Genomic DNA, 72,089 nt, shown 5'->3' with positions numbered 1-72,089 from the left:
CAGACTATCAGGCACCAGGATTTTTATTTTTTAAATTACTTTATCAGATACTATATTCACCACTTGTTGCAAGAACTTGTAATATAAATTATTCTTCCATTTTATGGAAAATTTGCCTCATTGTTAAAGAGACAAAAATAATAATAACAGCACGATGTTGGTATTCTCTTTGTTGCATGGGTGCCTATTTCCTCTGTACTTGTACCTTTTTACCTGTAGGTCTTTATTTATGGATTTTGGTCTAAGCAATTTTGGTGCACCCTTTTATCCAAGTCTTACATGTCCCTTTATCTTATAAAAAACCCTACTGTTAGACCACCACCAGACCAGAGAAGCATAACAAAGTATTTTCCTATGGGTAGTTTCCTGTCTAGCCACTCATACGGTCTGACATCCGTAGTCGCTTGCTTTGACAGGTGGTGGGGAATGAAGTCTCACTTATAATACGCATCTGCAGCCCAAATCCCATAAAAGTTAGCAATATTAAAGAATGTTTTGTAGAATCTGAACTCAGTATTTTGTTCATCACTTCATCTTATATCTTTTGCTGCAAGAGTTCTTGTGAATTTTTTTGACAGCATAAGACAGGCACATTTAAAAAATTTTTGTTTCTCAAGGAAGATTTTTTGAGAACTACTACTTTAATTAGAAAAATCAATTCCTATTTTCATCTTTGTTTCTCCTTCTGGAATGAAGAGAGGTCATTTATGACCTGGTATTTGTCCAAACAGCACATGGGAGAATATCTTTTTGATGTCTTCACTGTACATCTGAAATATATATATATACACACACACACACACACACGTATGTATGTATATACATACAATATTCCATATATATTTTTTGGAACATCCCTCTAATGTTTTAAACTGGAAAGGCAATTAGTGTAAGTTTTAATAATCCAGCATTCTATAAAGAATTAAAAGGAGGGTAGGGCATGAGCAGATTTAGTGGAACAATTTAATCTGTGTATGATTTCCTCTCTGTCATTTATAAGGTTGCTGTACTAGGGACCAGTTCTCTATATCTCCTTTTCCATTTGGTCCAGCCTTCAGTCCAGGAATACCATGGTATTCAATTGCCTTTTCAAGGTTAGTGCCGAAGCTTTAGGAAGAATCAGTAGATCAGAGAAAAGTTAACACATGCTGATTTCCTTTTTGAGTAGCTTACTTTCTACATCTTCCAGTGCAGATAATTCCAAAAGCTGCTTATCAGAGAAAGTAAGGGTTGGGCTTGCTCTGTGCTGTGTTTGCCATTGCCTTTGTTCCTCTCTACTGAAAATTATGAAGCATGAGAATTTCCCGTATTTACTCTTGTAATGTCACACTACTCTTCGGAAGAAGCAATGCATCTTTCCTTGATCTGTTTTAAAGTCAATTACTTCAAGTTCAAAGTAGACTGATTAGCCTTGGCTCCTACACTATATAGGCTCACTATTTTCATATTCCTTTAGACATTTTAGCCTTTAATTACCAGGTAATTAAGAGCATTAGGTAGTCAAAGTGTTTAGGTATCCCAGTATTTAATACATTTACTTGTCTGGAAGTCATTGTCAACAGCTTCTTCTTCTCAAACATTAATTCTTACTAATTTTTAACTGCCCAGAGTCCTTTTATTGGCCTAGAATCTTTAATGGAGTTTTCACTCACTTGATTTCAGGTGTACTGAGCTTTCAGCTAAAAATTGACACAGGTATTTCCAAATGTTTCATCATTACCTGTCTTCCCTTTTAATCCATATTTTCTGCATCCAATTTCATCTAGTTTTATGACTTCAACTCTCTCTACTTTGTGGATGGCTCTCAGATCTCACTCTCTACTTTTGTACTTCCCATAAGCTCTGGTTTATCCATGCAGATGATTTCCTGCTCTTGCTTGAATATTCTGGTAATGCCTTTAGTCAAAGCCATATGCCCAATATTGAGATCATCATCTTCTACCTTCCCAAATGTCTCTACCTGTTCATTCAGATGTTCATTTGTTCATTTATTCATTGTTGTATTTATCAAATACCTCCTTTGTATCAGGTCCTTTTGCTGGGGGTAATCAGTGGAAGAGGTAGATAAGGTAATTCTCCCAAGGAAGTTTGCACACAATTAAGAGACACACATGCATACAAGTAAGCAGACAAATATGATGCAATATGATAAGGCCAAGAAATAATGAGTTTGGGGTAGGATGAAAACAAAATGGGGAACCTAGTCTTAACTTAGGTGTCAGAAAAATTTATTAAAAGGAATAATGTCTAAGTTGAGCACTAAAGCTTAAATAGTAATTGGTCATGTAAAGGAGAGAAGCAAAGAACAGTACTATTGGTGTAAGAACAAACATGGCACACAAGCAAGTCTAGGAACAGAAAATTATTCATGACAGCGAAAGTGAGGGGAGTATGGAGTAGTGAGTTTTGAGAGTGAAAGAGTAATCATCAGCCAAATCCATAAGGATTCCATATGCTGTGTTATAGAATTTGGACTTTATCCTGAGAGACAGAGAAAGTACTGGAAGGTTATAAGGACAGGAATCACATGATCAATTTGATTTTTAGAAAGATCATTCTGACTGTAGTGTGGAGGTCATATTGAAAGGCCAAAGGCAGGTGAAAGATCAATCAGAATGAGAGATCTTAAATGAAAGCTAATAAAACATTTCATTGGAATGGTTACATTAGAAATACAGAAAAGTTTAAGTAAAATATATTTTGAGGCCGGGCGCGGTGGCTCAAGCCTGTAATCCCAGCACTTTGGGAGGCCAAGACGGGTGGATCACGAGGTCAGGAGATCGAGACCATCCTGGCTAACACGGTGAAACCCCGTCTCTACTAAAAAATACAAAAAACTAGCCGGGCGCGGTGGCGGGCGCCTGTAGTCCCAGCTACTCGGGAGGCTGAGGCAGGAGAATGGCGTGAACCCGGGGGCGGAGCTTGCAGTGAGCTGAGATCCGGCCACTGCACTCCAGCCTGGGCGACAGAGCGAGAGTCCGTCTCAAAAAAAAAAAAAAAAAAAAAAAATATATATATATATATATATATTTTTTGAAAGATTTGTATTTTCTCTGATGAGGGCTTGAGGGGAAAAAAGAGGCCAAAAATTAGGTTTGATCTATAAGATGCATAAGGATACTTTCCACTGAGATATGGACCAGAAGAGGACAAAGTGGTTATTGAAGTCATGAAAATGTAAACAGACTTCCAACAGCGAGTATGTATCATATGAGAGAGTGCCCAGTCAGAAGACGGTCTATTTAAGCTCTAGACCAAGAAAGAGAAGTCTACAGAGGAATTGTTGGAGAAATAATATTAGGACTCAATGTAATATGTTTAGAACATGTGGGTGTGCACAGAGGATTCAGTGCAGTAAGCACTTTACATGGATGCCAATTGTCAAATTGGAGAATGTGAGGTCAAGGAAACTAGAGGGAGAAAATGTTCAAGATGGATGGAGCTGAGTATAGAGCTGAATATAGCCAAGATATCAAGTATGGTGTAGACTAAAAATGTATTTAGTGCAAGGAAATCACTGCAGACCTTGTGAAAAGCAATTCCTGAGGAGTGTTGGGGGCAGTAACAAGTGTACAGTAGGTTTGAGAAGTCAGAGAAGGTGAGAAAATGTTTCCCATGCCTTGCCAGCAACTCCATCAGTCTATGTATCTAGAATGAAAAATATAGAGTCACCTTTGTTTCTTTTCTCTCATTCGTCTTCTGCTGCTCATTCTAATTGCACAATGACTCTTGGTTCTTTCTGGCTTCTCCTTGCCATTACCTCTAAAAGAGCCACTCTTGCTCAGTCCTGTGTTGATACTCTCACACTACTACTCCATTCTTGTTTATAGAAAATCATACCATAATTAGTTATTATTTAATACCCAGTATAAATAGTACCTGTGTGACTAACCGCCCCCCGCAATAACTTTTCTCTGAACTCTTACTACACTTCATTGGAACCCTTTTAAATAACACTTATGACATTTTGCTTTGAGTGAAGCCATCTACATGCATGTCTTATCCCCCTTCACAGACTATTAACTTCATGAGGAAAGAAGTCTTATTTATTTCTATATTGTACATATTTCCTAAAACAGAACATCTAAGTACATATTTTGGTTCTGCACAATTTTGGCCTATAGGACCTTGAGCAAGTCTTATCTAGGTCCTCTAAATATTTTTCCTTCCAAAACGTGGTAATTTTCTATGCTGCCTACTTAATATTAAAGATTGTTTTCAGAATTTATGAAAGTAATGTAATTGAAAATGTTCTGAAAGTGATAAAATATAAAAGAAACAATTTTCATATTTTTACTATGACTGCAAGAGTTAGTAGTAGCAGTATTGTTATGATTATTATGTACTGAGAATTGCCACTCTATTTAGACATGCAGCAATTCGGTCAATCAATACTTTAAAGGTTAATTTCTTCAATTTAGAGCATAACACCTACAGTGACTTTGATGAATAATTCATGGAACATATATTTACTTAGAGACTGTCTCTTTCCCTAGGTGTTTATACTAGAAAATAAAAAACTGAATTTGATCAAGTGCCTGAGCCTAATTGATAAATTATTTTCTTTTTACCTTTTAAAGTGCAACATTAATGTGTGCTTGTTGTACAAACATAAGCCATTCTTAAATGAATATGTATAAACTGAAATCCGGCTGGGTGCGGTGGCTCACGCCTGTAATCCTAGCACTTTGGGAGGCCGAGGCGGTGGATCACGAGGTCAGATCGAGACCATCCTCACTAACATGAAACCCCACCTCTACTAAAAATACAAAAAAAAAAATTACCTGGGTGTGGTTGCGGGCACCTGTAGTCCCAGCTACTCGAGAGGCTGAGGCAAGAGAATGGTGTGAACCCAGGAGGCAGAGCTTGCAGTGAGCCGAGATCAGGCCACTGCACTCCAGCCTGGGCGACAGAGCGAGACTCCCTCTCAAAAAAAAAAAAAATTAAATCCACTTTTTTTTTTATTTTATTTTAATAAATCCACTTTCAATAAAAAACTTTGTTGGGAGAAACCCCCCCAAAAATCTGGCCATAAACAATCTCTGCAGGACTGTGACATGTTCATGATGGCCCTAATGCCCAAGCTGGAAGGCTGTGGGTTTACCGGAATGAGGGCAAGGAACACCTGGCCCACCAAGGGTGGAAAACCGCTTGAAAGCATTCTTAAGCCCCAAACAACAGCGTGAGCGATTTATGCCTTAAGGATATGTTCCTGCTGCAATTAACTAGCCCAACCTATTCATTTAATTCGGCCCATCCCTTCGCTTCCCATAAGGAATACTTTCAGTAAATTTAATATCTATAGAAACAATGCAAATAACTGGTTTGCTGTTAACAAATATGTGGGTAAATCTCTGTTCAGGGCTCTCAGCTCTGAAGGCTGTGAGACCCCTGATTTCCCACTTCACACCTCTATATTTCTGTGTGTGTGTCTTTAATTCCTCTAGCGCCGCTGGGTTAGGGCCTCCCGGACCGAGCTGGTCTTGGCAAGTGGTGTCCATTCGTGGGGCTTGAATCCAGGTTGAAGTGTCGCCGGAGCGACGGTTGGAACAGAAAACTAGCTGGAGGACACCCGAGTACTCTTAAAGCAATCCCCATGGTGAGTAAGAAGGGGAGCTCAGAATCATCAGGGTAACAATGGGACAGGTTTGGGGTTTGGTTCATTTCACCTTGGAAATTTTTCACACTGATAATGAAGAGGAACAAGAGTATAGCAAAGTAACAGAAGAGGTTACAGAGCATGTTTATTTGCCAGCTAAAGCTAAAGCGGCAAAGGAAGGAGAGGTTCATCCCTACCCTTCTGCACCCCCTCCTTATTATTTTGAAGAAAATGACCCCCCAGATCTTTCTTTTCTGGAGGACACTGGGTGAAAAGTAGTTGCCCCAGTGACTGTTCGAGCAGCGTCTCGAGCAACTTCTCTTAGTTCTATTCAGGCAGGAATTCAGCAAGCTAGACTAGAGGGTGATTTAGAGGTTTGGCAGTTCCCTGTTAGAATACACCCCCCAGATCAAGAGGGAAATGTTATAGCTACATTTGAGCCTTTTCCTTTTAAATTACTCAAAGAATTAAAACAAGCAATAAATCAGTACGGACCAGGTTCTCCTTTTGTAATGGGACTGTTAAAGAATGTTACTGTTTCTAGTCAGATGATTCCTACTGACTGGGATGCTCTTACTCGAGCTTGTCTAACTCCTGCTCAGTTCTTAGAATTTAAAACTTGGTGGGCAGATGAAGCTTCCATTCAGGCTGTTCACAATACCCAGGCCCAACCTCAAATTAACATAACTGCAGACCAACTTTTGGGGGTTGGTGGCTGGGCTGGTTTAGACGCACAACTGGTCATTCAGGATGATGCCATAGAACAGCTTAGAGGAGTGTGCATTAGAGTTTGGGAAAAAAATCACTTCAGGTAGAGAACAATACCCTTCCTTTAGTGCTATAAAACAGGATTGGACCCAGTTAGAAAAAAAGAACGTACTTGTTTGGGAAGATTGCTTTGCAGAACAGGCAGAGGTGCTGCACAACGATTACTATGGAATCATTATTAATTGGTCCCCTAAGGGGATGTTTAGCTTAAATTGCACCTCTTAGTCTGCGTGCCGCCGTCACAATATGTTCAAATGATCTGAACAAAATGGTCAGATGGTAGAAATAATAACAAGTACAGCAAAAGTTCTTATTATCTGGAACCATGGTGGCATAGTGGCACCTCAACCTCAAATGATGTGGCCCGCTGTAGGAGCTTTCAGGCCTCTGAGCCCAAGCCAAGCCATTGCATCCCCTGTGATTTGCACGTATATACGCCCAGATGGCCTGAAGTAACTGAAGAATCACAAAAGAAATGAAAATGCCCTGCCCCGCCTCATCTGATGACATTCCACCACAAAAGAAGTGAAAATGGCCAGTCCTTGCCTTAAGTACTGACATTACCTTGTGAAAGTCCTTTTCCTGGCTCATCCTGGCTCAAAAAGCTCCCTGACTGAGCACCCTGTGACCCCTACTCCTGCCCGCCAGAGAACAAACCCCCTTTGACTGTAATTTTCCTTTACCTACCCAAATCCTATAAAATGACCCCACCCTTATCTCCCTTTGCTGACTCTCTTTTCTGACTTAGCCTGCCTGCACCCAGGTGGTTAAAAAGCTTTATTGCTCACACAAAGCCTGTTTGCTGGTCTCTTCACACAGATGTGCATGACAGGAGCTAAACATAAGGATTTGTGGAAACTATTAAGTGGAAAGATCAAAATTTGGGAAAGAATAAAAAAGCATATAGAAGGACACTCTACAAACTTGTTTTTGGATATAGCAAAATTTAAAAAACAAATATTTAAAGCATCCCAGGCACACCTGACCTTAATGCCAGGAACTGGAGTGCTTAAAGGAGCGGCAGATAAATTAGCAGCTATTTAAATGGATAAAAACACTTGGAAGCTCTGTGATTTCAATGATGACTGTACTTTTAGTCTATGTTGTTTGTCTTTGTACAGTCTGAAGATGCAGATCCTGACTTCTGCGAGAAGTAGCTCACTGTGACAAAGCTGCCCTTGCTTTTATCTTTTTGCAAATCAGAGAAAGGAGACATGTTGGGAGCAAGCCCCCCAAAATCTAGAGGCCATAAACTGGCCCCCAAACTGGCCATAAACAGAATCTCTGCAGCACTGTGACATGTTCACGATGGCCCTAATGCCCAAGCTGGAAGGCTGTGGGTTTACCGGAATGAGGGCAAGGAACACCTGGCCCGCCAAGGGCAGAAAACCGCTTGAAAGCATTCTTAAGCCACAAACAATAGCGTGAGCGATTTATGCCTTAAGGACATGTTCCTGCTGCAATTAACTAGCCCAACCTATTCATTTAATTCGACCCATCCCTTCGTTTCCCATAAGGGATACTTTTAGTTAATTTAATATCTATAGAAACAATGCTAATGACTGATTTCCTGTTAATAAATATGTGGGTAAACCTCTGTTCAGGGATTTCAGCTCTGAAGGCTGTGAGACCCCTGATTTCCCACTTCACACCTCTATATTTCTGTGTGTGTGTCTTTAATTCCTCTAGCACCCTGGGTTAGGGTCTCCCCAACTGACCTGGTCTCGGCAACTGTTCAGTGTTTGTTATGTTTATTTCTAAAAATTTAGACACATACACATTTGTTTTTTGTTGCTGATATTCCTCTCTCTCTCTTTCCTCATCCCTGAATGTATACGTATTTGTATATGCCTATGTATTTATATAATTTATATTAAATGTAAATGTGATATGAGAAGAACTGGATCTGACATTGCTGTCTTTGACAATGGAGGCAGAGAGCTATGAGCCAGGTAACATGGAGGCCTCTAGGAACTGGAATCTGCCTTTAATATATAGCCAGCAAGAAAACGACCTCAGTTATACAATTGAATTCTGCCAAAAAAATTGAACAAGCAAGGAAACAATCTCTCCAAGAACCTCCAGTAAGCAACGCAGCCCTGATGACACCTTGATTTTAGCATAGAGAGACTCATGTCTGACTTCTGACCTACAGAACTGTGAGATAATAAATTTGCGTTGCTTAAGCCACTTAACTTGTGGTAATTTATTTTGCCAACCATATAAAATTGATACGGATATATCTTTATGTAAATTACACAATTTTGCAAATTCATTCCTCTTAAAAATTATACATGGACATCTTTTCATGTCATTTACAAAGAAAGCTCACTGTGTGCACAGTTTTTTCTCATGGGTACAGTTTTGTAGGAAAAAACCCTAAATATAGAATAGCTCATTCAAAGAGTAGTGCAGCCAAATTTCCCTTCAGGAAGGCTCTACCAATTAATATTCCCACCAATAAAATGTGAGAATACACATATTCCACATCCTGGCTACAACTGGATATTATCAGTCATCTTAATGCCATGGCCTTTGCCCTTTCCAGGACTCAAAATTACTTTTATAGCTATTGAGTACCGTTATTTCTTCTTTTTATGACTCTCACATGTATTCTAATGGGACACATTAGAGATCCATAGAGGATTTTATAAGAATGTCCTCTTGCCCTAGTAGATTTTCTTACTGTCTAAGATAAATTGGCAATATAAAAGTTATTAATTCAGAAAACACGTAAGGACAATTTTTAATAAAAACATCCATACTCCTAGGTCTCAAAGATTTGTGTTTAAACTCAACTGACTAGGTAGCTAACTCTACATGTTCAGCTGGACACTTCCTGTACCACAATAGATGAAGTTACACAATAGATGAAGTTACCTTCACAAGTGCAAATTCACTCCTCAGTCTGTTGCTACCATGATCGCCCTTTCCACTCCATGTTCTGAGAGTACTAGTTTCTAAGCGACCTAAATGAAAACAGAGAGATGTCTTGGGATAATTTATGAACACCTAATAGCTAATATGCACTGAGTTAAGGTAAGTCTCCAATCAAGTCTGACTTAGAAAAGTCTTTCATGGAGAATATACTTAAAATTATTCTTATCAAGTGTTCCTAAATTCCTCCTAAATCTTACTTTTGTTTTTAAATTACAGAATATTTTTAATTTGCCAAAAGTATAAAATGCATGTGCCCACCACTCAGGTAAAATTTAGCCCTACTTGCCTGAGATATAAGGTTATTCTGTTTGTTTCCCTGAATGTTTATTAGTTATCTCCTGTAAAACTTCATATGCCTAACGGGTTCTTGCTATTATTTACATTATTGCCTCTGCAGTTGATGCTATTATTATAATTATTTTGGTTAGTGTGAGTATATGTTTGATTAATGACCCATTCTTAAATTTTTATTGGTCTGTTTGGGTTTCCTTTTCTTTTCTCTCTCTTTTTTTTTTTTTTGAGACGGAGTCTCGCTCGGCTGCCCAGGCTGGAGTGCAGTGGCCGGATCTCAGCTCACTGCAAGCTCCGCCTCCCGGGTTTACGCCATTCTCCTGCCTCAGCCTCCCGAGTAGCTGGGACTACAGGCGTCCTCCCCGTCGCCCGGCTAGTTGTTTTTTTTTTTTTGTATTTTTTTAGTAGAGACGGGGTTTCACCGTGTTAGCCAGGATGGTCTCGATCTCCTGACCTCGTGATCCGCCCGTCTTGGCCTCCCGCCCTCCCTAATTTCTGTTGGAGGCCTATTTGTTTTAATAGTTTATTTTTTTAAAGACTCTTGTATCTTTATTTTCTATTTTATTAATTTCTTCTGTTACCACTATTTCTCCCTTTCTTTGACTTTTTGGGTTTACATTAATGTTCATATTTTAACATAAAGGCCTTTTAAAATAATTTTATTCTAAATATAATCTCTACTTTTAGTTCTTTTTTAATCCATGAATCATTGGTTTGTGTCATTTAATTCCCATACCTGATAAGTGGCTACTGTTTTGTTACTGTTTATTAATTTCAATGAATATTTTTCAAATAATACAGTTTATATGTTATTACTTGGTATTTCCTGAAACAACCTTTTGTGGCCTAGAATGTGCTAAGGTTTTCTACATACTAATGTTATCTAAAATAAAGTGAATTATTTTTTCAGGTACAGGATGCTATGCATGTACAATAAATAAATTCCCTTAAGTGCTTAGTTGAAATAATCTATATCCTATGATTTTTATACTTTACCTATTATTTCTGGTAGAAGCATGTTACCAATCTTAATATGATTAACTTTGCAAGTTGTCTTTAAAATTCTGTCAAATTAAAAAAAAAATTCTTATGATGCAAGAATAAGTTGTCACATTTCCTTGGCTGAATGCTACAGCTTCAGAAGTTAGGCAAGAGTCTTTCATCCATGTCTAATCTTCTCCACCAAGTCACTGGCTTCAAATTCTCTACTTGTTCTTGACCCTTAGAATTTTTTTCTCTCTCCCCTTCTCAGGTTACATATTAAAACCAAATATTTTAAAATTACACCTGATTTAGCATTTCTTTGTGTGGGAGAGAGGTTAGAACTAACTAACCACATTAGTTAGTTCACCCAGAATTGTGTTCACCAGAAGTTTTCCCCTTAAAATTTAGAGTAGGGTTGATATGAAGAATCAGTGTCTTTCTTTCCTCCTGACTGGGCATATCAGGTTGCACGGACAATATTTTCTAAAATAGACTGTATTCTGTACTGGCAATTCATTTCTTTATTCTATTCTGGCTGTCACACTTAAAGATATTATCAAGATGTTTTGCAAAGTTGCAGAGAATTTTTAAAGCGGTCAAAATGTTTTGAAAGAAAATTAGAAACATATTCATTTATTTATTTTCGTTTACAAGAGGTATTAACAGTATTTTGTAAAGCTTCATAAAGAGAGCTAGGAAACCTGTATGGAAGAAATTAGGAAACTCATTTAGAATTATTTTGATAAAAATATTGCAGCAATTTGTTCCGACTTTGTGAGAATCAGTCACCTATTCTTGGCTGTTCAATGTATAGCTACCACCTGTCTGGAATGTTGTAGAAGAGATTATTCTACTAAGTAAAATAAACACTGTCCTGCTCAAACTTAATGTCTCTTAATAGTCTAAAATTCTATGAGTTGCCATAAATCCAACAAAGTTCCAGCAGATGTAAGACTGTGGAAATTAGACACGAAGTTAATAAGTAGCCTAAGCCAGGTACTGCCGGGCAGTAAGAGCTTTTGGAGCTACAGATTAGTATGGGGAATACCACTGAGCTGCCCACAGTAGGAGCTTGAGGGAAAATAAATCTCAGGTCTGGAGGCAAAAATGCCACAGCGACAACTAGGAAGATGAGAGTTATCTGGTGAGCTTGAACATATGCAGAAAGAAATCACAATTGAAGGATAAAAAATTAAGAGAAGCCAAAATATTTTGTCCCTTGGTAAATAAACCCAGAATAAAATTTCCTTATCTTGTGTTTTTAATGAAATATCATTGATAGTCACTTGAAAAATATTTTATAGTCACTATTTTCACATTGTTTTGATCTTTATTTCTATACTTTTCCTGATCAAGTTACATAAATTGTAAAAAAAAGTCAATGTTGTGGAATAAAGATATGTTGTATCTCATAACCAATTCTATACCCACAAAAGCAGTGCAAATGTATGTATGAAATTTGTATAATGTATTTTTAGCACATATTTTTGGGAGCACATTATCCTTTTCTATGAATCATAACATATTAGAGATAGCACATATATGGAATACATATAAAATTATAAATACATATAAATTATATGAATACATATATACAAATAACTTATATAAAATATAAACATATTTATATATAAAAATTTTTGCTGTAAAATTATATATGGTAAATTGGTAAGCTTTGCTTTTATTGTTGCATATTCTTATTTTAAAAGATGAGTAGACATCATACTCGGGGAATTTATTTTGAAAACCAAGAACAGCAAAATGTTACCACCAAATCATCATACATATGTATAAACACACACACACACACAAATACACACTCCCCCCACACACTCTTACACTGTGTTTCCTTAATTTCTTATTCAGTCAATAAAGCATGAATTTCTGGCCACTAGATACATTCAATTAAATATTTCTGAAGTCTAGCTATGTGGAAAGCATTGTGTTAGATGCTGTAAATAGATGAATGCAGAAAAGACTGCCCTGCAGGGGTACAAACACTTTTGAGATACAGACATATACACAAAAATAATTGCAGTAACCCAAACAGTGGTAAGTAGATAATATAAACCACACACTGTGTATCTCTGTGTTTCTTGGTAGATGGCAAACTTCTAGGAGGGGGAGATTTGTCATGAATATATGTATTCTGAAAGTAGGCACCCCTCAACATTGTGAATAAATGCATAACAAAATAAAAAAAAGTATGAAGCTAACATATTTGCCCATCTCAACAAACCAAAACCAACAAAAACAACCAGAATAAAAACTGGTAAATAAGAACTCAGTTTATATTAATGCATTTAGCTTTTACTCTGCAGATACACTTACAGAATGATGTTTCTCTCACACTCAAGGAACCAATCTGGGCATCATATAATTAATGTAATATTTACCGAATCCCTACTGTTCATTGATTTATTTATTCAACACATATTTGTTGAAAACTGTATTAGTTTCCTGTGGCTGCTAGAACAAATTAGCAGAAACTTGGTAGCTTAAAGAGCATACATTTATTCTCCTGCAGTTCAGGAGGTCAGAAGTCTGAAGTCAGTTTCACTGGGCTGAAATTGCGGTATTATCATGGTCATTCTCCCTTCTGAAGGTTTTTCTTGCCTTTTCCGGCTTTTAGAGCTTGAAGGAAATACTTGCTTTCCTTTACTTTTGGTCCCTAGTCTGATCTTCAAAGCCAGCAGCCTAGCATTTTTCAGTAGTCCCACTGCCTTCTCCTTTGTCAAATCTCCCTTTGCCTCCCTGTTATAAAGACATATGTAATTATATTTAGGGCCCATCCAGACAACTCTCATCTCAAGATCCTTCCTCGCACCTGCAAAGTCCCTTTTGCCATTTGAATTATTATTCACTGGTTCAGAGGATTAGGACCTCTATATCTTTGGGAATTTTTATCATCCTACTATAAGCCTATGAGCACCTACTATGTGTTGGGGGTTGGAGCCCCAGCTCTGAATTAGACAATCTCTGAACTGCTTTCATGGAACCTGACATTACAGGGTGTATAAAAGATGTATACAACACAGGCCTGCTATTTAATTGTGTTCTCTAATAGAAAAATGTTTATCAGTGAGTAAATGTATGTTTTTTTCTTTTTCTCTTTTAACAAGAGAAATTGCCAGCTACTTCTTAGAATAAGCAGGCACAGAAAATCACCTTGTAGCTGATATGTTGAGAAATTACTGTGGTCTCTCTTATATAAATAGAAGACAAGTGAGCTCATCTATTTTGAGAAATAACAAGGCATTTTTTTTTCTTTTACTGACTTTTGCAAACTGCTCCTTTTTGCGTGGCAGAAGAGGGTGGTATCATGGCAAGAGAAAGATTAGGTTGCTTTGTTTAAATAACCCATGGCATCCTACGAAGGAAGAAACCCAAACCTAATACCTTCGGAAATTCTCCGTAAAACCTGGAGTTTGAGTGATGCAACATTTGGGGAGTGGCTGATTGTGGTATGACACTAATGCTCAATCATAAAACATGGGACTTCCTTCCATCAACACACTGAGAGGCCCTATATCAACTGGTGGAGTCATTTCCGAACTCAGGAAGTGCTACATCTTCCTGCTGGCTCTGGTTTCCACTAAGGACATGCATCTGCCTTAGCTGCCACCATGCCTGTTTGCAGAATAGGGTTTCCTTCAGGATAGGGTTTCCTTAAGGAGAGGTATTCCATATCGAGTAAATCAATGCATTGGCATCTAACAGCATCATTCAATCAGAGGTGAACTTTCTGCCTTCTTTATTCGGGAAGGCAGAACCCTCTCCCATCTCCATCACTCAGGAGGGCCATGACCTGGGCAAGTACTTGGATCAGAGAATGAGATAAACTTTCACCAAAGGGGCTTGGCCTGTTTAGTTAGAAGTCACCTACACTGAGTTTAATTCTGGGTTACGTACATCAATTCTTAGAAGAGCCTTATCTAATGCATCAAGAAGTCACCCTAAAACCTGTGACCACTACGAGGCCAGTGAATTTTAATCATGGCCTACCAAGGCAAGTTTTTTCCTTGGTCTGATTATAGTTCGTGAATTTATGTGAGATAGAGTTAGAATGGATTCCTTGCTGTCAGGATGCTGGTAGGTATAGTGAAAGGATTAGAGCATTAGGGGGAACAATGAAAGTTTGGTTTTCTGAATTATCTGCTGCTATAAACTGGTGGAAACTTTAGTGGTTTACTCATGGCACTTCTTGGAGTTACATTCTTTGCATCCCAAATTGTGTCAAGGAATATCCAAGCTACACCTTCATAAACCCAAGATATGATCAAAAGAACAGAACAATTTAGTTAATTAAGAAATGATTGCTGTTTCATATTCTCCCTATAAATGTATAGGGATTAAAAGAATAAAATAATCAGTAAGTATAAAATAAACTTTATATGGACAGTGAAGCATACTGTGATGGATAATTGGACTATTTGGGGATTTATTTTATTTTGTTACTACTTAGAATCTAAAGATCCTTCAGGTTTTTGGAAGAATAATGTATTGTGTGTTTTGTGCCCAATTTCCCATTAAATAAGCCAAAAGTTCTGGGCTCTACTTCAAGGAAGTTAAGGAGGAAAAGACATACAGCCTAGAGTAAGCTAATCAAATGATCTCAATCCAAAATTTGAATCTTGAAGCAACAAGGTAGATAACACAGGCAGAGTTCAGAAGTCACTCATAGTGTGTCAGCAGCATTGAGTTCAGGGCAGCCCTGAAAGCAGCAGTGCCCTAATCTATACTGTTATATGAAGCTGTGTTTCCAATTTCCTAGCCCCTCTTGTTTCCTGCCCATTGCCATTACCTAATGTACTAGCCTTCATCTTCATGCTAAATTCTGTAACTTTTTGCATAGTCTATTTGTTTTTAGGTTTGCCAGATTCAATTTCTATTGCTTACAAAATGTATCTCTGATTAATATAAGTGGAGAGGATATGGACAGAAATTGATTTCTCATCTTCAGTGAGAGGAGTAATGAGCAAAGATATAAATGGCATATGGCTAGGAAATACTAATGAAACTTCTAGGACAGAGGAAAAATAGACATGAAATAATCAGGAGACAAACAATAGGGCCCACTGAAATAGAGGCAAGAAAAAGATGGTTGAAGGTGTAACTGTTTGCTTAGGTCTGGGAAATACAAAGAAGACTCTTCAATGCTGATGTCAAAAGATATGATTAATGGCTGCTGCTTTTCTAGTAGCAAGACAGGATTAACCTCAAGGATCTTGTGGGGTGGGGACTATGATTTTAATAAATGCCTATTAGAATAAACCAAAGGCTACTATTAGTTTATTGTGTTAGAATCCTTCCATACAAGAATTTGACAAAAAAGAAAAAAATGGGGGATTTTTTTTTTTCATTCTTCCTTCTTTGGATCATTTTTGTCTTTGGACTCTCAGTGACTGATTACTCCTGATGCAACACACTTAAAATGTCTATTTATGTCAGCTGTGGCAGTCTCCCTTCCTAGCCATGGAAGAGCATATTCTTGTTTATTGGCAAAGCTGTCACCATTTAATTGGTATCAGATTCTGACTTGCACAAGTAACATTATTCACTGTTAAAAACCTGGAGGGTGCCGGATTATTGGGCAAACTTTTCTAAACCGTTGTTCAAATGTTTCTAGGAAGCTGAGCTGAACACATTACGATGGAAGATGGAAGTATAAGACTATCAAGAAATCCAAAGTGGTAACGGGCGAAGTCTATTCAGCATCCGGCAATGGATTTATCTTAGTTGGGGAAACGGGTGTTCCGAATAATGTTCTGGAAGTTATCAGGATACCTATTTTCAATATAGGACTGAATTTTTTAAAGTAATATTTAAGGTGGTCCTTGATAATTAAATAAAATGCTTAATTTATGTGGCTAAAAAAAAAAAATTCCTATTTACGATACAAATGAATTTATATGCAGCTCTTTTTCCTTTCAAGAAACCATCTATTAGATGAATGGCATATTCTTCTGGTGCTGTATTTTTAATTTAAAAAATACATAAATATGGGCTCATATAAAAAAAAAAAAGCACTACAGAGAGTAAAAAAGAAAATTCTTCATTCCCCTGCCCTTACATCACTATAGGTAACAATGCATATATCCTTCCAGATATTTTTATATATCATACATGCACATATATATTTAAAATTTATATTAATATAACACGAACTTCTCTTGTAAGTAATAACATACTAATCACTTGCTCATTTATCTTGGAGACCTTTCCCATCAGTGCTTATTAATTAAATTCTATATTGTTTACATTCAGAAAATTATTGAACTAATTAAAAATAAATGTATACACGAGAGATAAAAAAATTGGATGTGGCAGCTATTATGGCCATCCCATATTTGAAAATAAAATCAAGATTCAGAATGCAAAAACATTATATATGTGATAATTATAACAAAACATGTTTGCTTACTTTCCAGTGATGCCAAGTAAAAAAAAAAAAAAAAATCTACATAAAAACACTGGGAAAAAAGTGATGTGAAAGAAAAAAAGAATATTAACAACATTATTACTATCATTGCCACCTCAACATTCCCTGACAATAGCATGGGATAGGTAGAGCAGTCAGAGTTACAAGATGGGGCACTAGCAGCAATTCTAATCCAGTTTATAAACACCATTGTGCAATGAATCTGACAGATACAGAGGGTGATGCAATGAGAATCTACTTGCCCTAATTTATTTACACTGGCAGTCATAAAGTACCCGGTTTTTAAGCAAGTGAGCATGCACTAACATATTTATAAAATAAAATTCTCTCCCTCTCATTTGACATCAGAAAATGTATTAATCATTCCCATAAATATATTAGAATAGGGAACAATTATTATCTCAATGGGTGCAGGAAAAGCATTTAATCAATTAAGCTGTCACTCATGGTTAAAAACAAAAGCAAACAATAAAACATTATGAACTGTAAACTGAACACTTAATAATCCTGATAAAGTATTTACCAAAAACCCACAGCAAACATTGTTATCATTATAAAATGTTAGCAGTATCGCAGTAAAGAGATGAATGGGACAAGAATGCCATTACTACTTCCATTAAACATTGCACTGGATGCTCTGTTAATAAATAGAAGAAAAAACTGAATAAGTGGTTTAAAAAGAGAGAAAGAAGGAAACCATTATTCTTACTTACAAATGATATGATTAGCTATATAGGTCATCCAAAGATGTAACAAGGAAATAAAGCAAGCAATCAAAAAAATTCAGCAAAGCTTCTGGAGATGGTACCAATATATTGAAATTGATGCTCTTTTAATACAATGTGACTGAACAATTAGCAAATAGAGTTTAAAGACAGAGATCTCTAATTTTAGTAATAAAACTAGGAGGCAATATAATGAAAGATATTCAATAAATTACAAAGCACAGTGGCACATAAAGTATCTGAATAAAATAAATATACCATGTTCATAGATAAGACATGTCACTAAAATAATCTTTAAATTCAATTCTTAAGTTGAATAAAATGCCCAATTAAAATCCAATTTTTAAAAATGGATCTTCGCTGGCTCATCCTAAAATTCAAATGAAAGAGTAAAGAGCCAAGTATAGTTAAAGCAATTTTAGAGAAGAATCATCAGGAGGAGGGGCTTGCAAAATGTTTTAATACATAGAGTTGAGTGCATGGGTGTTCATTATGTTATTATTTGTCCTTTTCTGTGTCTAAAATTGTTACAATTAAACTTTTAAACTTGTAGAAGAAAGAATAGTTTCTGCTCTTATATTGGGAAGAATCTTGTAAGCAAGAAAGCAAAAAGCACAAAATTAAAATGTAAAATATTATTAAATTCAAAAAGCTGTATACTGAAGTACGTAACTTACAAGAGAGAATTAAACTAGAAAAACTAAATATTATCTACAAAATAATTTTCAAAAGCAAGCAATTAAAAAAAATGAGACAAAATTAAGAACAGGCTTTAAAAAAAGGGCAAATGCAAATTAAAAGAGCAATCAGATGCTCTTGCCAGCAAAAACTTAAAAGTCTAACAATAGCAGGACAACGATGTGTCAGTCTAGTTAATGGGAAACGGACTTGTATATAGACGAATCTCAAAACCTCTCAAAATCTAAATGGGTAGTGAAAAAAGGGGAAAAATGAAGAATGATTCACATATAAAATATAAAACCAGGAAAAAAGTATTTTTAGGGAATCGTACATATGTAACCGAATTTTCAGAAAGGCAACGGAATAAGCAATATAAAAATCATCCTAACGGTGAACGGAAGGAAGGAGATGCTTTCAGAGAGGCCTTTCTAGAAGGCTTCAAAAATACTGGCATTTTTTTTTCTTAAGCTCTGTAGTGGGTACCTGGGCATTTTTCATTCTTCTTCTTTAAGATATGCACATGAGATATACTTGTATGTATATTTCCCAATTAAAACTGGCGTAAAAAGTATTTTTAAGGAGAGCCTTTATGAAACTGTTCACACCAGCAAGTTCTAGCTTGAATAAGGATTTCCTGTTACTATGCAAGCAAATAAAAGATAGCATTTTCTTGTTTTCTGAAGCGAATGTAAGATGGAAACCTTCAGTTGTAATCCTGTTTCAAAAGTTCCTGTTCTTTACATCTGACTTATCGTCAATTATTTCTAGTATTTCAGTACAGATGTGACTTTATAGAATACATTCGCAAATTAAAAACGCCATCTGCATCTGCCTACCTTGGGCTTCCAAGTAAAGTTCTGTTTTTTAAAAAATCAAAACAGTTCCTCAACTTAGACAGTTCGAAAACCAGTATACTCGGGGTACAAGCAACTTGTGAATGTTTCACATAAAAACAAACAAAAATGTGTCCTCTGTAATACAGTTAGAGCCTCCCAGCTGAGCCTCAGAAGACCGTTTCTAAGGGCAGTGAGTTCTACTTGCAGAAATAGGACGGGAGTGCAGTCTGACTCCAATCTACACGTCTTTCCCCTCTTACAGAAAGCCCCGAAACGCAGTCCTCTCTTTCTTCCGCGCCGCTCCCGCCCTAGGCCTCTTAGACCCGCGACTGGAGGCTCCGGGAGACCCCCCGAGCCCCGCCCGCTCCGTGACCCCGCCCCTGCCCGTCCCGCCCCTGAAAGCTCCCGGAACGCTCTGCGCGCGCCTTCGGGGAGGAAGGGCTGCCTGGGCCCGCGGCGCGGCGGCAGTCTGCTCTCTGTTCAGGGGTCTCAACCTCTCCTCTGGCCGAGACCCCGCAGGAAGCGGATTACCCGACGCTGGTGAGTAGCTGCAGGATTCGGACCCCATAGAGGCGGCGGCGGTGGCGGCAGGGGGCACGAGGTCCACCGCGGGCGCCTGCGCGCTCGCCCGCCAACCAATCTGGTGGCGGCTTTCCTCCTGGCGTCCTTTGACCCGGCGCCCCTCTGGCAGGTAGCTGGTGGCGCCGAGCCGCGAGTCTGTACCCCCAGACCCCCCATTAACCTGAGCTGTCACTCTTACGCCTGTATTAGTCTGCGTTAGTTCTACTGCCTTATACACTGCTTTATCCCCACCCCACCGGCCTCGTCGCCGCCTCCTCTTTGAAACGGAACCTCCTGTCGCCTCGGTTTTTCCTCGTCTCCCAGACAAGTTGGAGATTTCGGGACGGATGAAAGCCTTTTTCAGCACCTTCTCCTTGTTCCCCAAGACTGCCTCTGAGCCTTGAGCCGACCGGGAGAGTGGAAGGACCGAGGCCTGCTGGGCTCAGGGTGCAGCGGAAAGGTTGCTGTCGCCTGTCTCAGCGCCTCTGGGCATCGGGAGGAGACCGCCGGATGGCGAGGCCGCTGGAGATGGTTTTTCAATTCACCTGTTAACGTGTTTGGCACTGTCATCTTAGACTCTTACCCTTTGCTAAGGCTGGGGATGCAACAATGCTGGATTAGTGTTTTTGGTGTTCCTTTTTCCAAAGAAGCAACTTGAAGTACAGGCAGTTGTAACTGGTTTTGTTGTTGCAAGACCCTACGGATAAGTGTTAAACATGAAAATGTGGAAGTGCTATAAAACAACAAGGGGGGATAATGTTGATTATGAACTTGAAAATAAGAAAAATGGGACTGAAATAGGCTCTTCACGTTGAAGTATTGGGGCAGTAGTTTGAAAAAATATATAAAGTAAAACCTAGATGTTGGAGATACTGTGTCACGTTGTTTGCAAATCACTTTCATGACAATACATCTATTTCAGGTGTATCACACCTGAAAAAAGCAGGAGTGCTGTGAATTTGTGGATTTCCAGGCTCAATGCAAAAAAACACCCCCAAAACAAAAAATCACAACAATGAAAACACCATTTCCAGAACTGTTGCTGTTATTTGTGTGATGAATAGTGAATGTATGATCAGAAAATAGAATAAAGTGTCTTTAGTTTTAAGTTTGGGCTACAGTTTATGGAGTAGGTAACAGTTAATCATTGTTTATTAAGTACATAATCCTTAATTGAAAACATAACCATATAGCAGCAGCTTTCATCTTATGTCACAAAAATAACTGTGGTGTATCCTCTAAATTTGATTTGTCTAATACCTTGAAGGAAGGCAGAATAGCATAGACAAGAACTTGAGTTCTTGAGCCGGACTTGATCTGCTCCTTGCTAGGTGATTAGCCTTAGATTGGTTGCTTGGCCATTTGCTGACCCAGAGATTTTTGAAAAAGTTACCAACTGCTCAGTTTCATCATCTGTAAAATGAAGTTAAAAGAAATTCTACTTCATAGGTTGTTGTGCAGGTTAGAAAGGAAGGATGAATCTAAACCTAACTGAATTTCTGTTAACCAGAGGGTACAAGTGTTTACAATAAAACTGACCTGGGCAAGAATTGATTTTGAAACTGATTTTGAAAGTTGCAGATGTGTCTTCTACTACTGAGTTATATTTATCTCCGGTGGCTTCATACAAAATAAAATTAGAAGAAAACAATATATATTTTTAAAAAAGCACCAAAAATCTGTGTGATTTAATTTAGTTAATAATAATTAAAAGGGGCAGTCTTTTTGGATTTTCTGAGTTGCATGATAAAAGCAAATAATTTTTGAAGTAGTAATTCATACCACCCTGCTTCTGAATCTCTTGGGGTCTCTTAGCTAGCTGGATATGTCCAATAATTTTTTATTAGACATCACTAAGCTTTAAGTCAGCATTTCAAAGAATTAAAAGCACAAAACTCAAAAAATAGAAGCGATAGGTTCAAAAGAACCTATTGTGTGTGAGTAATGTAAACAGCCTTTTGATGAGAAAACAGATTTTCAGTAGCCAATACTTTGAGTAGGTCGCTGCTTTGGAAACATATCTGTAATTAACTTGTAATTTTTTTTCTATGGTGACTTACAAAACTTTTCTTTTATTGAAGCTAAATTAGTTCCTCCATCCCTTTCGTGCAAGATCAGACATTTTAGGCATCTCAAGGGTCATTGTGGTTTTGCAGTGTTTAAGATGATTTTTTTCATTAAATTGGATTTTTAAAATTATTGGATCTTTATGATTCTTTATAATATGTTCAGTATACACTGTAAACTTATCAAGTGTGTATACGGTCAGTAGTCTATATATACACAGTCTATATATACCTATATATACACACACATATATACATATATACACACACATATATATACTGCCAAAATACCAATGAAACACTAAAGAGCCAGAAATTAACTTTATTTAAGCTGAACACTTAACACTATGTGAAAGATATGTTATACTCTACTAGAATGTGAAGATAAAGACTCTATTTCTGAAACTTAAGGAGCAATCTAGTAGGGAATATAAATATAAATGCACAGCATGATATGAAATGACATAAGAAATGACAATTTAAAAAGTAAATACTGTTAACAATGAAATATATGAGGAGTAAGTACTTTCCACTGTGGAATCAGGAGAGGTATCAAGAAGAGGCAGCATTTCAACGTTGACTTGAAGGTGACTGGTATTTCAATAGTTGGTCATATAGAGAATAGGCACTTAGAATAAAATGTGTTCTATTTTAATTGCTTCCCAGACACCCATCTTTAATCATCATCATAAACAATTGCTCATATTTATTTAGTCTTATACTAAGCCACATGATTCTGAGAGTTTTACAATATTAACTAATTTCATCCTCACAAAAATCCCATGAGTGAAGTAATAGCTCATTTTATAGGTGAGGAAAGGAACTCAGAAAGATCAGGTCAGTTTTGTAGGTCAGATAACTAAAAAATGGCATAGCTGGAATTTGAACTCAGGCATTTGAACTACAGAGCTCATATTTTAAATATCAGTGCCCATCTGTGTTTATTTAGGCTGAGATGACTTAATTGAGATATGGAGGTTGAACCAGAGCCAATAGATACCTTTTAAAATTGAGCTTGTGTGTCATCTATAATGATGTGATACACACATTTTAATTGAATGAATGAAGTAATGTAAAATGAGAAGACAGAGGGATCAGCTTAAGAAATTACATTTATAGGGGAGAGAGGGAGAGAGAAAAAAAACAGCTTCCAAAAATGGACATTTTGTGCTTTGTATTCATGTGTAGATCTAGAAAATGAACCTAAGAAATTTTTTTAAATTTCCTTTTTTCCCTATATTTCTTCACTTTTCATTTATTTATAAATTCATTAGTGTTTACTCTTTGATAAAACATTACTGTTTCAAATTGTCTTGCATGATTCACAGAACAGTTTTATCAGTAGGCAAAACAGATACCCTCTTTTTTAAGAAAAGGCTAAATGACTTGCCCAGGATCACACAACTAAGCGTGACTGATTTGAATTTACATCTTCAGATTTATTATGTATCTTGATCTTTCATGCATCTCACCATTTAGCTGAAGTCAGCACTTCAAAAATCAATGCCTTACTAATTTCTAAATCTGTTAGTTATTTCTCCTGTCTCTGTAACTCTTCCAACATTCATTACCATTGTTTTTTTCCTTATAGAATACCTATCCAGACCTTTTCCTTAGGAAGTATTATGTTCTACTTTTAGAAAATAGTAAGAAAATCACTGTTTTATCACCCAGACATAACTATTTTACATGTTTATTTCCTTCTGTGTGTATCTTTAATACAGTTGATATTATGTATCATAATAGTTGATATGATATTACATCCAAAATATTATTTTTGCTTCATGTCTCATCAAAATTCTCCCTTTAAGCAAAGGGGGAAATATTTGTTGTGATGTCAATAATTTGAAAATTTCAGGGCCGGGTGCGGTGGGTCAAGCCTGTAATCCCAGCACTTTGGGAGGCCGAGGCGGGCGGATCACAAGGTCAGGAGATCGAGACCACAGTGAAACCCCGTCTCTACTAAAAATACAAAAAATTAGCCGGGCGCGGTGGCGGGCGCCTGTAGTCCCAGCTACTCAGGAGGCTGAGGCAGGAGAATGGCGGGAACCCGGGAGGCGGAGCTTGCAGTGAGCCGAGATCGCGCCACTGCACTCCAGCCTGGGCAACAGCGTGAGACTCCGTCTCAAAAAAAAAAAAAAAAAAAAAAAAAAAAAGAAAATTTCGGACAACAAATTACAATGGCATGCCAAAATGGTTGTATCATCCTTTTATACCTATTAGTGCAACAGGACTGCCACAACTCACATGTAGAAGTTTCACTTCCTAGAGTCATGTAGTTGAGGGTTTGAAAGACCTTATGACTTAGCCCTTTCCAGAAATAAGCAGGTATGTTAACAGCTCACATGCTTCAGTTTACTGCTGGGATAAATAGCACAAACAATCTCTGTATACTTTTCCTGCATATTCACCAAATGGTAATATTTTACCACATTTGCTTACCATTGTACACACTCTCTCTCTCACACACACACACACACACACACACACACACACGCCCTTATTATATGTTGCATTGTATGTAAGCATACATTATATATAGTGTATGTATGTGGTGTGCATATATGTATGAATATATGTGTATTTATGTGTATGTGTGTATCCTTTCTTTAATATATTGTCTGATGCTTCCCCGTGATTAGATCTGGCTTAATTTTTTTTTTTTTTTTTTTGAGATGGTGTCTCGCTCTGTTGCCCAGGCTGGAATGCAGTGGCGCGATCTCTGCTCACTGCCAGCTCTGCCTGGCCCGGCCTGGTGACTCATCCTTGTAATCCCAGCTCTTTGGGAGGCGGAGGCGGGTGGATCACGAGGTCAGAAGATTGAGACCATCCTGGCTAACACCGTGAAACCCCGTCTCTACTAAAAAAATACAAAAATAGGCCGGGCGCGGTGGCTCAAGCCTGTAATCCCAGAGATCCGGCCACTGCACTCCAGCCTGGGCTACAGAGCGAGACTCCATCTCAAAAAAAAAAAAACAAAAAACAAAAAAACAAAAAACAAAAATATTAGCCGGACGTGGTGGCTGATGCCTGTAGTTCTAGCTACTCAGGAGGCTGAGGCAAGATCTGGATTAATTTTTAACAGGAATGTCACAGCAGTGATTCTGTGTTTTTCTCAGTACACTTCTCTGCAGACTAATGGTCATATTTATTTATTAAAAATTACCTGATAAAGTCAATTTTGATCATTAGTTTTAATTGGTGTTTTGGTAGGTTTTCCACTGTCATTATGTCCCCATTTGTAATTAATTAGATACCTTCTGGAGGAACGTTTTACCAGTATGTATATAGTTATTAAAAGAAAATCTCCAGACTTGTCTACCTATTCCTTTACTGAAAGTTCATTTACATAGCTTTTTATTAGAGAGGGAAGGAACTGATGTGATGGAATGCAGGGGTGTGGAAGAGTTAGGATACCAGGTAAAGTATCAGAAAAGATGTAGTAATTAATATTGTTTTCCAAGAGTTTTATGAATTTAAATAACATTTAATTACGTATATATAATCATATATATTTATATTACATGCGAATATATGATGTGTCCACATATAACACAAAATGCGTAATATGTAAATACATGTATATGTACATGCATGTGTACACATACACATACGCATGTTTATGTAGCTGCATGCCTTGATATATATGCATGGTATACGTATCGTATATATAGTATACATATATACACATATATAATGTATATATGTACACACACCATATTTGCTTAAAGTTTGAAACAGACAAAATACAATTAACTTTAGTCAGATATGCTTGTGTGGTGGGAAAACTATAAAGAAAGAAGAGGTGTAATGGAAAACACAAAAGTCAAGCAGTTGCCCTTAGGCAGGGAGAAGGGCAGGACTGATGATTCACAGGGAACACAAGAAGTGGAAAAGAGCTTTTAAGCTGGCAGATTTCTTTTTGACTGTTTATTTTATATGTCTTAAACTAGACATATGTCCTAAGCTAGACATATGTCTTTTATACTATTCTTTTATATTATTCTTTATATTATTCACTATTCACAGTTAAACAGGATTGAACTTAAGATTTTAGCTGTTAAAGAAATACACTTGGTTACTTTAGTGTTTCTTAAATACACATAGAATAGAAGCAGCAGTTTGTAGGAAGTTTCACTTGTCTGTCTTTTCTATTGGAGTTAGTCTATTCTAACTTAATTCTCTAGAATAACAGCACCATGATGTATCATAGAACTCATATTTTATAAAGCAATCAGTGTCAGCATTGTGCCAAATACCTTTCTAATAAGAAATTTGTATATAAAAAGACTTGAATACTTCATTCGTATGACGTATATGTACCTATATACATATACTCATACATATATACACACACACAGCAATAGTGTCTTTTCTTAATTAGCCAAGAAGCACTGCATTAATATATGTCCATAAACATACTTACTAAAACAAAAACACATATAGTACCATTTCAGAAGTTATAAATTACTTTTTATAACCTCTGTTCAGTAAGATTTGCAGTCATAAATTAATTTTGTTTTTGGAGACGTTTTCTTGCTCTGTCACACAGGCTGGAGTGCGGTGGCACAATCATGGTTCACTGCAGCCTTGACTTCCTGGGCTCAAGCAATCTACCCCTCTCAGGCTCATGAGTAGCTGGGGAACTACAGGCACACATCGCCATGCCTAGCCAATTTTTAAAAAAACTCTGTAGGGATCAAGTCTCCCTGTGGTTGTCCAGGCTGGTCTTGAACTCCTGAACTCAAGTGATTCTCCTGCCTCAGCCTCCGAAAGTGCTGGGATTACAGTCATGAGCCACCATGCCCAGCCTACTGAATTTTTTTTTAAAAATTGGGAATATCTTACTTGTGATTATTCTTTTTTTCTCTACTGTCATTTAAAAATTTTTCTCCGATTCTATTTCACTTCAAAATGTTATTCCAAATTTGTAATTTTTCCCTTTTATGAAATTATTCTTAGTTAAAAAATTTTTGGAAAATCTGTTTAATGACTGGGATTTTTATATACTCGTATTTCCTTTTTATTAACTGTGATTTGTAAATATTACACTTAGATTTAGAAAATTTTAGTTCAGGCGATGGGTGTGGTGACGCATACCTGTAATCCCAGTAATGTGGGAGGCTCAGACAGGAGGATTGCTTGAGCCCAAGAGTTCAAGACCAGCCTGGTCAACATAGACGTTGTCTCTACAATAAATAAATAAATGATTTTTAAAAATAAAATTTTAGTTCATACACATAGAATGTTCCCTTCCTACATTCAGTATACATATAATCTGTTCAAGTAATGAAAAACATATTTTAATTTCATAAATAAAAATTCCTAAAGCTTCGTCTGACTCAATGTAATTGGCATGTACATGGTGATATATCCAAATGAATATTGCCATTTATTCTAGCCATAGACCCTTACTGTAGACATTTATACATGATGGTATAATTAATATCTTACTTCACTTTCTTAATTTCACCAATATATGATGAAATCAGTATTAATCAACGTAATGAAATTTATGGATTTTAGTTTTCATGTTGAATACATTGGAAAATAATGTTGATAACACTAATTATCTTTTTTTAATAAATTGCAGCAAAACACTTACTATTTTGGAGTTTAAAGTATGTCATCATGGCAAAGTTTCGGAGAAGGACTTGCATCATTTTGGCACTTTTTATTCTATTTATTTTCTCTCTGATGATGGGTTTAAAAATGCTGAGACCAAATACAGCTACTTTTGGAGCTCCTTTTGGACTTGACCTTCTTCCAGAACTTCATCAACGAACTATTCATTTGGGAAAAAGTTTTGATTTCCGAAAGAGTGACAGAATCAACAGTGAAACAAATACCAAGAATTTAAAAAGTGTTGAAATCACTATGAAACCTTCCAAAGCCCCTGAACTTAACTTGGAAGAACTACCACCTCTGAATAATTATCTACATGTATTTTATTACAGTTGGTATGGAAATCCACAATTCGATGGTAAATATATACATTGGAATCATCCAGTGTTGGAGCACTGGGACCCTAGAATAGCCAAGAATTATCCACAAGGGAGACACAACCCTCCAGATGACATTGGCTCCAGCTTTTATCCTGAATTGGGAAGTTACAGTTCTCGGGATCCTTCTGTTATAGAAACTCACATGAGACAAATGCGCTCAGCTTCAATTGGTAATTATTCTGTATATATATATGTGTGTTTGTGTCTGCATATAGGCATATAAATAATTTTTTGTGTAACTTTAAATTACTAGTCAATTTTCACATTATTATTAATTATATTGTTAAGCTCATACCTCCAAATTAAACTGTATATGTGATTTTAAACATCCAGGAAACCACCTTTTAACACTGCCCTTAGTGTATATTGTTTAATTTTTAAATTTTGGAGCATTTCTGGATATATTGTTGATTTCTAATTTAATTCACTTTCTCAATTTTATTAAATTATGATTTTCATAAAATACAATGAATTTCCCACTTTAAGTTTACAGCTTATTGGTATTACTCAAAAGTATATACCTGTCTGAATACCACCCCAATCAAGAGGTAAAATATTTCTATAGCCCGAAACGTTTCATCATAATTCCTTTATGCAGGCCCACCTTCTCCCCTACCGCTGAAAACTGTATACATATCAGCTGGATCTAATTTCTATCAGATCTGATTTCTATCAGACCTGATTTCTATCACTGGAAAATAGTTGTGAGTGTTCTATTACTTTGTGAAAATAGAATCATTCAGCATTTATATGTATGTCTTTTGCCCAGCACAATATTTTGAAATGTACTTAACTATATCAATAGCTTCATCATTTTTATTGACGAGAAATATTCTATTATTTGGTTTTGGCAAATTTGCTTTTATATTCACCTGTTCATAGGTGTTTGGGCTGTTTCAAATTTTAGGCATGTAGCACGTAATTCGGTCTTGCTTTTCTGTTTCTTAAAGTTATTCTGGCAGTCTTTTCTTTCTTAATGTCTGTTTATTTCATTTATGTTTAATGTAATAATGACATGATTTTAAATCTGCCATTTTTCTGTTTATTTTCCATTTGTTCCACATGTCTGTGTTTCTTCCCTCTTTTTCTTCTCTTACATTACATATGCGTATTATTCTATTTTATATTTTCTTCTGGCTTATTTTATTCATTTGTTTTATTTATTTTATAATTGTACCTTTTTACAATACGCCCCTTTAACTTAACTGATTCTTATTGTTGTTCCCACCTCTTTTCACCTTTCTCTTCCATTTCCTTCTGGCACTCCAATTACATATATTTAGATAGAGTCATATTGTCTCACAGGTGAATTATAGAAAAAATATAACTTGGTGCCTGAAAATTCTTCAGTTTGTTCATATGGTCTTTGTAAAACCTTCCAGTTTCAGTTTCATTTATCTTTTTAGTGCCCCTACCAGTAGAGCTAGAAGAAGAAATTGGGTATTCGTACATTTTTCTAGCTCTACATAAACGGATGAATTCACCATGGAGCTGATATGTATTTAGAGAAACACAAGAATCTTTGATGAACAAAACACTGTAGAATTCTATGAATCTATATCAGATATGTGCAAGATGAGTTGTTTTCCTTGTATGGACTTTTTTCAAGTATTTATAAAATTTAACTTTATAGTATACTTAGAGCTTTAGTTTCTATGTTCTATATGTATTATAACATAAAATAGGCTAGGTCAGTTAAGACAGCATTGACTTGTGTGTGGTCAATATGTATATGTGTGTGTCTGTCTCTATTTACTAATTTGCTTTTGGGAGGATAATCTTTTCAAATGATTTTTTTTCTATTTTTTACAAAAAAGTTGTATTACATTTAAGTCTTTTTTTTTTTTTTTTTTTTTTTTGAGACGGAGTCTCGCTCTGTCGCCCAGGCTGGAGTGCAGTGGCTGGATCTCAGCTCACTGCAAGCTCCACCTCCCGGGTTTACGTCATTCTCTTGCCTCAGCCTCCCGAGTAGCTGGGACTACAGGCGCCCGCCACCTCGCCCGGCTAGTTTTTTGTATTTTTTAGTAGAGACGGGGTTTCACCGTGTTAGCCAGGATAGTCTCGATCTCCTGACCCCGTGATCCGCCCATCTCGGCCTCCCAAAGTGCTGGGATTACAGGCTTGAGCCACCGCGCCTGGCCAATTATTATTTCAAGACTGTCTTGATATGGCTAAAAACTATGCTAGATTGACAGAGACAATGGTTGTTCTTTAAAGTTTTAATTTTCCTTTGCAATTTGAATAGTGTACAATGAGGGTTTTTTCCCCTCCATTATAAATACAACTATTATGTTAATACATGTTTATAATACATAAACATATATAATATTTATAGTAAATATAAATTTTAGATGTAAATAATACATGTGTTACACTATGTTTGGTATAGTTTGTGATCAGGAAGAAAAGTTTCAATTAACATTTTTGTGCCTATCTCATATTTATAAAGACCATTTTCCCTGTATAGTATTTTACTATTGTATCATATATATGAACATTAATTATTTCTAAACATTGACAGTCATACAGTCATTTCGATTTTAAATGTTGACAGCTTCACTACTGATGTAAATATTTTACTTTTTGATGGATTTTCTCCTAGACAAAATAAAAAAAAAACTTGATAATAAAAGTGACATAATCAATTCGTAAATAAATAAATAATTTCTTAATGAGTTAAATATTGAATTATACTCATTGTTACCAGGCAGAAAAATTTGACTGTTGGAATACTGACTCAAAACCCTACTTTAATCCATGGAGCTGGCATGCTGACTCTGGCATTCTTGGAATCGAATAAGATAGTAAATGAAGGCGATTTAAATTGTTGTATGATTGACTGTGCTTTGACTACATATTTAACATTCATATTTTTCCTTTGATATAAATGGCCTTCTTTTTATCTTAAATTGAATTGATGTGTGAAATAATTATACTGTTATATCACAGAGTACAAGTTGGTTCATTTTCTGCTTTTACAATTAGAAGTGTGGTGTGCATAAATCCTAATGGCTCAACCCTTCATTGAAAAGAATGATAAAATTAAAATGAACTATTAATGTTATGTTTAAAATCCAATTATTCTATATAATGTTTTAGATATATTACAATAGCCTATGATAGATTTGTATCCTTTTCAAGTCTTTTAAGTAAAATATTACGTATCATGGATACTATCCTCTTGTATTGCTATATTACAACTCTAAAAGTACCAGATGAATGCCTTCTTATTTTTATTCAGTTTACTAAAACCTTAGTAGATGAGTCAGAAAATGGCCCCCAAGATGTCCACATCCTAATTCCCACAATCTGTGAATATATTATTTTATGTGGCAAAAGGGAATTAGGGTTGCAGATGCAAAAGGTTGCTAATCATCTGAACTTGAGATGGCATTATCCTTCATTATTTGGGTACAGCTAATCTAGTCACATAAGTCCTTATATATAAAAGAAGAAGAGGGAAAAGAGAGTCAGAGGGATGCACTGAGAGACTTGATCCCCTGTTACTATCTTTGAAGATGGAACAAGAAGTTCATGAGCCAAGGAATGTGGTAGCCTCTACAAGCTTGAATGGCAAGGAAAGGGATTCTTTCCTAGAGCCTCCAGAAAGGAACGTCATCCAGTCCAATACCTGGCCTTATCTTGGCATATTAAGACCCATGTCAACACTCCTGACATGCAGAGCTGTAAGATAATAAATTTACATTGTTTTAAGCAACTAAATTTGTGAGAATGTGTTATGGCAAAATAGAGAACTACTACATTAGCAAAACATAATATACTCTATGACTTTAAAATTATCTTCTCCTTGTTTCAGTTTAGCACTAAATATTTATTGACTTTCCATGATGTTCCAAGCTTGTGCTAGATTCTAGGGACATAAAGATGAGCAAGTTACATTCCTCAGGTGTTCCTTTGTTTTCATCATTGTTGCTTTAAAAACAGTAGATGGATTTCAACATTAGAATATTTCCTGAAAGTATGACATACTTGTTTTAGTAAAGTTACAATTCTTGTTTCTGCATCTCCTGCCTTAAAAATTTTGTACATAAAAGTAGAAGTCACAATGAGATGAATTAGATGCATAAAGTTTAAATGTACATAATAATGTCTAATATGATGTCATAAATAATAACTATTTGCATTAAGTTTAAAATTTATATTTATAACTGTAGAGTGGTGATATTCCATAAAGCTTTCATATTGCTATAAATGCCCAACCTTTGGTTTCATTGATTTTCTCTGGAAAAGCATGTGCATTCTGCTGTTGTTGAATGAAGTATGTTATAAGTGTGAGTTGGTTCAAGTTCTTCCTAGTATTACTCAGGTCTCTATCCTTGATTTTCTTTCTACTTGTTCTATTAATTACTGGTAAATGAATATTGAAGAGTCCAAGCAAATTTGTGAATATATCTATTTCTGTCTTCAGATCTGTCAGTTTTTCTTCATATGTTGTGAAGATCTTTTGTTAGGTGCATTAAACATTTAGGATTGTTACGATTTTTGGATAATTGAGTACTTTCTTACTCTGTAATATTCCCATTTATTTCTGGTAATATTATTTGTTCTGAAGGCTACTTTGACATTAATATAACTGTTTAGTTTTCCTTGATCAGTATTTGCTGGGTATATCTTTTTCCATTCTTTTATTTTAACTTATCTATGTCTTTATACTTAAAGTGGTTTTCTTGTACATCGCATATGGTTGGGTCCTCATTTTTTTGATAAAATATGAAAATTATATTTTTAAATGGGTGTCATTAGACTATTTGTACTTAATATGATTATTAATATGATTGGATTGATTAAATCTACCATCTTGTTAACAGCTTCATGTTTCATTCTGTTTCCTTTTTTTCTTTTTCATTTTCTTTTCCATTAATTGAACAATTTTTATGATTATATTTAGTCTATAGTATTTACTTATAGTATTTACTTATTATGTGTAACTTTTTTCTTTTTTGTCATTAACTCAGAATTTTCCAAATATATCTTTGTATAATCACAGTCTACTTGCAAATGATATATACTTCGTGTGTAATGTAAGATCTTCACCACTGATATTCCCTATGTTTCCCTCCCATACTTTGCTATTGGCATAATTCTATCACATAAGAAATGATATTTTACTATCGTTGCTGTAGACCAGAAGTTGGCAAGCATTTTCTGTAAAGGACTACCTAATAAATTTTTTTGATTTTGTGAGTCCCTCACTCTCTCTCTTTGCAACCACTCAGCTCTATCTTTATAGTGTGAAAATGGTTATAAGCAATAGATAGACAAATATATAGATGAATTGGCCTGTAAAAGGCAAGATTTGGCTCATGGGTCATAGTTTGCTGATCACTCTTTTCAATAATCAGTTGTTTTCCATAGTTATTAAAAGTAAGAATGTTTTTTTACATTTATTCCATATTTTAATGTAGGTCCAAGTGTATGCCTAGTATCATATTGTTTCTCTCTTAAAAATTTCTTTTATCTTGTTTTACTGATCTCCTTGCAATGAATACTTTCAAATTTTGTTTGTAGCCTTTATTTTGAAAGATGTTTCATCAGCTGTGCAATTCTCAATGGGCAGGTTTTTGAGGATTGTTTGCTTTTGGAATTTTGAAAATTTACTCCATTTTTTTTTTTCTTCTTTTTCTTCTGTCTTTAATGGTTTCTGATGGGTAGCCTGCCGTAATTTAAAAAAATCTGTTTATATCCTCATTTTCTTGGATGAATATGTTTTGTTGTTGTTGTTTCCTGGCTGCATTTAATTTTTTTCTTTTTTTTCCTTTTTATATTTTGGTTTTTAGCAGTCTAAACATGGTATGGTTAGTTGTTACTCCTGTTGTTTTTTGGTATTTATCCTTCTTGGTGTTCTCTGAATTTTTTAATCTGTTGCTTTGTGTCTTTTATTAATTTTGGTAAATTCTTAGTGTTTATTATTATTTTTTGAGACGCAGTCCCACCCTGTCACCCAGGCTGGAGTGCAGTGGCGCGCAGCTCACTGTCACTGCAACCTCCGCCTCCTGAGTTCAAGCCATTCTTCTGCCTCACCCTCCCAAGAAGCTGGGGCTACAGACACGCTCCACCACGTGTAGCCAATTTTTGTACTTTTAGTAGAGACAAGGTTTCACCATGTTGGCCAGGATGGTGTCTATCTCCTGACCTCGTGATCCACGTGCCTCGGCCTCCCAAAGTGCTGGAATTACAGGCGTGAGCCACTATGTCCAGCCTGGTTATTTTTTCAAATAAACTGTCTACTTCTGGGTTTCCAATTACATGTATACTAGAACTTTGATATTTATCTCACAACTGTAAAATGCCTTGTTCTATTCTTTTCCCCAGTCTTTTTTCTCATTATGGTAATTTGGATAAGGTAATTTCTTTTGACTTGCCTTGAAGTTTCCTGATTGTCTTCTCACGTCTGTTAATGAGCCTATTAAAGGCATTAATTCATCTTTTTAAATAGTTTTTCATTCCTGGCATTTCTGTTTTATTTGTTCTTATAGTTCCCATGTCTCTGCTGAAATTTCTTGCCAGATCTTGTGTGTTAGCTACTTTTCCCATTAGATCTTTTAAGTTAGTCATTACAGTAATTTTAAATTCTCTCTCTGATGATTCCAATATCTGTCTCATATGTGAGACTGGTTCTGTTGATTGCTTTGTCTGTTGGCAGTGAATTGTTTTTCTTGCTTCTTTTCCTGTACCTTGTAATATTTTGTTAAAAGTGTGTCACCCTGAGTAAGATAATGAAAATTGTGTTATGTCTAGAAATGAGCTTTCCTTTTTTTCTCTTAAAGCTTTAGTTTGAAAGAATGTTTGAGATGTTCAAAAAAGGCTCTAAGTTTCCTATGAACACATAACAAGTTTTCTGGGGCTCAAGGTATCCAAATTTATCATTATACTGTCTTCTTGTTATTAAATGTTATTTATAATCACTTTTTAGGTCTTTTACTGTGCGTGATGCATTGTCTCATTTGTGCTTTTTAAAACAGACCTTATCCTCCGTTTTACAGATGTGGAAACTTAAGTAAAATAACTTACCTAAAGATACACATCTATCAAATAACAGAATAAGGACTCGATTCTCTAGGCCTATCTGATTTTTATACCCTATATTCTTAACTTATCTGATTTGAATACATCACTTTACTAACAACAACAAAAAAATTAACTATCAATTATATTGAAGGTCCTATAATAAATGACATGGAAGGATGACATAAGCAACATGACATGAGTTTTTGCATTTAGTTTGCTCGTATTTCAAGAATAGACTTCAAAGAGCATCCTAGAGTTTGCTAAGCAATTAGGATGACAGAGATACCGAGTAGTAGATTTTACTTTTAAGTGATACTCAGTTGGCTTATTTTATAGACATTTCTCTGGTTACTATCAAGGATTCACTGCCATTGTAAATTCCCAGCACTCCTCAGAAGTAAGACAATCACTGGTGTGGTTCCCAGGCTAGTATTTATTCAGTGTCACAGTCCAAAAGACACTGTATAATGATTAATTGAACTGTGGATCACAGTATAGGGATAGAGTTAGATATCTGGAAGTCATAATTGATGGAATAAAGAAGCTGAAACATAACAACATTATAAGAGAGAAGAAAGAACATTCTTCCAAAGCCATAGAGTATACTTACAAAGAGGATAAAAGAGGAAGAGAAATTACTAGACCAAGAATGGGGTGGTTAATTAGAAGAATCAGAATAATATGGCAGTGCTGTTCAGTAGAATTTTCTGTGATGATGAAAATGTTCTCTATCTGTGCTGCCTAAAACAGTAGATATATACTCATATGTGGCTATTGAACACTTGAAATGTAGCTAGTTGAGTGTGCAAGAAAACTTAATTCTTTTAAATTTTAATGTATATGGTAGATAATGGGTATTATTTTGGACAGCATAGGACTAGAATGTAATCAAGCTTGAGGAAGAGAGTAAAGAAGTGGTGGAATGGAGATAATAGTCTTAAAACGGATAAGATTGGCTGGGCGCAGTGGCTCAAGGCTGTAATCCCAACACTTTGGGAGGCCGAGGCGGGAGGATCACGAGATCAGGAGGATCACGAGATCAGGAGATCGAGACCATCCTAGCCAACATGGTGAAACCCCATCTCTACTAAAAATACAAAAATTAGCCTTGTGTGGCGGTGGTCACCTGTAATCCCAGAGGAGGGATTCTATCTGTGATCGATAGAATGAGGCAGGAGAATCACTTGAACCTGGGAGGCGGAGGTTGCAGTGAGCCGAGATTGCGCCATTGCACTCCAGCCTGGCAACAGAGCAAGATTCCGTCTCAAAAAAAAAAAAAAAAGATGCTAAAGCTCATGTGTGTGTACATGTGTATGTGTGTGCTAGGAGAGGGGTATAGTTGAAGAGGGAGGGAAAAATGTGAGGAGAAAAACAGAGAACATTGTAGTTTAAGGAACCAATATTTATCGAATACTGTAGTCTAGTTAATGGAATTCTATGTGTGTACTTAAAATATATCCTGAAAGGTAGGAATTATCTGTGTTTTGATGGTGAGGCCACAGAAGCAAGAAGTTAACTTGCCCTTAGTTCATGTAGCTGATGAGTGGTGAGATACTTGAATACATGTTCAAAGCCCATGCATATTCTCACAAAAAGAAATCAGAATAGTAGATGAATTAGGAAAAGGACAAAAGTCACAATTTTTCAAGGTAAGTGCTTTTTGTCTTTTCTCTTTTAAACTATGAAGGTAATTTTTAGAAGTGTGTGTAATGGCAATATCTGAAGTTGTTGCATGTTGTTGCTGTTGTCTTGATTCTGCTGATTCTTGTGCATGGTGTTTTATTCTTTGTGTTCTTAATTATCTTTGATTGTATACTATTTATTGTTCTTTTAAAAAAACTTTTTGTAAGTAATTTGAGGCCCAGGAAGAAGATGCCTTCCTCCAGAAAGGATTTTCTTTTGCTTCTGCCTGGTGACTGTTTAGAATACCATGTCTGGGTTACCTTAAATTAGGTCTAAAGCTAGAGGACTGTACAAGCACTGTGAACCTGCAGTTTAATTCACTGTTAAGTTGGTTTACTTCTACCAATTTTGCTTGGGGCAAACAGACCTCGTTGCTCACTTATCTTTCTGGTTTCACATTTTCCCTTCAATTTGGCCAGGAAATTTCTTACTCTCTTCAGCTCTTTGACTCTAAGACATTTTCTCCCCATGGTTTATATAATAATAATGGTTATTTTCATGGAGAGTACTTGGTCTACTATTAGACCAACTGTTATTTTAAACTAGTCCACTCAGGAATCTTGTTTTGTTTTTACTTTTATGGAAGAATGCTTTGCTTATAATTTTCAGATTCATGGCATAATCTTTCTGTTGTTTAATGTTTATTTTTTTTCTCTTTTATTTTTTGCATAAAATAATTTTTTGGTAGGTTGCATGTTTAGAAAACTTTTGTTGTCATTCTTATTTTCATTGGTGATACTCTTCTTACAAGCTGGGCTAGTAATCTTACAAGATTATAAGTGATTGCTTATAAAATGTTGTATTAATTGTCTCCAGACACTTTTCTCACCAGCATTCCTCTCTAGGATATGCCTTCCTCTGGCTAGCCAGTTTCCCTCAAGCCTCATATGTTACAGGTTATTTTTTCTATCTTTTATTCTAGTTGCCATTCTTATTTTCAGAGTGGATAGGGGACATAAGGATTATTTTTCCATTAACTTTGATTTTGTTGTCCTAATGGGACTTACTTATTTGTACATGGCATGGCTAGCACAAAACTTAGGTCTTAAAATTTATTTCTCTGGCAGTTTCTTACCTTCAATTTCTTAATTTCCTCATGCTTCTCTTTTGGTACTATTGTTATTTACTTCCCTGCCTTAAAGAGTCTGTTGATTTATCTAGAAATTTGTGCCATCTTTCTGATGACTGTCCATTTCTTTGTATATATAATGAGGCTTTGAATTAATTGATCTTAAATATTCTGTCTCCGGTTAGTGATTTCCATGTAATTTATGCTTCCAACACATAATTTATAAGTTCAGAAATAAGTAGGCAGGCACTACAGAGAGGAAGAGTAATTATTTTACTATGTTAAAATTTTCTGTTAAAAGGTATTGATCTACACAAAAACAGCATATATATGTTTATGGCAGTTTTATTCATAATTGCCAAAAGTTGGAAACAACCAAGATGTCCTTCATTAGGTGAATGTATAAACATACATACAATGACTTATTATGCAGCAGTAAAAAGAAATGAGCTATCAAGTTATGAAAAGATATGAAGGAACCTAAAAATTCAAGTTGCTAAATGAATGAAGCCAATTCTAAAAAGCTACATACTTTATGATTCCAACTATATGACCTTCTGGAAAAGGCAAAATTATAGGCAGCAAAAAGCTTAGTTATTGCCAGGGGTGAGGGGGAGAGGGAACAGGGATGAATCAGTATAGCGCGGGAGGTTTATGGAGCTGGTAAAACTAGTTTGTCAGCTACTGTAATGGAGGACATATGGTATAATAGATTTGTCAAAACCTGTTGAACTGTACAACACAAAATGTGAACACTGATGTAAACTATGGACTTCAGTTAATGAAAATCTTTCAATATTGGGTCATCAATTGTAGCAAATGTTCCACACCAATGAAAGATGTTAATAATAGGAAAAACCGTGTGGAGGGTAGGGGCAGGTAGGAGGAAGAGTATATGAGAACTCCATACTTTCTTTGCTATTTTTATGTAAACCTAAAACTCTAAAAGGTAAAGTCTGTTCACTTTTACAAAAGCATATTAATGCCTGATAAAGAGGTCATAAATATTGACAAAGTGATCAAATAACCATATGTATTCTGAAGGAACTTAACAAAACCACCTCGTGGAAATATGTTCTTTTATTGCCAACTGTTTGGTACTTACTATGCCTTTTTAAGAATATCTGCACTCATGTTCTTGTCTTTTCCCTTTCTTTTCGGTCTTTTCTATTAGGTGTACTAGCCCTCTCTTGGTACCCACCTGATGTAAATGATGAAAATGGAGAACCTACTGATAACTTGGTACCCACTATTTTGGATAAAGCTCATAAATATAACCTGAAGGTATTTTATTTTCAAGCTATACATAAGTTAATTCTTTTGGACAAGAGGATAGTAATAACAATTTTTGAAATAGTCATTTTAATTAAAAATGATAATGACTTAGAATCTCTTAAATACTCTATTTCATAAAGAAAATTTATATAATAGGAATTTCAATCTTATCTAAATTATATTTTAGAGATTCTTTACTATGTTTCTAATCATGTTTTATATTTATTTATATTATATATATATTTATATTTATATATTTATAATAGGCCTACATTCAATCCTGGCTCAGCCACTTTGTAGCTTTATAATATGACTTGTCTCAGTTTCTTCATCTCTAAAATGGAAATAGCAACAAAACCTTCCTTACACACAGAGTGGTTATAAAGATTATATGAGATAATTCATGTAAAACATAGATTCCTGTCTGGCACAGAGTAAGCATTAAGTAAAAAAACGTAGTGCTTATTTAAATTATTTAAAGAAGGTAAAATATGATTATCTTAACAGATACTGAAAATTTTAGGAAAGAAAAATTCATGTTAATAAAGTCCTTAGTAACCAAAGTTCTTTAGCTTGATAACGGGTGTCTCTTAGTAGCATATTTTAAACACTGTATCTGATGGAGAAAAAGTAGTGTCATGCTCAACCAAGATCAATACAAGATTACAATATTATTTAGTGCTGTTATGGAGACTCTAAACAAGCAGTTCGACTAAAAAATGCAAAAAGAAGAAATAGTTCTAAATAAAATATGGTTTTTTTCTTTGCAAATGAGAAATACTTACAAAACCCCTGAAAACTGCCAAAAAACTATGAAAAATAATGAATTCAGTAAGGTGCCTGGAATGAAAACATGTACATTTCAATAAGATTCCTCTATTACAGAACAAAATGGGAAAGTGTGCATTGAAAATAACATCAAATGTATATGCAAAGAAATCTTTAACATTTTATCAAAAGATATGGAAGACCTGCATAAATGACTTCCCATGACTTTGATGAGAAGATTCAAATTGCAGAAATAGCCATTCTCACATTTTTCTTTCTTTTAATAACTTTTGTAAACTTAATGCAATCCCAATTAGAAATTCTGATGAGATTTTAAACACAGAATTTAACAAACTAATTTCAAAGTTTATAAATATGTTGGAATCAAGTAAGACTTAAAGTTTTTAATGAGGGGAAAAATTTGTCTTCTCAGATAATATATACTATAAATTGATAGAAATTAAAGAATATAACATTAGCCTCAGTTTGGAGAAAGAGATGGATGCAGAATCTTGACACTTAATATGGAAATCTATTATGTAATTCAAAAAATCATTAAAAATCAGTTATAAAAAGAATATTCATGATCTTGCCCTCAGGAAACTGCTTTATTTTATTTTATTTTATTTTATTTTTTTATTTTTGGTATTATCTTCTCTGTTCTGTGTCCTTGGACATTTTTGTTTCATATCAGGTAACTCTTATTCTCTGCTTGCTCATGTTTCTTAGAGTTTTTCCTTCTTGTTCAATGTATTGTGTTTGAAAATCTTAATGAAAATGTCAGGTTGAGCACAGTGGCTCACACCTGTAATCACAGCACTTTGGGATGCCAAGGTAGGCGGATCTCTTGATGCCAGGAGTTCAAGACCAGCCTGGCCAACATGTTGAAACCCCATCTCTACTAAAATACAAAAAGTAGCTGGGCATGGTGGTGCACACCTGTAGTCCCAGCTACTACTCAGGAGGCTGAGGCACGAGAATTGCTTGAACCTGGGAGGCAGAGATTGCAGTGAGCTGAGATTGGTGCCACTGCACTCCAGCCTGTACGACAGAGTGAGAGTCTATCTCAAAAAAAGGATTTAGGGTCTTTTAACTAGAGACCACTTACCATTATCCTGAGTTCTCAGATTGCAACCACTCTTAAAATTTGCTGAACAGTTTTATTTGCTCTGTAACTTCTTGCAGTTATATTCTAATGGAAGACAATCTGGTTTGTCCATTAGTGGTAATTGGGCCCTGTAAGATATGTTATGGACCACTGTGGAAATATTTCATTTCAAATAAAAATATGAAGCATTAATTTTGTCTTAATTTTCCTTTTGCAGCCTAGAGATTGAGTAGTTATTGGAGAATAGAAATGGAACTCTAGGGAGAAAGAGCTAAATAGGCAAGCATTTTTTTATTCCTGTCCATAAAGCTGCTGCTTCTTTCTAATTTACTATCCTGAAACTGTTAAGACAGCATCTCTCAAATTAGCTGTCTAGCAAGAGCTGTCATCTGCTGTGTCCCTTGGTGCCTTTCAGTGAGTTCTTATTGACATTTGAAATCTGCAAATAGGCAAGCCTCCAGGTTCTGGCACCCAGGCGGAAGTTGGGTAAGTGATTGATTTATCTTCCACAAAACAAGTCCAAGAGCTGCTCCTCTGGCCCGACCCTGCCAAAATCCTGGAAGATGGGAACTCAAGAAACTGGCTATTTTAGTACTTTCAGGAAATTTTTAAAGAGAAAATGAAATTGTTATGATATATGAAGATTGGTCGGCTTTTTCTCCTGTTTAAAGCATCTGTGTAGAGAAGGAGAGTGTGGCAAAGAGCTCGACCACTGATTGCCTATTTAATGTTGCCAACATACTTGATCTCTCTGTGCTACAGATTTTATATCTAATGATCAGAGAAACTTGGAACGCAATAGACTGATGTTTTCCAAAATTTTCAGAACAGTTTCTTGGCCTCATGTCTGGTGAGGAACTATGTATAGACAAAGAATAGACCTGGAATCATGAGGCTGGAGCTTGTTCCAACTGAGTAGCTCTGGAATCTTATATTAGTTCCTTGATCTTCTTGGCTTATCCCCTTCATTTGTACAATGACAATGAAACCATAAGATGGTTTTATTTATTAGATTTGTTTATGATTTCTGTTGTGGAACGGACATTTTTCCCAATTCAATAAAATGCAGTAAATCCTGTTTTTTTAAAGAATGGAAAACTTTCCCTTTTCTTGCTAATATAAGGAAATTTTAATGTTTAATGAATGACAATACCTTACTAGAATTATTTAATGTGCTAAGGCAATCCGATAGAAAAGATTAATGATGTTGTAGATTGCGTGCTGACAAATTGTAGCCTCCAGTGCACATAACTGACCACGTCTAAAACCTTAAGTGTAAAATGCATTCATTAGTAACATCTCTTTTTTTTGGCTAATCTTCAAAGCATGGAAATACTGTGCCCTTTTTTCACCATTTTGATTAATATTAATTAGCTTACCCCCCACCCCCAAAAAACCCTTCCATGTATCAATTTTATTTTTAAAATATTCTAATGGTTTTAATGTTTTAATTCTCCTTTTTTATTGATGTCTTTCTCTAGTTTTTTTTTTTTTTTACTCTTTCTACTTTTTGAGGTAAAAATAATTTTTATTTTTATTCTTTTTTGTTTAGGGATGGAGAATTTTTAGGGAATGAATTCATCTCACAGTTAAGCTTTTGTTATAGTTCATTCATTTTGATTATATAATGTTTTTACTAATATTAGTCATTAAATATTTTGTAATTGTAATTTTGATTTGTTAACTTCAACCAAGAGTTATTTTAAGTAAGTGCCTTTTAAATTATAAACAAACATGCAAGAAAAGGACATGATTGGCGCTTTATTTAGTTTTCATTATCTTTAGCAAATGTGACTAGGTTTTTTTTTTGAAAGTGTAAGTAAGTGAAAGTAAAATTTAAATCTTGATTTTTCAAAGCGATTTAGTTTCTGTTCTTTTAAAGTATACTTGTCTGCATGTTTTGCTAGAGCAAAGGCTGTTGCACTTATAACCGTCATTGGTAGGCTGGTTTTGCAGACAGTATAAAAATCAGGGCTGGATTCCTTCCTCTATAAGCTCTCTGTCCTGCACCATTAAGAACAATGGAACAGTTTTTTGAGTGAGACATGATAGAGATGTTTGGTAGATACTGTCATTGTTTAGCAAATATTCTGGTTTTCCTTCCCCTCCATGCAGAGTAAGTATACTTCCTGCCCTGTTGTTGGGTCTGGCCTTATGGCTTGCTTTGGCTGATGAGATGTGAGAAAAGATAATGTATACTATGCGCTTACATGATTATACTCCTATTCTCTTTTATGAGAAAAGCATGCCCCCTTCTGTCTAGGGCTCAGAATGACAGACACATGAGCTGATTTGAACCAGCCTGGAGCAGAGCCATCATAAGCCAATTCATAGATTTTATGTTCAAAAAGCAAATGTTTGTCTTTTAGAGCCACTGAGATTGTGGGGTTGTTACATGGCATTATTTAATCAAAACTTGACTGAATTAAATCATTCCTCTAAGTAAAGAAAAATTGGGCAGATTCAGTGATTTTTTTTTTTGCTCAGGATTATAGTGGAAAAAACCAACTCAGCCCTGGTGATCTTCTTGCATTTTAATAAATTTAGTATGTTATTTTAAAGTAGCGTATTTTCTTTCTACTTTATGCAGAAATCACATTTCTTATACTAGGTTTATCAACATCCATTATTTCTTTGCGTATGGCTCTAGAGTCATTTTATCTGCTTTTCAGGCTTATGCCGATTACCACCATGTGATACATGCATATAAGTATGTGTGTGATTCTTTTTTAAATGATTTTCACCTACATTTGAAACATGTTATATTAGTCATGGCCTCTCCTTTTTCATTTTCCTTGTTAAATGAATATTGTGAATTCGTGGCAAAAACTTTGGGAATCTTACCTAAATTCAGTATAAATGGTAGATTTAAGAGTTTAACTGTTGTTTGTTTTTGCATGCAAATCATTAGTCCATTTATTTATGCATGCATTCATTCATTTAGTGCCTGCTACGTGTCAGATGCAGTCCCAGATGCTGACAATATTATGAAGAAGGATAAAGTATTATCTCTGTCCCTAAAATGCCTTGTAATCTACTGGAGGTCAGACACAAAGACAAGTAAATTTCAGGAAGAGGAAAGAAGTATGAGGTATTATGGCACCACCTAGGAGTAGGAAGACCTACCTCATTTTTGTTGTGTCAGGGGATAGGGGAGTGTGCAGGGGTGAAGGTAGGGAATGGAGTTGGAGAAGGGGAAAAATACCAGATTTTCATTTAAGAAAGTTCGTTTTGTTTATTAAAATTTATTAAAGTTATTAAAATGCAGGAAAAAAAGACAGGAAAGGTCAAAATTAAAAACATGAAATGAGGGAATGTTTATGTTCTTATTCTCTAAAGATAGACTCTAAAGATTTTATATATAGAATTCTATTATTTTAAAATTGAACTAATAGATTTTTCCAAATGGAATAGAGAGATGGAGACTAGATCACATCATTAATTAAAATTGCAAAGTAATTTTATTATAATTAAGACATTAGAAATACATGAGGGAAAATTTTAAATGTTTTATATTTACCAATAATAGCTTTTTGCATTTACTGCAAATATATTGATCTGTGCTTTTCAAAAATAGCATGCTATTTGTTGTTTGCAACTGTAAAAGCAAATTCATTTTGATATAGGATATTTCAAGTTAGATATTGCTTAAATATGGTGTCCTTTATGTATAACATGGAAATTTAGAAAACACAGTGATGTATCTGAAGGAAGAATTACCCAAGGAAACATTATATAATAGTATGAAAATACCTACACACTTGGTAATTTGCTTTCAACTGAATTTAAAAACAAATACCAAAGTTACTGAGAAATCTAACTGCCCTAGCAGTTACTACCCTGGCAATACTAACAATAAGGTGCAAAAATGAATTTGACTTAGTTTTTTACGACAAAAACTTATTTTTGTAATATTACTGTAATTTATTTAAAGTAGAAAATTATATTTTTATTAAATATTATTTAACTTTAAAATTGATTATATGAAAACAAATAGCATTGATTAATGTAAAATACATTTTGCTTTAATTGGGTAATTGAAAACAGAGGAGTTTCATATTGCAATAGAAGTCTAGTTCCATAAATACCTCATAGAGCCTGAAACCTGAAATTAAAACAGTAAATTTATTAGAGTACCATAAAGATTTTTAATTGATGTTGGTAAGTCAGTAAAACTAGGAATAAAAGTGAAAATCCTCATTCTTTGTTTTATGAATCTGAAATAGATTGTCGTCTAAGAGAAGTATCTTCTGTATTTTTTACTTTACTAGTTAGAAGTGGCATACAGAATGGTTTTACTAGCCATAATTTGTCTGTCTTGATTTATGTATAGCCAACTTTAAGTTAAAAAATTTTAGTCTGTGCACAGTATTTTAAAAATACTTGGCCGGGCGCAGTGGCTCATGCTTGTATTCCCAGCACTTTGGGAGGCCGAGGCGGGCGGATCACAAGGTGAGGAGATCGAGACCATCCTAGCTAACATGGTGAAACCCATCTCTACTAAAAATACAAAAAATTAGCTGGGCGTGGTGGCGGGCGCATGCAGTCCCAGCTACTGGCCAGACTGAGGCAGAGGCAGGAGAACGGCGTGAACCCGGGAGGCAGAGCTTGCAGTGAGCCGAGATCGCCCCCCTGCACTCCAGCCTGGGCAACAGAGTGAGACTCCATCTCAAAAAAAAAAAATATATATATAATTACTGCTCTCTATATGTTTACATATTTATAATGTGTGTGTGTGTGTTTGTGTGTGTGTGTGTGTGTGTGTATGGGATATCCAAACCTAGGCATTATGAAAATTATTGTCCTTTATGACACTAGTGGATATTATTTTTAAGCGATTTCATTATAAATTCTTTAATAGAAGTAAATGTATATTATTTTGTAAAATGCTGTTTTAATGGTATGGAAGGATTTATATGTAAATAAATTTGCTAATGACTTCCATTTAAATTTAAGCTTAATGGTCACATGCCTGTAAAGAATCCAGATTTTTCTATTTTTTTGGTCGTTTTCCTAAAAGAAACATATATCTGAATATAGAGTATTTCCTATATATCTTATATGGGATATAAATATGTAAGAAACATATTTTTATAAGGAGTAAACATAAAAAGGAGCCTTGCATAGTGGTTAAGCATTCGAACTCGGAATTCAGATCATCAGTATTACCTCCAACAAACTGGGTGACTTGGAACAACTTACTGAACATTTCTTAAGGTTCTGTCTATCTTTGATTACCTTACTAAGAAAACAAATACCTTAGGGATTTGTGAAGATTAACCAAGATAATAAGTATAAAATGTTTAGCATGTTATTTAGCAGTAAATTTTATTGGTAAAAATTCTCTGGTAGTTTCTGTGTTCGATAAATATTAATCTTAAATTAAGGTGATTTAATCAGTTACTTTATTAAATATATGAAATATACTTCAGTTTAACATTATAGATAATTTATCCCCTAACTGATTTTTTTGTTTGTTTTAGGTTACTTTTCACATAGAACCATATAGCAATCGAGATGATCAAAACATGTACCAAAATATCAAGTATATTATAGACAAGTGAGTTTCTTCAGTATTTATAAATATTGTTATATTATCCAGTGATAATTATTGTTTTAAGAATAGTACATTAAATTATATTTGAGATTTGAATGATTTATGATTATTCCATTTTTAATAAAATAAAATTAAATTGTTATTTAATTTTATTAAAGGAACATTGCTGAAGTTCCTTACAATTCACTTTCTTTTTGGCAGATTGCTGTTTTTACTGTTACAGGTTTATAGACTATGATTTCTGTAATTTTGATATTTTAAATTGACATTGTTTTCTAAACCTTCGGAATATAGCTTTATCTTTTTAAAAAGAAGGTTCAGATTATTAAAAGTGAAGTATTTCTTTTAATGCAGTAGACCCAGAGCTGATATTGTCATTTATATCTAGCCTGATCAAAAAGAATTTATTAATGCAGTTTTCATTTTTTCAAACAATTTTACTGATAACAGTCTGTGACAGATGCCATAGTCTTCCAAGGAAACTTGTCAGCAACAGTAGAATATTTATTACTGATAGATAAAAAAGCAGTTTATGTATTAATGTAGCGAACCATAGGCTTTTTATGGCATTAGTCATCATTCGTAAACCTCAATATGAGATAGTTAATCACTTGTTTGGTAATGCATCTAGTATCTCATTTTCTAATGTGTAAAATTAAAAATGCATTTTTAATTACTACACTTACACAACTGATTCCCCTAAGAAATTTAAGTTGTTACAATTATATTATTCTTATCTTTAAATCAGAGACCAAATATTTTTTAGGAAAGAAAAATGTTATTACTGTCATTAGATTATCTTTTAATATTTTAAGTTATTTTGACCAAAAGTAATGTGTTCAAACTGCACTGATTCCTTCATTTTCAGTACATAAACAGTTTTTATCTGTAGCAAATTAGTTGTGAATATTCATTCCGCTTTTATATATGCTTATTTTCTAGATACGGAAATCATCCGGCCTTTTACAGGTACAAGACGAAGACCGGCAATGCTCTTCCTATGTTTTATGTCTATGATTCCTATATTACCAAACCTGAAAAATGGGCCAATCTGTTAACCACCTCAGGGTCTCGGAGTATTCGCAATTCTCCTTATGATGGATTGTTTATTGCCCTTCTAGTTGAAGAAAAACATAAGTATGATATTCTTCAAAGTGGTTTTGATGGAATTTACACATATTTTGCCACAAATGGCTTTACTTATGGCTCATCACATCAGAATTGGGCTAGCCTAAAATTATTTTGTGATAAATACAACTTAATATTTATCCCAAGTGTGGGCCCAGGATACATAGATACCAGCATCCGTCCATGGAACACGCAAAACACTCGGAACCGGATCAATGGGAAGTATTATGAAATTGCTCTGAGTGCCGCACTTCAGACACACCCCAGCTTAATTTCTATCACCTCTTTTAATGAGTGGCATGAAGGAACTCAGATTGAAAAAGCTGTTCCCAAAAGAACCAGTAATACAGTGTACCTAGATTACCGTCCTCATAAACCAGGTCTTTACCTAGAACTGACTCGCAAGTGGTCTGAAAAATACAGTAAGGAAAGAACAACTTATACATTAGATCACCAGCTGCCTGTTTCTTAATGCGTTAATTAAAGTTTAATAGTTATAAAAATCACCTAATTTTTAAAAATAGCTTTCTTTTTGCGTTATGGAAAGAAAACTATCAAAACCAGTATATACTAGTAGTTATATTTAAAAATACATTTTAAAAATTCTTACAGATAATATTATAATTGTTACCCTTCACAATACCACATGAGAAAATATCAGACAAAATGTATACAAATATATTCCTTATGGCATAATTTACTGCATTTCTGACTGAAATCAAAATTCTGATTTGATGGCAATTGAATTTTCATTTTACAATAGATAAATGCTTGTGTTACCTAAAGCACTTAGCACACAGTTAAATTATATTGACATCCTAGACCCAAAGAAATAGGATTGTGTGTATATTTGGGATATCTATCAAAGAAAAAAAAACCCTGAAAGATAATGTACATGTTTTATGTCATATTTTAAAAATAATTTAATCAACTATATTGTTTTAATATTTAGACTCTGGATAACTCTTCAATAATGAGGAAATTCTTAAGATTAACAAAATCACTGTACCTTCCTCTCAATTTTGCTGTGAATGTGAACCCAAAATGGCTTTAAATTAATAGTCTTTTTTAAAAAATTTAATTACATAAATTAAACCTTACCATGACCAAATTGTGTTAGGAAGGCCTGCTATCTACGGCACAGTGCGTCATTTGCAGATTTGTGGTTACCTATACCATGCTAGGTGTTTTGGCATGTTTAGTGTTTCTGCTTTACAGTGCTGAATTCCGTATTTTAGAAGCTATGGAAAGTCCTTTTATGAAAAAGTTAATGATTGCTTCTCAGTTATTAGGAAAACAGTTATTTCACAATTATTATGTAGATATGATGCCCAAATATTATTTTTAGTATATCTGGTCAATTTTTAAGTTGTTACTATTATATTATTCTTATCTTTAAATCAGAGACCAAATATTTTTTTAGGAAAGAAAAATGTTATTACTGTCATTAGATTATCTTTTAATTTAAGTTATTTTGACCAAAAGTAATAGAGAAAATTTACTTAACCATTTTAGGTTCTAGAGACATGGAAATGAAAATTATTTTATGTCTAGGGTAAGTCCAGAAGTTTAGCTTTACATTAAGTTTAACACTGTATAATAATGAAGAAACTAATATTTTACTTAAAAACTAATAGTTTCAATTTTTTATATAGTAATATCCCCATTTTATAAATGTTAGACTTTTATCATACCTATAGGTTAAAATACTTGTCATCAATAACTTGTCGTATTGTGACAAATTGATCACTTGTATACTAAAAATAAATCTGCTTAAAAACTAAATAAAATGCACTCTATTCTTATAGTTAATGTTTATAACTATAACTGTAGTAAAGAAATATATATATCCTGTTACATAAATGTTATTTCTTAGGTGTTCCATTAAGAAAAGCAATAGAATAATACTAAAAAATAATGCCTATAAATCTTCAGAGTATAAAGACATCCATTCAGAAACATAAATTAGCACTAAATTTTTTATAAAATAGCTCACCAGATGACAAAATTTATTTTATTTTTAAACAATGGTTTTGACACAAATTATATTATTGAAAAGAGGCATTACTGTTTAATTTATTTATAGTTTTGGAATTTGTCATTTCTCAGAGAATGATCAGGCCTTAGGAAATTAATACAGTAGTAGTAATCATTATTTTCTAGGGGAAAATAAAAGAATAAATCACTATGCTGATATTTTGATATAACCAAGCACTTGCATAGTAATACTGTATAGATACAACCTGTGGATTTTCTTCTTATATCCATTTAACTTGAATATATTATTTTAGGTATAATTTATAAATGTCATACCTAATACTCTTTTATGATATACCATATTTCATTAAAGTTTTGTTAGAGAAGTATCTACCACAGAGGAGTTTTTTGTGTATGTTGTGTATTTGAACCCACCATGACAGAAAGTAAGTTTTAGGAAATAGTTGTGAGATTAAAGGAAAGTCTATAAAAACAAGGTCAGCATATTCTCAACACAGATACCACCACTTTCTATCTTTTTCCCATTATAGACATGGCGAATCCACACAGCATACTTCACCTCTGAGCTTTGTTGTGATTCCTCAACACATTACCCTAACCAACCAGCAGCAACAGATTTCAGAGTAGGATAAAGCAGATTCTCTCTTCATTGCACAAAGTTATTCTCAATGGAAGAATGGCATCTGATCTCATAATTACTAGTTTATAATTATATTAATATGTTTTTTCTCCCTTTTTAATAAAATAGTTACAGTCATCCCTCACTGTCTGTGGGGGATTGGTTCCAGTTACCCCTATGGAAACCAAAATCTGCAAATGCTCAAGTCCCTGATATAAACTGGCATATTAGTTGCATATAACCTATGCACATCCTCCTGTACACATTAAATCATCTCTAGATTACTTATAACACTTAATACAATGTAAATGCTATGTAAATAGTTGTTATACTGTACCAGTTAGTGAATAATGAAAATGACATGAAAAAAAAAAGTCTGTACATCTTCAGAGTTTTCAGTCGGCAATTTCTTGGCCATGGATGTAGAACCCACAAATAAGGTGAGCCAACTGCATTAGGAAATATCTCTAATAATTCTGTTAATTCTTAGGAAAGCTTTCAAAATCTTCCTCAGGTATTCATTACAGCTGCCTTTACCATTTTATTTGTAACACAGTTTCAATTGTTATGATCACAAGTAAATAAGAGCAAAGAATTTATTTCTTGATTCAAAAAAAACTATGTTTGAATTCAATATAGTATAATAACTGTTAAAGTGGTATAATACAATGCATGAATCATAATGGATTCTTTCATAAGTTATTAATTTTTATGGTTTAATCTAATTGTTTTGACTGTATAGAAACCAAATATTTTACTGTTTCTTTTAAGAACTAATATTGTCAACAACTGCTGTTATTAATGTTTACTTGAGTTAACTTTTTTCTGTTTTAAGACTAATTAAAAATTACTATTTTGTTATATGGAATGGTTAATTTTTACTTCATAAAATTATGAATACATTGTATTTTAGATATTAAAGTCTATCATTTCTCTTTATGAAATGTCTTATTTGATTTCTGATTAACAAATGAAAAGGAGTATCCAGTCATCATTCTTTATATGTTTTCTCTTTTGAGATATGCAGCACTTACAAAGTGGATATCTTTAACTGCATATACTTTTTAAATCTGTAAGCTTGTGTTAAATATACACACATACATGCACACATAATTGTTTTTTTTTTTTTTTAATTTGGGAGCTGTTTCTCTATTTTTTTTTCTTCTTTGAGTATAATCATATATTAGCTCCGACATCCGTTAGGAAATTAATCTTCTAAAACAGCAAAGTAACAAACCAGTAGAGAACCTACCAAGTTCCTGCACGTTTTCAAACTGACCACAGTTAGCCAGTTTAAACATGACTGCTCCTAAACTCTACGGTGCTTACAGAAACAGTCTTTAAAAATCTATATTTAAATTTTGAATTACACTCACATCACGTAGTGAAGAAAAGCAATAATTTACAACCAGCAAAATTTCAGTTATTTTTGCAAATATTTATAATTTCTAAATGAAAACTTGATGTAGCCACAAGCAAAAAGGCTTTATGGCTCAAAGCATTACTTTTTCAATATTAAAATAATACAATTTAAAAATTATATTAACATTTCTAGTCTTTAAAAAAATGTACTCCAAATTAAGTTTTATACTATGTTGTCGTATATCCACATAAAGGCTAAATGTTACTGTGGGCTTGTTGCCAGATTATTATCCTTGAGAATTTAGGTACTATTTTGGCTTAATTACTTTATAGAGACTCATTCATCCTTAGTCAAATCAAAGAACTGAGTAGTGGCTATTATGTTCCAACTACCAATGAAGGGAGGAACGTTTTTCAAAGTGATTAGCTTTTTTAGTTGTTATATCATTACTACTTACGGCATCAAAAGACAAAGGACTAATGAACAAAAATAGTCATACATCTAAAATTTATTGAAATCAAAACATAATGGCACTTCTATATTAGATATTCTATATTGGAAGATACTGAATTTCAGGTTTCTCAGATTACATTAAATTAGCCATAAATTTTACCATAAAGTCAAAAAATCTTTGGAAGCTAAACCCCATATAAATATTTTATGATAGAAAAGAGTGATGCCCTGTAGTAAGATAAAACTGCTTACAATTATGGTATATGATTGTATTATGCTTTTGTGTTTTCATTTTTGAAAAGAATAGGTTAAAAATCTGAGCAAAGATCACTATAAGCAACACAATGAGAATTATGAGCTACCCAATTATATTTAAAATACATGATTACAATTATTGTATAAAAGTGCTTTTGAATTTTACCAAAAGTCATTATCAAAACACTCTAGTTGTGTTAATTTGATAATAGAGTCTAATGTGATACAAATTTTGCCCTGAAATTGCCTTGAAAATATCAAATGCAAAGAAAAAAAAAAAAAAAAACCTCTTTGGAAGAAATTCAGCTGAAATGCATGTATTAAACTTTAGAAATTTTTATGTTTGAACACAGTCACCTAAACGAGTAGCATGCCACAACTTTTTAAAGAAGATATTGCATAGGATATTTAGTTTTTCCGCTCTGTTAAAATACTATGCATCTCTTTGGGGTTAGAAAACAAATTAATAAAAACCCTTAATCTTGTAAAACTGAAACATTAAGAAAATACCAATTATAGATAGATGATAGATAGATAGAAGATAGAGAGATAGATAGATAGATAGATAGATAGATAGATAGATAGATAGATAGATAGAATTGTGTTAACTGCTCAAGCCTACCTTTGGCAAGTAAAAACATCCTTTCATTAAATATTGTTTGTGGTTACATAAAAAAGTGTTTCCAAAGAAAAACCTCTTGAAATATTCTTTCTCTTGAAAAATTAATTGTTTTTTAAGGTCAGAAACCAAATGGGAACAAGAAGTGGCAGTATGGTGCATTTATTTTTATATACATGAAAACTATAAAAGATAACAAATGCTATTTCAGTTATTTCTATCTTGGAGATATAGAAAATAAGAAAAATTTCATTAACCAGAGAAAAGAACCATTAAATGCTGAAATAGAAACTAAACAAATAACATATATCATTAAAAAGTAGTTACTCTGATATTAAGAATGCATCTGCCATAACCAAAAAGTATAAGGGAACATTCCTCATGAGGCTGGTATAGCATAAAGCCAAAATCATAGGACCATGTCATTTATTCACATAGATAGCGAAATTCTAATATGAGCAAATCAAATACCACAGTGTATAGAGAGGCTGCCATGGTCATGTTGAAGTTAGTCTAGATTGAAAGAAGTGTTTTAACAAGAGAAAAGCAATGAATTACATTGACAACATACTAAAGGTAAAGTGTTGTGGCAAAGAATTGATACAATTCAGTGTTTGTACATGTTTACTCTTGGCAAATTAGAAACAGGAACATTTTTAATCTGAAAAAGGACATCTACCAAAAACCCTACAGCAAGTATCATAATTAGTGGTAAAACTTGCTATTTTTCTCCTTGAGATAGGGAACCAAGCAAGGCTGTCTATTTTCATGAATGCTACCCAACATTGTATTGGAGATTCTAGCCACTGCAGTAAAGTAGGAATGATTTAGTGAATGAAGTACTTTTTACATATAAAATTCAAAATAATCTACAAATAAATTAGAGTATTTAGCAAGTGTTACGTACAGTCCTATAGAAAAATCAGTTATAAAACCTCACAAAGTTCCCTTATGAAATTTAAAATCAAAAGGAAGTTTAGATCAAAGCTATTTTTTTGCATATACTAAATTTATATTTATTGAATGCTGCTTTTCTATATAGCATTTTTAATTACCCAGTCTTAAATATTAGCCATATGGCAGAATATTCAGTCATTAATATTAAAATGAAACAGCCTAATCTCTGATTTTATGTAAAAAATTAACTGCAATTATGATTGTTTGCTAAATTCTTACTTGAAAATTTGCTTTGCTGTAATATTTAGGTAAAGCACATTATTGAAAATTGCTCTTATTAGGTATATTATAAATATCTTAAAAATATTTAGTGGCAATCATTATATGAACAGTAACTGAGCTCAAATTCTCCTATTTTTCCACCTATTAGTATTATTTGTAGCTACAGACAATCCCCAGATGAAATTATTCTGGTAATGCAACACTATTTTCTCATTTTTTTTCCTTGATTCATTCTTAATTAGCGTTTACATAAGGGTTCCTGTTATTAGAATACAGGCACTGTCTTTGCAAAACGGATTTGAAGTATTTTTCTACAAAAGGTAAATCTTACGAAATTAATGTATAAATAATGATGGATGGAATTGTTTAAAAGAATGTCTATATATAGTGCTGGTGGCATGTGTGGTTGAGTACACGTTTGTAATTGAGCTTCCTGATAGTCAGTCCAAGAGGCTATATGGCTCTTTCTGCCAGAAAAGCAGCACCTCCTTTCCCATTGGAGGCAAACTTTACCTTGTCAATTATATTTTAACATAAATTTCTCAAGTAGAAATTACACCTAGGGTCAAAAATGCAAATGGTTACGGGAACCTGTCAGGGAATGTAAGTGAATTCGTCAGGTTTAAAACCTTAGAGAGTCCCAGGGACTGTGGACAATTCTCACCTAAAAGGAGTGCTCGGCCGGGCGCGGTGGCTCACGCCTGTAATCCCAGCATTTTGGGCCTAGGCGGGCGGATCACGAGGTCAGAAGATCAACACCAGCCTGGTTAAGATGGTGAAACCCCATCCCTACTAAAAATACAAAAATTAGCTGAGCATGGTGGCGCATGCCTGTTACCCAGCAACTCGGGAGGCTGAGGCAAGATAATTGCTTGAGCCGGGACCTGGGAGGCGGAGGTTGCAGTGAGCCGAGATTGTGCCACTGCACTCTAGCGTCGTCTACAGAGCGAGACTCCGTCTCAAAAAAAAAAAAAAAAAAAAAAAAGAAGGAGTTCTCAACAGCTCCTGTCAACATTGCCGCTTTGTTGTTATGGGTCCGTAAAATGAGGAGGTATATCTTGCTATGTGTGTCTGTTAATTTTTCTGATTATAATATGGTCAAATATTATAAAATATTTTTAAATTTTTAAAATGTTCGCTGGTTGAATCTGGCTAATGGATCACTAATGAGTCACTAATTTGTGACCTGTGATACAAAGAATATAAAACTATGTAATTTATGAAAAATGGCCTAAACATTTTGTAACATTGAGAAGGGAATTTCATATGACGAGTCATTGTATGGTGACTTGAATAAATTCTAAGCATATAACAATAAAAAAGTCAGTGGAAGTGAATCCATGGGGGCTCTGTTTTTGGGATAGTTTCCTTCAGCTGTTATCTGATGCAAAATCACAGATTAAAGCATCTAAAGAAGTGAGCTAGATGAATATCTCTTAGCTAATCTCTATTATTCCTTCTAATTTGGCTTTTGCCCGCCTGCCTGCCCACCACTCGACCTTTCTTTGTCATTCCCACCTTGCCTGCCTTTCTTTATTATTTGCTTTGTTTCAGAAAGGATGTGATTTATTAGACTGAATAGCATATGACAATACAGTTTCAGTCAAAAGTAGAGCAAGAATAGGAACATACCTATTAAGTCCACACTGAGTACAGTATTAAATGAAAACAAAATTATACATTGCTATACTAGTGGTCACTAATTTAAGACTTTGAATAGCCAATATGAAAAAGGATATCTAGTCATCTACACAGTATACAATGTTCATAGTATAAGAAACAAATAAATTTCTCAAGAAAAGTATAACTGCCTTAGTATTAAAGGAGAATTCTTCTGAGGATTCTCATAAAGAAGATACTGTAATATAATGTACATTATCTTGATCAGCACATTCCCTAAAATAGGACAAAGACAAACTTCATGACAGTCTATCCTATAAATATCGGTATAGTATGTGATTATGATATCACACCAAAGCACAGTTCACTAAAAGTAATATTTTGGAAAAGGAGTGTGTGTGTGTGTGTGTGTGTGTGTGTGTGTGTGTAAGATGTCCACGTACCTTCAAGCATTTTTTTTGAGTATTCATTAATGAAATATTTCTTGGATTTCTGCCAAAGAATGTAGTAGTTAAGAGAGTTATACGCATGAATAAGACTAGTTTCCTGCTTTCATGGTGCTGACAGTTTTTAACTGTTAAAGCACTTCATTTTTGGTCATGTAGATTTATATTTATTGATTCCTTAAGTTTAATTAGTTATGCCTTTCTCATAAATCAAATAAGCAAAGATATTTACTAATGACTGATCTGCCCTGTTTCCATATCTTTAAAATGAAGTCATTGGACCAGATGCCTGCTGAGATTGCACTTAATATTAACATTTTTATGTTAATCATATCAATGTCATGAAAACTGGAAAAAAAAGTTTGCATTTCTCTAAAACAGCTATAAAACTGGGGGGAAAAGTAAATTCTATAAAATTATAAACCTTAAATTCACATTTGTTATCCACTCTGTAGTTTGTTACTTTATTTGCCTTTCAAGTAACATTTCACTCACTTTCAAAAACTACTTGGTAGTTTCTTTTAAAATTAAGCATATCTTTACCATGACCAACAATTTTACTACCACTAGAGTATAATTTCTTCTCTTCCCTCCTGCTTCTCTTTTCCCTATATCAATTGATGACATTCTCATTCATGTCACATAACGAGAAACCTGGGGTCATTCTTTGCCTTATCATACTTTGTCATTCCCTAAATTCCATATAGCACTAAATATGACTTCCTTTTTCCTCAAAAATATTTCTTAAGTGTTTACCCTACTCTCCATCTGCACTATCTCTGACGAAGTCCAGGACATGATTGTCGTCCACCTGGGCTATTATATCGTAACTAATTTGTTTATATCTATGGCATTGCTTAATTTAAATTAATATCCAGAATAAGAGTCTATGTAATTCTCTTGCTTCAAATCTTTCAGTGATTTCACATTGCCTGCAGAATGAAGCACAAACTTCTTCAAGAGGTATATAAAATGTCCCATTACTATTCTATGCCCACAACTGCAGTCTTGTCTCCTGGTTTCTGTTACATTCATATTTTGCTTTGACTCAATAACCAACACAGCTTGTTATTTCGTAACCTCATGAAGATCACTTTTGTGTGTGTTATGTCTTTTCCATTGTTCCTCACTAGTTTACTTCTACTGGAAACAGGACAAGAGTGTTAGAGGAGGAAAAGAAATAAACATTTCTAATAAGTACCTAATGTATGTCAAACACTGTATTAGGTGTTGTAATATTTCTTTAATGTAATTAAATGTAATATTATTGTTATTTAATGTAATATGCATTCAACATTCTAAGTTTTGTTTATTTTATGGTTAAGGAAACTATATGTTGTAACTTGCCAATGTCTCACATCTGAAAAGAGATGAATCTGAACAAACTATCCTTCTACTATAAGGTCAACTCATCCAGAAATATTTCCCTACACCCAACCCTCCTCCTACTCTTACCGACATTAGGTGCTTAGAGTACAACTCTATTCCAGCATTTACTATATTCTGTTGGGATAAACTTCATACCAGAGTATCTTTGTTTCTACTCAAGCACCTTTGGCTCTACTCAAGCACACCTTGATTTCATTTAAGAACATAAAATGTTTTAGAGAGAAAAGAGAAAACAGTGCCGTGGTTTGAATATATGTCCCAATGCTCATGTGTTGGAAACTTAATCCCTAATACAAAAGTGTTGAGAAGTGAAAGCTTTAAGAGGTGAATAGGTCAGGAGGGCTCTGCTTTCTCAAATAGATTAAAGCCATTATCATGGGAATGGGTTTGTTACTGCAAGAGTGGATTTATTATAAATGTCAGTCTGGCCTTTCTCTTTCTGTCCCTTCTTTGCTCTGCTGTCTCTTGCCTTTCTGCCTTTGACTATGGATGAGGCAGCCTGAAGGCCCTCACCAGTGTGGTTCCTCAATCTTGGAAATCCCAACTTCCAGAGCCTTGAGACAAATAAACTTCTTCTCTTTATAAATTACCCTGTGTATGGTATTCCGATCTTGGATCTCTGCTCCCCATATTTAAGTGCAATTTTCATCAGCTGTCTAGCCATGGCTCAAGTGGTCCCAGTTGCAGCTCGACCTGCCACTTCAGAGGGTACAAGTCATAAACCATGGCAGATGTGCAGAATGTAAGTGGTGGGGGCATGGCTTCCTCTACCTAGATTTCAAAGGATGTCTTGGACAGCCTGAGGGCCCAGGCAGAGACTTGTCACAGGAGCGGAACTAGACCATCACAGAGAACCTCTACCACAGCACTGCTAAGCAGAAGCATGGGGTTTCTCTGTGCCACCACAGAGAGTGGCAATGCCACTCCCACTAGATTATTCCTACTGGGAAGAGGACAAGAGAGAGAGAGAATGGCAGTGCTTAGTGGAGCCCTGGGAATAGGGTCTCACCTAAGACCCAAGAACTATAGCGATGCCAGCTTACAGAATCAGCCCAGGAGAGCTGCAGACAGGAGACTTCAACCTCTGTCTCTCTGCTGCCTTTATATTCCAGTGTTTGACAAAAGTAGGTGTAAATTTAGTGCATGTTGAATTGAAAAAAATGATTCACACGAAACTTTGCATATACAAAAAAATGTGCTATACAGAAGTTTCTGTTCCTTAATATTTCTTATTAGCTCTTATTCTATTTTCTTCAGCAAGAAGATTGTACATGATTTGATGGTTATAGCCAAATAATACTATACTGGCATATATAATTTCCCTTTACCTTCTTTAAATAAAATATTAATAATAAAATTGTAGTTATATTTCTGGAGTTTTTTTAAATAAATGAGCTGTTTATACAAAGTCGATTTCAAAAACGTATTATAAGAACAATCAAAAACAATAAACAAAATAATAATTGCTTACATAAATAAGGCTTCTGTGTTGATATAAAATATTAGTGGCAGAAATTCTGGAAGTGGCCCATTTAAACCAACTTTCAATCAGTCATTTACTTTAAGAGTATAATGTTTGAGATACTCATAGCTTCCAACCTATTTGCATAATCCCTGTGCTCTTTCCACTAAATGTTTTGCTAAAATTAGCACAGCTATTAAAACAGACCATGCACTAGAAATTATTAAAGAGTAAATATTGACATGCTTTTCAGTCAGTATAACAATTTAGAAAACCATATGTTGAATATTAACAGCATTTCTTCATTAATCATGGTTCCTAATATACAAACAATTCTTTAAAAGGAGAGCAGAACCAATTATTTTTGTTTATGACAAAGTCCTACAAACACTACCCAGAATATTTAGTAACTGACCTAAGTATGAGAATTGGGTTGGATAAGCAGTTATCCTAGGAAATCACATGGAGAAGCCCTGCAAATTTTGAAGATATTCTTTAGAGTCAAAAGATAGACTCATATATTTCATTCATTTTCCTATTTCCTCAAACTGTCACTACTTTCTCCTCTTCCTCACTTAGAATTGATAATTTTGCTTTCTATTTAACTGAGAAAATACAAGCAATTGAAGATGACAACTAATGAGCCATCCTTTATACAATTCCCTTCTTTTGAGTGTGAGCCGAATCTGTAATTTATGTGTAACAGAATATAGCAGAAATGGAGGCTTTTGAGGATGCAATCGAGATCTTTAATCAGTTTAAGTCAATCAACAGGTAGATAATGCTGGGTGGAGTGACCTAAGCAGGTGAGCCCTTTAAAACAGATCTAGATGTTAGAGACAGAAGAAATTAGAGACGCTCTCCTGTTGGCCTTGAAAAAGTAAGCCACCATGAGTCTACAACTTCAAGAAAAGAAATTCTGCCAAAAAAAAAAAAAAAAAAAAAAAAGTCAGCCTGGAAGAGTACCCTGAGCTTACACAAGTCCTCAATGCTGGTTGACACTTTAACTGTAGCTGTGTGAGACCCTGAACAGGGGACCTAGTGAAGCCATTCCTGATATACTGACTCATGGAAACTAACATAATAAAATAATAAAATACATTGTTTCTAGCTACTAAATTTGCAATAATTTGTTACACAGCCTTATAAATTTAATACGCAATCAAAAGAAAATCTCTATATGCCTCTAGCACCAAGTACCCTCTTGCATATGTGTGTTATTTGCTCTGCCAGCCCTTCTTTTCACTGTGAATAAACTGTCGTTTTCTTCATCAAAACCAATCCCTCTTTGGGGTTCGAAATCCTATTTCCTCATGTCTGCTCAAAGGCATCTCTATGACCGTGGTCCTTTCTCACTTCCCCGTTATTAATTTACCCCTTCTCTTCTTTTGTAAATAGTTCACAAATAGGATCTGTTTTCTTCTAAATTCAAAAACCATGCTTCCTCTGGTATTCTTTCAAATAAAATAACCCCAGTCTAGACATGTGCAAAAAACATCTGACAAACTCAAATTGAGAGTCATTCCGCAAAATATTGACCAGTAATACACAAAACACAGGATTATGAAACAAAGAAAGATAGAGAAACTGTCACAGACCAGAGGAGATTAAGGAGATATGACGAATAAATGAAATATAGTGTCTGAAATTGGATCCTGGAACAGTAAAAGGACATTAGGGAAGAACTGCTGAAATCTGAAGAAAGTATGAGGTAACCAATGTTAGTTTCTTAGATTCAACAAATATGCCATGGTCAACCCCACTTTCTTCAGATCTTACTCAAATACCATCTTCACAGCAAGGCCTTCTTTTACACTCTATTTTATTAAAGATCATACCCCTTACTTCTATTTAATAAACATACACAGTGTGCTTACTTTTCTATGATGAGGAAATAAAAGGAACATAATTCTCCATTCCCAAGGAGTTCAGAGTTTTGAAGCAAAATAATAATTTTCTCAGAAGATACCTGGTTTTTGTTTTTTCATTGTTTGTTCTGCCAAGTGTGTGTGTGTGTGTGTGTGTGTGTGTGTGTGTGTGTTAACACTTTCTGATAAAAAATCTCACCTTTAAATTTGAGGAACCACCCTTCTCCACTCTGTGTAGTCTCAGTGAGGTCATTCATCCCTGGACCTTTAAGTTGGACATATGATATTAACTGGCAAAGTGATCTACTCCCTTTCCTACAGTGACAGGTCCAGAGCTAGGCATGTGAACCAAGCTCCAGTGAGCTTTAATAACATAGGCTTGTAGCACTTAACAGATAGCTTTTGTCCCACCTGGAAAGCTTCTATGAACAAAACCAACACAGAGGAAAGCAAAAGCAAGAGGTGGGCAAAAAGACAGCTTGATGACATATTTTTAACCCTCAAATTCTACCTTGGATCATGTCTGCCTTTAGCCTCTCCATTCCCTTAGCAAATAAACTTTTCTTTTTTGATGAAGCTAATTTAAGTTGATTTTATGTTACGGGACTGGAAGAGTCCTTATTAATAAAATCTTATATAGTGTTATAAATCTCAAATAGAGGTAGATATGGTGGACGCATAAGGAAGAGTCAATACTTTTTGAAATGCCAAAGAAATACTCACAGAGGAGTCACCTCTAAGTTTTAAAGTCTCAATAAGAACATATGGCCAAGCACAGGAAAAACCTTATTAAATTATTGAGTTCTTACTGTGTGCCAGGCACTGTTTCAAGTATGTTGCATACATCATAGATTAGATCTTATTATTCTCACCAGTTTACTAACTGAGGGAGAAAGCAGTTAAGTAAACTTGCCCACATTGATACCTGAGAATTAAGTTCTTATCCACTGAGTTCCATAGGATGCTATTTTCAAGAAAACAAATTTTATAATATGTAATTTTTAAAATGTTTGCTATTTTGTTCTTATAACTCATTAAACTGGTACACAAAATCCTTATTACGAATTGGAATATCTAACAAGAGGAATAATTTGAGCTGTCTAAAACCGTCTAACTTTGGTTTAATTAAGGTGAAGAATATACTGAAGACCAAAGGGGAAAACAGATATGTTGCATAGTTGACAAGAGAAAATTTACTCTTATTATATTGATCAGTTTTCTACTACATGTGTGCTTCTACTCCCTGATTATAGCAGTTATTGAGGAGCATGAACAATTGTATACAAATGCCTATGAGAATCAAGCATTTCCTCTAGTGTGGCTGACATGTTTAACCAGGTAAAGGTGACAACACTTGCTTGGATGGGTTAGTGGGTATTTTTTCTAGGAGTGCAACTTAGTGAAGCAAAGAAGAAATATTTTGAGAAACTTTAGGGTAATGTTTTTTATTTGTTTATTTTTGAGTTTTTTGTTTGTTTATTTGTTTGTTTGTTTTGAGACAGGTCCTCACTCTGTTGCCCAGGCTTTAGTGCAGTAGTGTGATCATGGCTCAGCACAGCCTTGAACTCTGGGGCTCACGTGTGATCTTTCAGACTCAACCTACCAAATAGCTGGGATTAGGCATGTGCCATCACACCTTGCTACTTTTTTTAAATTTCTTTTTTTTGAAGATGGGTGTCTTACTATATTGCCTTAGCTATTCTCAAACTCCTAGGCTCAAGAGATCCTCCTGCCCTGGCCTCCAAAGTGCTTGGATTACAGGCATGAGCCACCATACCCTGTCTTATTTTAACAAAATAATATGCTAAATTCCTTAAGGAAAAAAGACAAATATTTTCAAAGATGCATGAATACTTCTATAAAACTTGTCAATTTTGAGAGACCCTCAGGTTTCTTTTATTTGCTCACAAAATTTAATAACATCTAATACCAGTTGATAGAGTTTTTTCTATCTGCTCTAGCTTGTTTCACTTTTTGTCCTGTACATATTCCTCTTACAAAATAAGTCATTCATTTTATTCAAATAGTAACTCTTATGTCTTGGCTGTGTCTCCACCTTTCAAATCTCATCTTGAATTGTAGCTCATGTAGTCCCCATGTATCATGGAAGGGACCTGGTAGGAGATACTTGAATCATGGGGGCGTGTTTAATGAAACACCCCAAACTTTTCCTTAAATTAAGTGTCTTTCACTAATTGACAACTGTTCTTTTATTGCTCAGCATTATGGCAGCATATATTATTAAGGAAAAGCAGAGAAAATATTGTTTTTCTTTAATGATGCCCTGCAACATTTTGGTCTTTTTTCAAAGTTTAACTTTTGTAGGCACTAATCCAAGTATTCATAAGCTGAGATATTTCTCTGTTATTGTGCACATATTTCCATGAACTCTAGAGGAATGTGTTTTTATTCACCATTTAGAAGCATCATGCCATCTTAATTACTGTGCTCAAGAAATAAAACCTTTTAAACTACGAATTAAAAAACCAATGTTATCTAACTAGCTTTGAGTGAGCTGACAATTTATTAGTGGTACTTCACTAAAACCTAAGCACTTTGGGAATAAGTTAAAAAACACTTCATTTTCAAATTTTAAAAATCTAGGAGTTCTTTCTCTTCTTCTTTCATTTTTCCCTTCTTTCTCTTTACTCCTTCATTGCTTTCTGTCTTTTCCACCTGCTTCCTACTTCTTCCCTTCCTCCCTCCCTTATTTCTTTCCTAATTTCTTTGTTTCTTTTTTAAAAATCAGTCTAGTGTTCCAAATGGCATTTCTTCAGACCAGATTCGTTATAGGCAGAAAAACTGAGATGAAATGCAGGATGCCATGCTTTGAAAAATCTTTTATTCAATTTATAAATCGAAACAACAAACTAATTTTACATTTTATAATATGCCTTAACTTTATTGATTTTGAAAGTAAACTTTAGTTTTATGGTCTATCTCACTTTTTCATAAATTACAAACTCTGAGTAAGATAATAGCTTGATATTACATCACTATCTACATATATTTTGGTTACAGCATGTTCATTACTGATTTATCATAGATGAAGATGAAATTCTTGACTAATATTTTTGAGTTCCTACCAACTATGCTTTAATTTTGTTATCTCTTTAGCCTTCAAAGCATCTTCTATGCCAAGGGAACTATCCTCAGCTTCATTTTTATTTTCCTCACCTATAAAATGAAAATAATAGTAGCACTTACCTGATGGAGTGATGTGCTAATAGTTGAAATAAATGATGCATGGTAACCTGCCTAAAGTGGCTCAACTAACAAGTGAAAGGATCAAGGCTGTTTAAACCTAAATCTGTCCAATTTTAGAGCATGTGTGCTTAACTATAAACTATTTTGCTGTAGTAACATACAAAACTCACTGCTGCTGGAAAAATCACCATCCCTAGCTCCTGCACGGCTCTCTATTAGATTGAAGGGAGGACAAAAGAGCTTGTCCTACTCTCACTATGACCATGGCACTCATTCTCCAGTTACCCCAACCTATTTCTTAGAAGGATATACAATTAGAGTTAATAATTTATCTCTCTATAAGATACCATCAGGACTAATACCATTGTGTCCTATAACCCTGTTTATCTTAGTCCTTGACAGGAAGTCCAAACCTGCATATCCTTCTTCAACTTGTCTCCAAATGGCATTGAACAATCCTTTATCATTTAAATGACCCCCAATTATCCTAACCTCCTGGTACTGAAGTTTTTGTGTATTTTTTTTTCCTTTCAAGAGTGGGTGTGTCCTTTGAATTACTTCTAACAACAAAACACAATACTGCAAAGGTGATGGCATATCACATCTGTGATTATGATACATAAGATTGTAATGTCCATTTTGCTAGAAGACCCTCCTCCTTGTTGGTTTTGATGAAGCCTTACTGAGGAGGCCTACATGGCAAAGAATGGAGGGTGACCAGTCAACAGCCAGCAGGAAACTAAGGCCCTCAATGTATCAATCTACATGGATCTGCATCATGCCAACAACCAAATGAGCTTAGAAATGAATCCTTCCCCAGTCAAGTCCTGAGAAGATAGCTTTGGCTGAAATCTTTTTTTAATTGAAAAATAATTTAATGATGAAATATATCATATTTGTTAATATCTTGCTTGCCAAAATGTTTCATATTATCATTGGCCTATATCTCAAAATACAATATATATATTGAAGGCAAAGTTTATCATTAATAAAAGTAAATGTAAACCTATAATTCAATGGAAGGGAGGAGCTGAATTATTGTAAGTCTGAATTAGATAGATCATCAGGGTTTTTTTTTCTTTATTTCTTCTAAAAAGAAAAATAACGGGATACGTATGTTCTACATATGTAGAACACGCAGGTTTGTTACATAGGTACACATGTGCCATGGTGGTTTGCTGCACTTATTGACCTGTCCCCTAAGTTCCCTCCCCTCACCCCTCTACCCCCAACAGGCCCTGGTGTGTGTTGTTCCCCTCTCTGTGTCCACGTGTTCTCAATGTTCAACTCCCACTTATGAGTGAGAACATGTGGTGTTTGGTTTTCTGTTCCTGTGTTAGTTTGCTGAGGATGATGGCTTCTAGTTTCATCCATATCCCTGAGAAGGACATGATTTCATGATCTCATTCCTTTTCTTTTCTTTTTTTTTTTTTTTTTTTTGGAGACAGAGTCTCGTTCTGTTGCCCAGGCTGGCTGGAGTGCAGTGGCGGGATCTCTGCTCACTGCAAGTTCCGTCTCCCGGGTTCATGCCATTCTCTTGCCTCAGCCTCCCAAGTAGCTGGGACTACAGGCTCCTGCCACCACACCCGGCTAATTTTTTATATTTTTAGTAGAGATGGGGTTTCACCACGTTAGCCAGGATAGTCTCAATCTCCTGACCTCGTGATCCGCCCGTCTTGGCCTCCCAAAGTGCTGGGATTACAGGCTTGAGCCACCGCGCCCAGCCGTATGTTGTTCTTAAGCTGCTGAGTTTATGATAATATTAATACTGAGCAATATGCAATTCATATACTCCTGAATCCCTGAAACTCTATCAATGCCCTCTGGAATTTACTCAGGAAATAGAGGTCATCAGAAGAGTATTTCTACAGCTTCCTGTCAGCAAGTATTACAAAATCCTATGTATATTTTTCTTTACTATTCAACCATTTCTCTCATAGTGTATGAACTTTCCATATTCCTAAGACTGTGATTTGAATTGTATGTTTGATCCCATTCTCTCACTGCTTCTTAAAGGCTTTGATTCCAGAACTATTTTTTCTCTCACCATCATCCTCATCATCACATTTTTTCCCTATGGGATATTTCCCATTCGTGTAGAAGAATGTGTAATAGTGCCGTCATTAAACAACAAAAATTTTTTGCCCCCATGCCCTGCCAGATACAGCCATCTACTCTTTTTATAGCAACTTTCTCAGAATAATGGCTTTACACTCTTACCTACTTCTCTTGCCAGTCTCTTTTGGATCCAATTAATTTTATTTTCCTACCACTCCACTAAAAAAGGCTCTTATTAACGTCCCTGATGACTTCCAAATTGACAAATTCAAAAGGTAGTCCATAGTTTACATCTTATTGAAGCTCACAGCTGGGACACAATTGATCCTTTCCTTCTCCTTGAAGCACTTTCTTCCCTTAGTTTTGGTGACATCACCCACACTCCTGGGCTCAAGTGATCCTACTGTCTTAGCTTCCCAAAGTGCTAGGATTACAGAATTGAGTCTCCACCATGCCTGGCCCCTCCTGCCTTTCTTTACCACTGAAGCTTGCAATGCTTCAGAACTCTGTTCTTGCACATCTTCTCTTCCCTATCCACATTCCTTTCCTAGATAGTCTTTTCTAATTCCATGGGTTTAACAATCATAGATATGCATATAACATCCAAAACTGTATCTGTAGCACTGACTTTTCTTCTGATCTCCAGGCTCATACATCTAATCTGCAGTTGAAGTTTTAATATACAACTCAAATTTAACTTTTGAAAATTGAACTCATAATTTTTCCCATCCCATAAACATTTGCTTTCCCAAGAAGTGGCATCAGCATACTTTCTGTTCCTCATGCCAAAATCCTTGGAATCAATCTTGATTCCACTTTTTATTTCACAGCTCATATCCATTCCTTTGTTCAGAATCTTCCAGTTCTACTTTTAGAATATGTTGTAAATGCGAACCTTTATGTTAGTAGCTGTGTAATTCTTTCTCAAATCTTAAGTTTCATCATAGTAATTCATTTCTCGAAACCATCCAATGACTTCCCTCAACGCTAGGAATAATATTCTAAGTATTTACAGTAGCTGATAAAGTCCAAATAAGTTTTTAACACATAGTCAGTTTGTCACGTATTGCCTAGAAATGGCATTATGCTTCTGTCCTGACCATTTTTCCTTCATTTTCCCCTTCCTCACTCAACCGCAGCCAAACAGACCTCTTTGCTATCCTTAGAACATTCCCATGCAGGTGTGATTTTCAGGTTCCTGCTTCCTTTCTCCTTGCTTTTTCCCCTTCCCGGAATGATTTCTCCCCAAAATAATCACAAGGCTCTCTGCTCCCTTATTCCATTTAGGTCTCTGCCCAAAAGTCTTAAAGTTTTTCCCCCAAATATAGAACTTAAAGTAGCAGTCCAGTTTTTCTCTATTTACTTCATTGCTTCACTTTTCTTTGAGGGTCTTTTCCCCCAAAGACAATGTTATATAGCTATGTTTTCAGAGCTTGCCAACTCTTGTGAAATGTTAGCTCCATGTCCTGCTGGGTCCTTTGTTTACTCACTGATGTAATGCAATGCAGACAACTTCATGTGGATGGGAGAAGCACGAGCATAGATACAAATCGTAAAAATGGAAATACCAAATTACCATCATTTGGTGAATTACAGAAAAAATAGGTTTCCTGTAAAATTTTTATAGCTTGATGAAGAATTTGATGCTGTGCAATAGATCCACTACTTGAGTGTCACGATTTATTTATAGCTGTTTATATGATTTCAATGATCCTATTACTTTGTTGATAGTTATTTTTTATTCTTTCTTTCTTCTGGAAGGTAGGAGGCTTTGTCTCCATTCTTCTTGTCCCTGGCCAACATGAGTCACTTAAAATAATCTCTCTTATAACTTAGCAAACTGTCAAAGCAGTATATAGCAAGGTTGTTAAAAAATTCTCATCAGTTTTCTGTACCTAGAAAACCCCATAGTCTCTCACCAAAGGCTCCTATATTAGATAAACAACTTCAGCAAAGTTTTGGGATACAAAATCAATGCACAGAAATCAATAGCATTTTTATAAACTAATAGTATCCAAGCTGGGAACCAAATAAAATATTCAGTCCCATTCACAATGGCCACAAAAAAAATAGAATACCTAGGGATATGGCTAACCAGGGAGGTGAAAGATCTGTACAAACAGAATTACAAAACACTGCTGAATGAAGTTGGAGATGACATAAACAAATGGAGAAACACTCCATGCTCATGGATGGGAAGGATCAATACTGTTAAAAAGCAATTTACTCTATTTCTATCAAACTACCCAAAGACATTTTCCACAGAATTAGAAAAAACTATTCTAAAATGTATACAGAACCAAAAAAGAGCCCCAAGTAGCCAAAGCAAAAATTAACAAAGTAGGAAAAATCACACTACACAACTTCAAACGATACTACAAGGCTATGGAAACTAAAACATCCTGGTACTGGTACAAAAATAGACATAGGCCAATTGAACATGTTAGAGAATGCAGAAATAAAGTCACACAACTACAAACACCTGATCTTCAACAAAGTTAATCATAGCAAGTAATAGAGAAAGGACTCCCTATTCTGTAAATGATGCTGGGATAACTGGCTAGCTACATGAAGAAAAGTAAAACTAGACTTTTTCCTTTCACCATGTACAAAAATCAACTAAAGATGGATTAAACACTTACATGAAAACCTAAAACTATAAAAACTTTGGAAGACAAGGTAGGAAACACCATTCTGGATATAGAAACGGACTCAAACAGCAATTGCAAGAAAAACAAAAAATTGACAATTGGTACCAACTAAAGAGCTCTGCCCAGCACACATACTCACACACACACACACACACACACACACACACAAACTATCAACAGAGTAAATATACAACCTACGGAAGGGGAGATAATATTTCCAAACTATGCATCTGACAAAGGTCTAATATCCAGAATCTATAATTAACATAAACAACTGAACATGCAAAAAAGAAAAATCAGTAAAAATAGGCAAAATATATTAATAGACACTTTTCAAAAGAAGACATACATATATCCATCAAACATATGAAAAAAATACTCAACATCACTAGTCATTAGATAATTGCAATTCCATACCACAATGGGATACCATTTCAGTATCAGAAGAGCTATTGTTAAAAAGTCAAAAAATAACAGCTGCTGGTGAGCTTGAAGAGAAAAGGGAACACTTATACACTGCTACAGGGAATATAAATTAATTCAGCCACTGTAGAAAACAGTCTGGAGATTTCTCAAAAAACTTAGAACTATCATTTGACTCAGCAATCCCATTACTGAGTATATACCCCAAGGAATATAAATCATTCTACCATAAAGACATATGCTTGTGTATGTGCCTTCACAATGTGAAAGACATGAAATCAACCTAGATGCCCATCAGCAGTGGACTGGATGAAGAAAATATGGTTTATATATACCATGGAATACTATGTAGCTATAACAAAAATTAGATCATGTCCTTTGCAGCAACATGGATGGACTTGGAGACCATTATCCTAAGCAAACTAATGCAGTAACAGAAAACCAAAAACCACATGTTCTCACTTGTAAGTGGGAGAAAAATATTGAGTTCACATGGAGACAAAGAAGGGAACAACAGACACTAAGGTCTACTTGAGGGTACAGGGTGGAAGGAGGGAAGGATGGAAAAACTACCTAAGGGGTACTATGTTCGCTACTTGGGTGACAAAATAATCTGTAAACTGAACTCCCACAACACAAAGTCCATCCATGTAATAAATCTGCACATGTACCCTCTTAACCAAAAGGTTGGAAATAAAAAAAAAGTATTTACTGAGAAAAATTAAAATATAAAGAATACTGAGATTGGAAGGAAAAGAAAAAAATTCTTGTCAGTTGATCCTTTTGTGTGCTACGCCTTTCCCTGAGGTAAAATAATTCATTAGGAAATTTTGTAAAATTTCTCACTTTATCAGTAATCCTCTAATTAGCTGTGATCTTTTCCTGGTGATAAAAACACATTCAAATGATTTTTTTAACACTTTTTAAAGAACATCTTTTTTGGTCCTACCTCCTTCTAACTTTCTCTTTAAATGTGCCAATTTACCCAAGAATGTTTCTGAGTATATCACAAATGTTTTCTGTTTCATCAATTGTTTTTTTCATTATTTATATGTTACAAAAGAATCCTACTCCCTTTTTCTGAGCCTTCATTTGTTTAACATACTTCTCACATACCTGCTATCCTCATAAGGTTTTAACACACAGCCAGTTTGTCACTCAGTGCCTAGAAATGGTGTTATACTTCCACAAAGATGAGTCTATGCCACGCTTTCACAACTCCACAGTGAATAATATAAACACAACATTGTCCTTTGTAGTGCTCTTATGTTTAAATGGCTTTCTTGAGTTCCCTCTGAAGATGCGAGTCTCTTATTAAAAACATTTCAATTTTATTTTTTTGTCAAAGTCTCGCTCTGTCGCCCATGCTTGAGGGCAGTGGCACCATCTCGGGACACTGCAACCTCTGCCTCCTGGGTTCAAGTGATTCTCCTGCCTCAGCCTCCAAAGTAGCTGGAACTACAGGCATGTGCCACCTCGCCCAGCTAATTTTTTGTATTTTTAGTAGAGACAGGGTTTCATCATGTTAGCCAGGCTGGTTGTGAACTCCTGACCTCAGGTGATGCTCCCCATCGGCCTCCCAAAGTGCTGGGATTACAGGCGTGAGCCACCGCACCTGGCCACGTTTCACTTTCAATATGCCTAGACCTCTGATAAAATCAAACTTGCACACACTATTTGTAAACTATTTACATAAAACAAATACACATAACTTTAGAACTAGGCTTTAAACTTGCAGAAAACAATCATTCTATGGCTTCAAATTAGCATTTTTCCCATTACCCCATTTCTCTTCCCCCCTTTTGGAAAGTGTAGTTCTGTGCTTTGTGCATTTGAGATTAAAATCTGGCACTAAGAGTTGTTCTTATAACTGCAGATAGTTTCCATGGAAACACAGCATGGCTTCTCAAATGTCAGCTTCTCAAACTCTCACTTGCAGTTGATGAAGGATCCTTCACTGAAGTGTGACCATCTCTTCCACCTCTGTGAAGTAAGTAGGGAATGCTGGAACAGGAAGAACCATCAAGGCCAAACTATATAGTTAAATAGAATGTCCACATCTAAAAATATGAGGTAAAACCTATCAATTAAAAATTGGTGTTTTAAGAAGGAATAATTGGCCTCTTGCATACTAATCAAAAAGCAGTGGCAAGGAAAAAAAACACAGGAAGCATATTGATTTCCTTTTTCAGAGAATATATTAAAATAGCTGTCCCCTGCATCTTCCACTGCTCTCAAACCTATTTACATAGCAAAGCCTCTATGCTCCTCCCAGGGTTTTCTAGGCCTGGCCAAGCACTGGGGTCAAAATGTGTAAAATGGGCATTGACACAGTAGACAGGGATGTAGGCGCTTCACCCAGTGGACCTCACACACTGAGCAGGACCCCTGTATTGCATGAAGGTTGGCAAGAGTTAAGCTGAGCCTGGGGCCTCACTCTTCCTGAATAATACCATAGGAAAGAAGCTCAAACATAGGGCTGTTTCGAGTAAAGAAAAGGGGGATGATTGGTTTGACATTCTGTACGTCTAGATTTCTTTTCATGAGCACAGCGAGATGCTTCCTGCTGGGACATCAGACCATGAAGTGAGTCTCTCCCTGATATGGTTTGGCTGTGTCCCCACCCAAATCTCATCTTGACTTGTAACTCCCATATTTCCCATGTGTCATGGGAGGCACCTGGTGGGAGGTGATTAAATTATGGGGGAGGATCTTTCCTGCACTGTTCTTGTGATAGTGAATAAATCTGACAAGATTGGTTGGTTTTAAATACAGGAGTTTTCCTGCACGAGCTCTGTTTTTGCCTGCTGCCATCCATGTAAGATGTGACTTGCTCCTCCTTGCCTACCACCATGATTGTGAGGCCTCCCCAGCCATGTGGAACTGTAAATCCATTAAACCTCTTTCTTTTGTAAATTGCCCATTCTTGATTATGTCTTTATCAGCAATGTGAAAACTAACTGA

General features: G+C 35.0%; 1 protein-coding gene and 1 non-coding gene across 3 annotated transcripts; both read left to right on the top strand.

Annotated features, from left to right (window-relative positions):
- Positions 1–16,018: 16,018 nt before the first annotated feature.
- LOC123573228 (small nucleolar RNA SNORA24) lies at positions 16,019–16,138 on the top strand. Its single transcript, XR_006697957.1, has one exon. It is a non-coding gene; the product is annotated as a small nucleolar RNA SNORA24 (small nucleolar RNA).
- A 3,535-nt stretch (positions 16,139–19,673) lies between these two features.
- MANEA (mannosidase endo-alpha) lies at positions 19,674–51,071 on the top strand. Of its 2 annotated transcripts, none has more exons than XM_045391253.3 (5): positions 19,674–19,806; positions 27,851–28,068; positions 38,854–38,963; positions 46,314–46,390; positions 47,330–51,071. In XM_045391253.3, exons 2-5 carry the CDS (start codon positions 28,041–28,043, stop codon positions 47,985–47,987), a joined length of 873 nt encoding a protein of 290 aa, XP_045247188.1. In that variant the 5' UTR covers positions 19,674–19,806; positions 27,851–28,040; the 3' UTR covers positions 47,988–51,071. The 2 variants fall into 2 exon arrangements, with proteins under 2 accessions (XP_045247188.1, XP_005552385.1); XM_005552328.5 differs by having other exon boundaries at positions 27,487–28,068.
- The last annotated feature ends 21,018 nt before the right edge of the window (positions 51,072–72,089 follow it).

Source organism: Macaca fascicularis, chromosome 4 (genome assembly GCF_037993035.2).
Source record: "Macaca fascicularis isolate 582-1 chromosome 4, T2T-MFA8v1.1".
Classification (NCBI taxonomy): Eukaryota; Metazoa; Chordata; class Mammalia; order Primates; family Cercopithecidae; genus Macaca; species Macaca fascicularis.
Note: the sequence above shows the minus strand (reverse complement) of the source record. Positions and strands in the feature narration are given on the sequence as shown.

Bases quoted from the DNA above. Each gene is read 5' to 3' on its own strand.
- MANEA (XM_005552328.5), top strand. From the start codon at position 27,525: ATGGCAAAGTTTCGGAGAAGGACTTGCATCATTTTGGCACTTTTTATT. The intron at 28,069-38,853 runs GTAATTATTCTG...CTTTTCTATTAG, and splicing joins AATGCGCTCAGCTTCAATTG to GTGTACTAGCCCTCTCTTGG. The intron at 46,391-47,329 runs GTGAGTTTCTTC...CTTATTTTCTAG, and splicing joins ATCAAGTATATTATAGACAA to ATACGGAAATCATCCGGCCT.